The sequence below is a fragment of the Petromyzon marinus genome, chromosome 15 (genome assembly GCF_048934315.1).
Source record: "Petromyzon marinus isolate PM22_M1 ecotype Great Lakes invasive population chromosome 15, UKy_Petmar_22M1.pri1.0, whole genome shotgun sequence".
NCBI lineage: Eukaryota > Metazoa > Chordata > Hyperoartia > Petromyzontiformes > Petromyzontidae > Petromyzon > Petromyzon marinus.
Window position 1 is genome coordinate 6,589,778 of NC_133681.1, and position 70,156 is coordinate 6,659,933.

A 70,156-nucleotide genomic window follows, 5' to 3' on the forward strand; every position below is an offset into this window, starting at 1 on the left:
CTGTGTGTCCCTGTGTGTGTGTGTCTCTCTCTGGTGGGGAGCAATAATGTAGCGGTTAGCGCCCTGCACTATGAACCTGGCGACCTGTGTTCAATTCCCGCTCACGGCCTACACCAGTGACGATTATCTGAACCGGTCCCGGGCCTCCCCTAGGTCGACTCAGCCTCAAATGAGTACCTGGGGCGGTGTGTAAACATTGCCACTTGGGAGACAAAGGCGGTCGAGCGTGGTGCTGGCCACCCACCCCCTCGTGTACCGTTCCAACCTTCAAAGGCGCTTGCTAACAGCACTTGCCCCTACAGTCTGTTAAGGCTATACGGGGGATCTTTGTCTTTGTTTCTCTGTGTGTCTCTCTCTCTGTGTCTCTCTCTGTCTGTGTATGTCTCTCTGTGTGTGTGTCTCTGTCTGTGTATGTCTCTCTGTGTGTGTATCTCTCTCTGTGTCTCTCTCTGTCTGTGTGTTTCTCTCTGTGTGTCTCTCTCCGTCTGTTTGTGTCTCTCTCTGTATGTGTGTGTCTCTCTCTCTGTGTGTCTCTCTCCGTCTGTTTGTGTCTCCTGCTGTGAGCTCTATCCCCCTAGTGGCTGATCTACTGTCAATACACTCGACCCTCGATCTTCTCCGAGCTTTTCCTTCACCCTGTTCATCTCTATCATCCTAGTGGCGGATATACCGTCAACTACACATTGACATGTTAATATCTCACAATACAATGGCCACATCCTCAGCACAAGCTCCAGCCCCCACCCTCTTGCCCTACGTGGCAACCCCCCCTCCCCCCTCTCGGCTCTCTATATAAGGACTTGTTGCAGCAGCCTGTTTCTCACTCACACCTGAAGACGGTTGCTTGTGTGGAAATCGAAACGTCGTGATCTAGTATTATTTGTCTTCTTCTTCTTCTACCTAAGGGACCTTACCGAAAAAACCAAAGAGTATGGATTCCTGCAGTCACGAAGGCTTCAAATCAATATTTATTATTGTGTTTTATATACTTACAAACCTCGCCGCCAGGCGTCAGGAGTCAAAAGGTCACGGGTTCAAATCCAACCACAGTTATAATATATTTTTAAAAAATCACTTCATAAACTATAATTTTCTTTTCTTCATCATTTGTAGCAGTATTTATCGGCACCGTTATGTACAATACAAGAATTCTAGAATTATTTATAGAAGATTTGCTATTGTATTTAAAAAAATGCATTTTAATACTTGAACGGATGTATGATTACTGGGATCAACGTTAGTTTTAGCCTCACTCACGCTGCCGAAACTTTAATATGCAGTAGACACACAAATACGTTACAGTACAGTATCACATGCTATGTCATGTATGTCTCCACATATGAAATATAAGTTTATTAATGTAAAATAAAATATCGCAGTAATCCTGTACCGTGATGAGCCATCAAAGGGCTCGCCATAGGCCCGGAGTGCAATACTCTACCGTAGCCACACGGCGGCGGCGGTCGATAGGTCGCGAGTTCAAATCCAACCCGAGTAATACTTTTTTTTAATGACTTTTAAACAATCATATTTACTTAGTCATTTGTTACGGTGTTTATCGGGAGGATGACATTAAACAAAATATTCTGAAAGTATGTATACCGGATTTGTTATTGTTTAAAAGTGATTAACACATTGAAGATGTACGGCCGGGGAACAGGTAGCAGTTATATGGCCAGGATGTGCCGTTGGTTATCAACTGGCGCAGTGGCGCACTGGGCTAAGCCCCTCGACTTTTTATTAAGGGGGTCTAACGCAGGTTCCGGGAACCACCAAATTCGTAGGAGGGGCTTCCATTCAAAATCAATCCACTAGCATTAGGTGAGAAGGTGTCGCGCCTGCCTGTAGGTTCATTCAGTACCGTGATGCCTTAGGCCCCCTTTTTAATTTAATTATTATTATTGTGTTTTATATACTTACAAACCTCGCCGCCAGGCGCCAGGAGTCAAAAGGTTACGGGTTCAAATCCAACCGGCGTTATAATATATTTTAAAAATTCACTTCGTAAACTATTTTCTTTACTTCATCATTTGTAGCAGTATTTATCGGCATGGTTATGTACAATACAAGAATTCTATAATTATTTATACAAGATGTGTTATTGTATTTTTTAAAAATGCATTTTAATACTGCAACGGATGAATGATTACTGGGATTAACGTTAGTTTTAGTGTCACTCACGCTGCCGATACTTTAATATGCAGTAGACACACAAATACGTTACAGTACAGTATCACATGTTATATCATGCATGTCTCCACAAAGGAAATGTAAGTTCATGAATTTAAAATAAAATATTCCAGTAATCCTGTCCTGAGATAATCCACCAAAGGGCTCTGTGTGTTTCTCTCACCCCCTCGTATGCCGTGCCGGCCTTTATAGGTGCTTGCTCACAGCACTTACCGCTACAGTCTGTTAAGGCTATAGGGGGATCTTTGTACATGTTTCTCTCTCTCTGTGTCTCTGTGTGTGTCTCTCTCTATGTGTCTCTCTCTGTCTGTGTGTGTCTCTCTCTCTCTGTGTCTCTCTCTGTCTGTGTGTGTCTCTCTGTGTCTCTCTCTGTCTGTGTGTCTCTCTGTGTGTGTGTCTCTCTCCGTCTGTGTCTCTCTGTGTGTCTCTCTCTGTCTGTTTGTGCCTCTCTGTCTGTGTGTCTCTCTGTGTCTCTCTCTGTCTGTGTGTCTCTCTCTGTGTGTGTCTCTCTCTCTGTGTCTCTCTCTGTCTGTGTGTCTCTCTCTGTCTGTGTGTGTGTGTCTCTCTCTCTCTGTGTGTCTCTCGCTGTCTGTGTGTCTCTCTCTCTGTGTGTCTCTCTGTCTGTGTGTGTCTCTGTGTGTGTCTCTCTCTATGTGTCTCTCTCTGGCTGTGTGTGTCTCTCTCTCTCTCTGTGTCTCTCTCTCTGTGTCTCTCTCTCTGTGTGTGTCTCTCTGTCTGTGTTTGTGTCTCTGTGTCTATGTGTGTGTCTCTCTCTGTCTGTGTGTGTCTCTCTCTATCTGTGTGTGTCTCTGTGTGTGTGTGTCTCTCTCTGTATGTGTGTCTCTCTCTCTGTGTGTGTGTCTTTCTCTGTCTGTTTGTGTCTCTCTGTGTGTCTCTCTCCGTCTGTTTGTGTCTCTCTCTGTCTGTGTGTGTCGCTTTGTGTCTCTCTCTGTGTGTCTCTCTCTGTCTGTGTGTGTCTCTCTCTGTCTGTGTGTGTCTCTCTCTGTCTGTGTGTGTCTCTATCTGTATGCTTGTGTCTCTCTGTGTGTGTCTCTCTCGGTCTGTGTGTGTCTCTCTCTCTGTGTGTGTCTCTCTCTGTCTGTGTGTGTCTCTATCTGTATGCTTGTGTCTCTATGTCTGTGTGTGTCTCTCTCCGTCTGTGTGTCTCTCTCTCTCTCTGTGTCTCTCTCCGTCTGTTTGTGTCTCCTGTTGTGCGCTATATCCCCCTAGTGGCTGATCTACCGTCATTACACTCGACCCTCGATCATCTCCGCGCTTTTCCTTCACCCTGTTCAGCGCTCTATCCTCCTAGTGGCGGATATACCGTCAATGACACATTGACATGTTAATATCTCACAATACAATGGCCACATCCTCAGCACAAGCTCCAGCCCCCACCCTCTTGCCCGATGTGGCAACCCCCCCTCCCCCTCTCGGCTCTCTATATAAGGACTTGTTGCAGCAGCCTGTTTCTCACTCCCACCTGAAGACGGTTGCTTGTGTGGCAAACGAAACGTCGTGATCTATTATTATTATTTTTCTTCTTCTACCTAAGGGACCTTACGGAAAGAACCAAAGAGTATGGATTCCTGCAGTCTTGAAGGCTTCAAATCAATATTTATTATTATTGTGTTTTACATACTTACAAACCTCGCCGCCAGGCGTCAGGAGTCAAAAGGTCACGGGTTCAAATCCAACCGCAGTTATAATATATTTAAAAAAATCACTTCATAAACTATAATTTTCTTTTCTTCATCATTTGTAGCAGTATTTATCGGCATGGTTATGTACAATACAAGAATTCTAGAATTATTTATACAAGATGTGCTATTGTATTTAAAAAAATGCATTTTAATACTTGAACGGATGTATGATTACTGGGATCAACGTTAGTTTTAGCCTCACTCACGCTGCCGAAACTTTAATATGCAGTAGACACACAAATACGTTACAGTACAGTATCACATGCTATGTCATGTATGTCTCCACATATGAAATATAAGTTTATTAATGTAAAATAAAATATCGCAGTAATCCTGTACCGTGATGAGCCATCAAAGGGCTCGCCATAGGCCCGGAGTGCAATACTCCACCGTAGCCACACGGCGGCGGCAGTCGATAGGTCGCGAGTTCAAATTCAAACTCCGGGCCTCGAGTCTCAGTCACATTCAGTATCGACACACACTCGCCCTCTTGCTTTAACGTTCATTTTATTAGTCATTGCAAAAAAAATTCACATTGTACAAAAAACTCAACACTTCAATACAAGAGAATATATTGGGAGACGTTTCAGGCTTTGAGTTGTTATCGAACATCGCTACACGGTTATAGGATCCAATCACGGCCGTGTGACTAATTAAGTAGCCTTCCGCACGTCCAAGGACGGGTGTGGTTCAGTAAATCTGAAACTTGCAAGCGAAAAGCAGAGCGCGACGTCATATATTCATTGCGTCATTGGTGACTGACTTGTTTCATTTTAGGGTTATGATGCCTCGTTCATCATGACGTCATTTTTACTTCTATGTCTCTACAATAGCGTTACGGAGATCACGTGATGACGTGAGGGTTCTGTCATTGTAGTGAGGGTTGTGAGTTGACGCCGAGGAGGGAGGCGGAGGCGCCACGCCCCCCATGTGGAGTGACGTCACCTGCTCATGATTATTAATGAGGGGGGGGGGTCCATGTGGAGGAGGTCACCCGCTCATGATTATTAATGAGGGGGAGGTGTCCATGTGGAGGACGTCACCTGCTCATGATTATTAATGAGGGAGATGTCCATGTGGAGTGACGTCACCTGCTCATGATTATTAATGCGGGGGCGTGTCCATGTGGAGGACGTCACCTGCTCATGATTATTAATGAGGGGGATGTCCATGTGGAGTGACGTCACCTGCTCATGATTATTAATGAGGGGGTGTCCATGTGGAGGACGTCACCTGCTCATGATTATTAATGAGGGGGATGTCTATGTGGAGTGACGTCACCTGCTCATGATTATTAATGAGGGGGTGTCCATGTGGAGTGACGTCACCTGCTCATGATTATTAATGAGGGGGGTGTCCATGTGGAGGACGTCATCTGCTCATGATTATTAATGAGGGGGATGTCCATGTGAAGTGACGTCACCTGCTCATGATTATTAATGAGGGGGTGTCCATGTGGAGTGACGTCACCTGCTCATGATTATTAATGAGGGGGGGTGTCCATGTGGAGGACGTCACCTGCTCATGATTATTAATGCGGGGGCGTGTCCATGTGGAGGACGTCACCTGCTCATGATTATTAATGAGGGGGATGTCCATGTGGAGTGACGTCACCTGCTCATGATTATTAATAAGGGGGTGTCCATGTGGAGTGACGTCACGTGCTCATGATTATTAATGAGGGAGGTGTCCATGTGGAGGACGTCACCTGCTCATGATTATTAATGAGGGGGGTGTCCATGTTGAGGACGTCACCTGCTCATGATTATTAATGCGGGGGCGTGTCCATGTGGAGTGACGTCACCTGCTCATGATTATTAATGAGGGGGGTGTCCATGTTGAGGACGTCACCTGCTCATGATTATTAATGCGGGGGCGTGTCCATGTGGAGTGACGTCACCTGCTCATGATTATTAATGAGGGGGATGTCCATGTGGAGTGACGTCACCTGCTCATGATTATTAATGAGGGGGTGTCCATGTGGAGTGACGTCACCTGCTCATGATTATTAATGAGGGGGATGTCCATGTGGAGGACGTCACCTGCTCATGATTATTAATGAGGGGGGTGTCCATGTTGAGGACGGCCCCTTAAATATACTTTATATATTTAAGGGGCCGTCCATAAATGACGTCACGCACCTAGAGGGGGGGGGGGTGTCAGACGTTTGTGACGATGTGTGACGAGGAAGGGGGGTGGGGGTTGAGAAATGTGACGTCACATCAAAATGCGCAACTTTAAATAAATATAGACAACACGTTCTCCTTAATAAATATACTTTTTAAAATAAATGTTTTCTCCTACAACATCAGAGTGCAGCTCCGCATTAAATACGCACTACAATGACAATAGTTTAAAGCGATTTGAAGCATGTTTTATAAAAAAAAATTGGGGGGGGGGGCAGAGCTTTGTGACGTCATATTTGAGGGGGGTGTGTCTGACTTTGTGACGTCGTGTGACGAAGAGCGGGGGGAGGAGAGAGGGGGGGAGGTCAAAAAATCGTCCAAAATCGCGTGACGTCATTTATGGACGGCCCCCCTAGGTAGAGTAGTGACGGGCAGAGAGCTGTTTCAGTGGACGGGATGTGTCTGGGTGCGGGGTTGCCACACTTCGGGGCTGGCGACCCGCCACGCCAGTGCCGTCATCGCCCCAAGCGCCTCTCCTCTCACGTTCGGGTGAAGCTTGTGCTGGCAACGCTGCACGCGCCTGATGATTGATAAATCCGTCGCGCACTGCATTTGCCCAACGTAGGAACCCCCATGTTCGATGTCGTAATGCATGGCAGCAAATATATTTAGAGATTTGAAGCTTTCGTGACTACAATGATTCGTAGTCTTTGTTTTCTCTCTTCGGTAAAGTCACGTAGGTAAAAAAAAATACATTAAGTTTTGATTTAAAGCTTTCGTGACTGCAGGGATTCATATTCTTTCGGGATTTTAATATTTTAAAATAATATTTTATTGGTTCCCTTCTATGTGAGTTTATCGAAAGAACCAAGAATATAAATGTAGTTGTTTTTCTTTTTTTTACCTACGTGAGTTTACCGAAAAACCCAAAAGAGTAGCAAATACATTACTTAGTCAGGGCCAGGCATGGTGCTGTTATATTAAACAAGACACGTAATAATAAACACGGAACTACCGTAACAACTGTATACACTCATTAAGTAAACGCGTGTCACCACAGTTAAAATCCAGAACGCCTGCTAGTTGGTTGGAGGGTATTTTTGTGAAAAAAAGGCGGAGAGATTGAAGCATCAGTTCCCAGGAGATCATCCGCCTCCTCTTTCCTCCCATATCTAAAGTACAATTGACACATCCCATCGGCCAACGTGGCCTTCTTGTGTGGGAGTACACAACAATCAGCAGTGTTGCTTCAACACAAGCAAACTCTGGACAGGTTTCGACCATTCAGCGTCTCTCTCTCGTCAGTCGCCAGGCAAGAGTGAACAAAATACTGGCCTCATGTTTTATAGAGGCAAGGAACGCCGCTGCTATTTATATTATTTATTTATGTAATTTATTGTAAAAAAAATTCGGTCACAGTCCCTATGATCACTGTTACGTTGCAATTATGGCTTTAGTTTTTGTTGATTTCGAAAAGTTTTTTGGGTTTGGACATGTTTTTGTTTTGTTGTAGTACGGAGTTAGACTGATGGCCTTAATCTAAGTTTCTTGTGGTTGTTGTTGTTTGACTTGCATCCCACTGGGATTTTTTGCACAGAGCGTTGGTGGTGTACGGTGATTTTTTTCAGGAATATTTTGCTGTTTTTTTCCATGGATTTTCTGTTTTGCCCAGTCACACAAAGTCACTTTAAGATGTTTTTCTTGTTCGTGTTTTTGTTTTTTTTTCGTTTGTTGCGGTTGCACCCGATTCAAGAGCCGAATGGCTCACAGGGCTATGCCAAAATAAATAAACTGAAACTGAATATTTATATAAGATTTGAAACACGGCAAAACGAATTCTTATGCTGTAGCTGATCACTGTTACAACGCTGTGGGTGATCACGATATAATTTTCTCCGATACCAAGGTCCTTTGCAAACCCACGGGTTTTTATCAGAGATTTGTTCACGAGGCAATTCAGATCTACAAACACAGACACAATTTTAACCGAGAAGATGGTTTCAAATTAAGCAACCATTGGAAAGATGTTCTAAATCGAACCAAACATTAAACTAATTTTCAATGGTACAGTATATTTTTCAAGTAGTGGTACCCCAAACTTTCGCAGCTCTTAAAAATTCCCTTTTCACCCCATCAATAGGTAAACTCCCCCTCCCCCCGCGCCAACCGGCACGTGCACCCGCACGTACACCACCTCTATGCTAAGACGGACAAGCAAATGCTAATTTTTATGCTAATTCCTTTGTCAAGGCACCTTGTTTCCTCGCACACAGCTTAAAGGTCGCGGTCTGAGCGTGGCTGTGTTTCACTCCAGCGCTGTCCTCGAGACAGCCTGATCCCTTCACCTGATGAAGGCCGCTTGTGTTGTGGCCGAAACGTCGTGATTTTTGTTGTTTTATTTTTTACCTAAGTGACTTTACCGAATAGAACCAAAGAGTATGGATCTATGATTACTGGGAGCAACGTTAGTTTTAGCGTCACTCACGCTACCAAAACTTTAATATGCAGTAGACACACAAATACGTTACAGTACAGTATCACATGTTATATCATGTATGTCTCCACAAAGGAAATGTAAGTACATGTATTTAAAATAAAATATTCCAGTAATCCTGTCCTGTGATAAGCCACAAAAGGGCTCTGTGTGTTTCTCTCACCCCCTCGTATGACGTGCCGGCCTTTATAGGTGCTTGCTCACAGCACTTGCCCCTACAGTCTGTTAAGGCTATACTGGGGATATTTGTCTTTGTTTCTCTCTGTGTGTGTGTCTCTCTAGGTGTGTCTCTCTCTCTGTCTGTGTGTCTCTTTGTGTCTCTGTGTGTGTGTTTCTCTTTCTCTCTGTGTGTCTCTCTGTGTGTCTCTCTCTGTGTGTGTCTCTCTCTCTCTCTGTCTGTGTGTGTCTCTCTCTGTCTGTGTGTCTCTCTCTGTCTTTGTGTGTCTCTCTCTGTGTGTTTATGTGTGTGTCTCTCTGTCTGTGTGTCGCTCTGTCTGTGTGTGTCTCTCTCTGTCTGTGTGTGTCTCTCCCTGTCTGTGTGTGTCTCTCTAGGTGTGTCTCTCTGTCTGTGTGTCTCTCTCTGTCTCTTTCTGTCTCCTGCTGTGCGCTCTATCCCCCTAGTGGCTGATCTACCGTCATTACACTCGACCCTCGATCATCTCCGCACCTTTCCTTCACCCTGTTCAGCGCTCTATCCTCCTAGTGGTGGATATACCGTCAACTACACATTGACATGTTAATATCTCACAATACAATGGCCACATCCTCGGCACAAGCTCCAGCCCCCACCCTCTTGCCCGATGTGGCAACCCCCCCTCCCCCCTCTCGGCTCTCTATATAAGGACTTGTTGCAGCAGCCTGTTTCTCACTCCCACCTGAAGACGGTTGCTTGTGTGGCAATCGAAACGTCGTGATCTATTATTATTATTTGTCTTCTTCTACCTAAGTGACCTTACCGAAAAAACCAAAGAGTATGGATTCCTGCAGTCACGAAGGCTTCAAATCAATATTTATTATTGTGTTTTATATACTTACAAACCTCGCCGCCAGGCGTCAGGAGTCAAAAGGTCACGGGTTCAAATCCAACCGCAGGTATAATATATTTAAAAAAATCACTTCATAAACTATAATTGTCTTTTCTTCATCATTTGTAGCAGTATTTATCGGCATGGTTATGTACAATACAAGAATTCTAGAATTATTTATACAAGATGTTATTGTATTAAAAAATAAATGCATTTTAAAATACTTTAACGGATCTATAATTACTGGGATCAACGTTAGTTTTAGCCTCACTCACGCTGCGAAAACTTTAAAATGCAGTAGACACACAAATACGTTACAGTACAGTATCACATGTGATGTCATGTATGTCTCCACATATGAAATATAAGTTTATTAATGTAAAATAAAATATCGCAGTAATCCTGTACCGTGATGAGCCATCAAAGGGCTCGCCATAGGCCCGGAGTGCAATACTCCACCGTAGCCACACGGCGGCGGCGGTCGATAGGTCGCGAGTTCAAATCCAACCCGATCAAAACTTTTTTAATGACTTTTAAACAATCATATTTACTTAGTCATTTATTGCGGTGTTTATCGGGAGGATGAAATTAAACAAAATATTCTGAAAGTATGTACACCGGATTTGTCAATGTTTAAAAGTGATTAACACATTGAAGATGTACGGCCGGGAGACAGGTAGCAGTTATATGGCCAGGATGTGCCGTTGGTTATCAACTGGCGCAGTGGCGCACTGGGCTAAGCCCCTCGACTTTTTATTAAGGGGGTCTAACGCAGGTTCCGGGAACCACCAAATTCGTAGGAGGGGCTTCCATTCAAAATCAATCCACTAGCATTAGGTGAGAAGGTGTCGCGCCTGCCTGTAGGTTCATTCAGTACCGTGATGCCTTAGGCCCCCTTTTTAATTTAATTATTATTGTGTTTTATATACTTACAAACCTCGCCGTCAGGCGTCAGGAGTCAAAAGGTCACAGGTTCAAATCCAACCGCCGGTATAATATTTTTAAAACCATTCACTTCATAAACTATAATTTTCTTTATTTCGCCATTTGTAGCAGTATTTATCGGCACGGTAATGTACAATACTAAAATTCCAGAAATATTTATACAATATGTTGTTGTATTTTTAAAAAAGTGCATTTTAATACATCAAAGGATCTATGATTACGGGGAGGAACGTTAGTTTTAGCGTCACTCACTCTGCCAAAACTTTAATATGCAGTAGACACACAAATACGTTACAGTACAGTATCACATGTTATATCATGTATGTCTCCACAAAGGAAATGTAAGTTCATGAATTTAAAATAAAATATTCCAGTAATCCTGTCCTGAGATAAGCCACCAAAGGGCTCTGTGTGTTTCTCTCACCCCCTCGTGTGCCGTGCCGGCCTTTATAGGTGCTTGCTCACAGCACTTGCCCCTACAGTCTGTTAAGGCTATACGGGGGATCTTTGTCTTTGTTTCTCTGTGTGTGTCTCTCTAGGTGTGTCTCTCTGTCTGTGTGTGTCTCTCTGTGTCTCTCTCTGTCTGTGTGTCTCTCTCTCTGTGTCTCTCTCTGTCTCTGTGTGTGTGTCTCTCTCTCTGTCTGTGTGTCTCTCTTTGTGTCTCTCTTTGTCTGTTTGTGTCTCTCTGTCTGTGTGTCTCTCTCCGTGTCTCTCTCTGTCTGTGTGTGTCTTTCTCTCTCTGTCTGTGTGTGTCTCTCTCTGTGTCTCTCTCTGTCTGTGTGTCTCTCTCTGTCTGTGTGTGTGTCTCTCTCTCTGTATGTCTCTCTATCTGTGTGTCTCTGTGTGTGTCTCTCTGCGTATGTGTCTCTCTCTGTCTGTGTGTGTCTCTCTCTGTCTGTGTGTCTCTCTCCGTCTGTTTGTGTCTCCTGCTGTGCGCTCTATCCTCTAGTGGCTGATCTACCGTCATTACACTCGACCCTCGATCATCTCCGCACCTTTCCTTCACCCTGTTCAGCGCTCTATCCTCCTAGTGGCGGATATACCGTCAACTACACATTGACATGTTAATATCTCACAATACAATGGCCACATCGTCAGCACAAGCTCCAGCCCCCACCCTCTTGCCCGATGTGGCAACCCCCCCTCCCCCCTCTCGGCTCTCTATATAAGGACTTGTTGCAGCAGCCTGTTTCTCACTCCCACCTGAAGACGGTTGCTTGTGTGGCAATCGAAACGTCGTGATCTATTATTATTATTTGCCTTCTTCTACCTAAGTGACCTTACCGAAAAAACCAAAGAGTATGGATTCCTGCAGTCACGAAGGCTTCAAATCAATATTTATTATTGTGTTTTATATACTTACAAACCTCGCCGCCAGGCGTCAGGAGTCAAAAGGTCACGGGTTCAAATCCAACCGCAGGTATAATATATTTAAAAAAATCACTTCATAAACTATAATTGTCTTTTCTTCATCATTTGTAGCAGTATTTATCGGCATGGTTATGTACAATACAAGAATTCTAGAATTATTTATACAAGATGTTATTGTATTAAAAAATAAATGCATTTTAAAATACTTTAACGGATCTATAATTACTGGGATCAACGTTAGTTTTAGCCTCACTCACGCTGCGAAAACTTTAAAATGCAGTAGACACACAAATACGTTACAGTACAGTATCACATGTGATGTCATGTATGTCTCCACATATGAAATATAAGTTTATTAATGTAAAATAAAATATCGCAGTAATCCTGTACCGTGATGAGCCATCAAAGGGCTCGCCATAGGCCCGGAGTGCAATACTCCACCGTAGCCACACGGCGGCGGCGGTCGATAGGTCGCGAGTTCAAATCCAACCCGATCAAAACTTTTTTAATGACTTTTAAACAATCATATTTACTTAGTCATTTATTGCGGTGTTTATCGGGAGGATGAAATTAAACAAAATATTCTGAAAGTATGTACACCGGATTTGTCAATGTTTAAAAGTGATTAACACATTGAAGATGTACGGCCGGGAGACAGGTAGCAGTTATATGGCCAGGATGTGCCGTTGGTTATCAACTGGCGCAGTGGCGCACTGGGCTAAGCCCCTCGACTTTTTATTAAGGGGGTCTAACGCAGGTTCCGGGAACCACCAAATTCGTAGGAGGGGCTTCCATTCAAAATCAATCCACTAGCATTAGGTGAGAAGGTGTCGCGCCTGCCTGTAGGTTCATTCAGTACCGTGATGCCTTAGGCCCCCTTTTTAATTTAATTATTATTGTGTTTTATATACTTACAAACCTCGCCGTCAGGCGTCAGGAGTCAAAAGGTCACAGGTTCAAATCCAACCGCCGGTATAATATTTTTAAAACCATTCACTTCATAAACTATAATTTTCTTTATTTCGCCATTTGTAGCAGTATTTATCGGCACGGTAATGTACAATACTAAAATTCCAGAAATATTTATACAATATGTTGTTGTATTTTTAAAAAAGTGCATTTTAATACATCAAAGGATCTATGATTACGGGGAGGAACGTTAGTTTTAGCGTCACTCACTCTGCCAAAACTTTAATATGCAGTAGACACACAAATACGTTACAGTACAGTATCACATGTTATATCATGTATGTCTCCACAAAGGAAATGTAAGTTCATGAATTTAAAATAAAATATTCCAGTAATCCTGTCCTGAGATAAGCCACCAAAGGGCTCTGTGTGTTTCTCTCACCCCCTCGTGTGCCGTGCCGGCCTTTATAGGTGCTTGCTCACAGCACTTGCCCCTACAGTCTGTTAAGGCTATACGGGGGATCTTTGTCTTTGTTTCTCTGTGTGTGTCTCTCTAGGTGTGTCTCTCTGTCTGTGTGTGTCTCTCTGTGTCTCTCTCTGTCTGTGTGTCTCTCTCTCTGTGTCTCTCTCTGTCTCTGTGTGTGTGTCTCTCTCTCTGTCTGTGTGTCTCTCTTTGTGTCTCTCTTTGTCTGTTTGTGTCTCTCTGTCTGTGTGTCTCTCTCCGTGTCTCTCTCTGTCTGTGTGTGTCTTTCTCTCTCTGTCTGTGTGTGTCTCTCTCTGTGTCTCTCTCTGTCTGTGTGTCTCTCTCTGTCTGTGTGTGTGTCTCTCTCTCTGTATGTCTCTCTATCTGTGTGTCTCTGTGTGTGTCTCTCTGCGTATGTGTCTCTCTCTGTCTGTGTGTGTCTCTCTCTGTCTGTGTGTCTCTCTCCGTCTGTTTGTGTCTCCTGCTGTGCGCTCTATCCTCTAGTGGCTGATCTACCGTCATTACACTCGACCCTCGATCATCTCCGCACCTTTCCTTCACCCTGTTCAGCGCTCTATCCTCCTAGTGGCGGATATACCGTCAACTACACATTGACATGTTAATATCTCACAATACAATGGCCACATCGTCAGCACAAGCTCCAGCCCCCACCCTCTTGCCCGATGTGGCAACCCCCCCTCCCCCCTCTCGGCTCTCTATATAAGGACTTGTTGCAGCAGCCTGTTTCTCACTCACACCTGAAGACGGTTGCTTGTGTGGCAATCGAAACGTCGTGATCTATTATTATTTGTCTTCTTCTACCTAAGGGACCTTACCGAAAAAACCAAAGAGTATGGATTCCTGCAGTCACGAAGGCTTTCAATCAAGATTTATTATTATTGTGTTTTATATACTTACAAACCTCGCCGCCAGGCGTCAGGAGTCAAAAGGTCACGGGTTCAAATCCAACCACAGTTATAATATATTTTAAAAAAATCACTTCATAAACTATAATTTTCTTTTCTTCATCATTTGTAGCAGTATTTATCGGCATGGTTATGTACAATACAAGAATTCTATAATTATTTATACAAGATGCTATTGTATTTTTTAAAAAAGTGCATTTTAATCCTTCAACGGATCTATGATTACGGGGAGCAACGTTAGTTTTAGTGTCACTCACGCTGCCGAAACTTTAATACGCAGCAGACACACAAATACGTTACAGTACAGTATCACATGTGATGTCATGTATGTCTCCACGTATGAAATATAAGTTTATTAATGTAAAATAAAATATCGCAGTAATCCTGTACCGTGATGAGCCATCAAAGGGCTCGCCATAGGCCCGGAGTGCAATACTCCACCGTAGCCACACGGCGGCGGCAGTCGATAGGTCGCGAGTTCAAATTCAAACTCCGGGCCTCGAGTCTCAGTCACATTCAGTATCGACACACACTCGCCCTCTTGCTTTAACGTTCATTTTATTAGTCATTGCAAAAAAAATTCACATTGTACAAAAAACTCAACACTTCAATACAAGAGAATATATTGGGAGACGTTTCAGGCTTTGAGTTGTTATCGAACATCGCTACACGGTTATAGGATCCAATCACGGCCGTGTGACTAATTCACTAGCCTTCCGCACGTCCAAGGACGGGTGTGGTTCAGTAAATCTGAAACTTGCAAGCGAAAAGCAGAGCGCGACGTCATATATTCATTGCGTCATTGGTGACTGACTTGTTTCATTTTAGGGTTATGATGCCTCGTTCATCATGACGTCATTTTTACTTCTATGTCTCTACAATAGCGTTACGGAGATCACGTGATGACGTGAGGGTTCTGCCATTGTAGTGAGGGTTGTGAGTTGACGCCGAGGAGGGAGGCGGAGGCGCCACGCCCCCCATGTGGAGTGACGTCACCTGCTCATGATTATTAATGAGGGGGGGGGGTCCATGTGGAGGAGGTCACCCGCTCATGATTATTAATGAGGGGGAGGTGTCCATGTGGAGGACGTCACCTGCTCATGATTATTAATGAGGGAGATGTCCATGTGGAGTGACGTCACCTGCTCATGATTATTAATGCGGGGGCGTGTCCATGTGGAGTGACGTCACCTGCTCATGATTATTAATGAGGGGGTGTCCATGTGGAGGACGTCACCTGCTCATGATTATTAATGCGGGGGCGTGTCCATGTGGAGGACGTCACCTGCTCATGATTATTAATGAGGGGGTGTCCATGTGGAGTGACGTCACCTGCTCATGATTATTAATGAGGGGGGTGTCCATGTGGAGGACGTCATCTACTCATGATTATTAATGAGGGGGATGTCCATGTGAAGTGACGTCACGTGCTCATGATTATTAATGAGGGGTGTCCATGTGGAGTGACGTCACCTGCTCATGATTATTAATGCGGGGGCGTGTCCATGTGGAGGACGTCACCTGCTCATGATTATTAATGAGGGGGATGTCCATGTGGAGTGACGTCACCTGCTCATGATTATTAATAAGGGGGTGTCCATGTGGAGTGACGTCACCTGCTCATGATTATTAATGAGGGAGGTGTCCATGTGGAGGACGTCACCTGCTCATGATTATTAATGAGGGGGGTGTCCATGTTGAGGACGTCACCTGCTCATGATTATTAATGCGGGGGCGTGTCCATGTGGAGTGACGTCACCTGCTCATGATTATTAATGAGGGGGGTGTCCATGTTGAGGACGTCACCTGCTCATGATTATTAATGCGGGGGCGTGTCCATGTGGAGTGACGTCACCTGCTCATGATTATTAATGAGGGGGATGTCCATGTGGAGTGACGTCACCTGCTCATGATTATTAATGAGGGGGTGTCCATGTGGAGTGACGTCACCTGCTCATGATTATTAATGAGGGGGATGTCCATGTGGAGGACGTCACCTGCTCATGATTATTAATGAGGGGGGTGTCCATGTTGAGGACGGCCCCTTAAATATACTTTATATTTAAGGGGCCGTCCATAAATGACGTCACGCACCTAGAGGGGGGGGGGGTGTCAGACGTTTGTGACGATGTGTGACGAGTAAGGGGGGTGGGGTTTGAGAAATGTGACGTCACATCAAAATGCGCAACTTTAAATAAATATAGACAACACGTTCTCCTTAATAAATATACTTTTAAAAATAAATGTTTTCTCCTACAACATCAGAGTGCAGCTCCGCATTAAATACGCACTACAATGACAATAGTTTAAAGCGATTTGAAGCATGTTTTATAAAAAAAAATTGGGGGGGGGGGGCAGAGCTTTGTGACGTCATATTTGAGGGGGGTGTGTCTGACTTTGTGACGCCGTGTGACGGGGGAGGGGGAGGAGAGGGGGGTAAAAAATCGTCCAAAATCGCGTGACGTCATTTATGGACGGCCCCCCTAGGTAGAGTAGTGACGGACAGAGAGCTGTTTCAGGGGACGGGATGTGTCTGGGTGCGGGGTTGCCACACTTCGGGGCTGGCGACCCGCCACGCCAGTGCCGTCATCGCCCCAAGCGCCTCTCCTCTCACGTTCGGGTGAAGCTTGCGCTGGCAACGCTGCACGCGCCTGATGATTGATAAATCCGTCGCGCACTGCATTTGCCCAACGTAGGAACCCCCGTGTTCGATGTCGTAATGCATGGCAGCAAATACATTTATAGATTTGAAGCTTTCGTGACTACAATGATTCGTACTCTTTGTTTTCTCTCTTCGGTAAAGTCAAGTAGGTAAAAAATAAAATACATTTAGTTTTGATTTAAAGCTTTCGTGACTGCAGGGATTCATATTCTTTCGGTATTTTAATATTTTAAAATAATATTTTATTGGTTCCCTTCTATGTGACTTTACCGAAAGAACCAAGAATATAAATGTAGTTGTTTTTCTTTTTTTTACCTACGTGAGTTTACCGAAAAACCCAAAAGAGTAGCAAATACATTACTTAGTCAGGGCCAGGCATGGTGCTGTTATATTAAACAAGACACGTAATAATAAACACGGAACTACCGTAACAACTGTATACACTCATTAAGTAAACGCGTGTCACCAAAGTTAAAATCCAGAACGCCTGCTAGTTGGTTGGAGGGTATTTTTGTGAAAAAAAGGCGGAGAGATTGAAGCATCAGTTCCCAGGAGATCATCCGCCTCCTCTTTCCTCCCATATCTAAAGTACAATTGACACATCCCATCGGCCAACGTGGCCTTCTTGTGTGGGAGTACACAACAATCAGCAGTGTTGCTTCAACACAAGCAAACTCTGGACAGGTTTCGACCATTCAGCGTCTCTCTCTCGTCAGTCGCCAGGCAAGAGTGAACAAAATACTGGCCTCATGTTTTATAGAGGCAAGGAACGCCGCTGCTATTTATATTATTTATTTATGTAATTTATTGTAAAAAAAATTCGGTCACAGTCCCTATGATCACTGTTACGTTGCAATTATGGCTTTAGTTTTTGTTGATTTCGAAAAGTTTTTTGGGTTTGGACATGTTTTTGTTTTGTTGTAGTACGGAGTTAGACTGATGGCCTTAATCTAAGTTTCTTGTGGTTGTTGTTGTTTGACTTGCATCCCACTGGGATTTTTTGCACAGAGCGTTGGTGGTGTACGGTGATTTTTTTCAGGAATATTTTGCTGTTTTTTTCCATGGATTTTCTGTTTTGCCCAGTCACACAAAGTCACTTTAAGATGTTTTTTATTGTTCGTGTTTTTGTTTAGTGAGGTTGCACCCGATTCAAGAGCCGAATGGCTCACAGGGCTATGCCAAAATAAATAAACTGAAACTGAATATTTATATAAGATTTGAAACACGGCAAAACGAATTCTTATGCTGTAGCTGATCACTGTTACAACGCTGTGGGTGATCACGATATAATTTTCTCCGATACCAAGGTCCTTTGCAAACCCACGGGTTTTTATCAGAGATTTGTTCACGAGGCAATTCAGATCTACAAACACAGACACAATTTTAACCGAGAAGATGGTTTCAAATTAAGCAACCATTGGAAAGATGTTCTAAATCGAACCAAACATTAAACTAATTTTCAATGGTACAGTATATTTTTCAAGTAGTGGTACCCCAAACTTTCGCAGCTCTTAAAAATTCCCTTTTCACCCAATCAATAGGTAAACTCCCCCTCCCCCCGCGCCAACCGGCACGTGCACCCGCACGTACACCACCTCTATGCTAAGACGGACAAGCAAATGCTAATTTTTATGCTAATTCCTTTGTCAAGGCACCTTGTTTCCTCGCACACAGCTTAAAGGTCGCGGTCTGAGCGTGGCTGTGTTTCACTCCAGCGCTGTCCTCGAGACAGCCTGATCCCTTCACCTGATGAAGGCCGCTTGTGTTGTGGCCGAAACGTCGTGATTTTTGTTGTTTTATTTTTTACCTAAGTGACTTTACCGAATAGAACCAAAGAGTATGGATCTATGATTACTGGGAGCAACGTTAGTTTTAGCGTCACTCACGCTACCAAAACTTTAATATGCAGTAGACACACAAATACGTTACAGTACAGTATCACATGTTATATCATGTATGTCTCCACAAAGGAAATGTAAGTACATGTATTTAAAATAAAATATTCCAGTAATCCTGTCCTGTGATAAGCCACAAAAGGGCTCTGTGTGTTTCTCTCACCCCCTCGTGTGCCGTGCCGGCCTTTATAGGTGCTTGCTCACAGCACTTGCCCCTACAGTCTGTTAAGGCTATACTGGGGATATTTGTCTTTGTTTCTCTCTGTGTGTGTGTCTCTCTAGGTGTGTCTCTCTCTCTGTCTGTGTGTCTCTTTGTGTCTCTGTGTGTGTGTTTCTCTTTCTCTCTGTGTGTCTCTCTGTGTGTCTCTCTCTGTGTGTGTCTCTCTCTCTCTCTGTCTGTGTGTGTCTCTCTCTGTCTGTGTGTCTCTCTCTGTCTTTGTGTGTCTCTCTCTGTGTGTTTATGTGTGTGTCGCTCTGTCTGTGTGTGTCTCTCTCTGTCTGTGTGTGTCTCTCCCTGTCTGTGTGTGTCTCTCTAGGTGTGTCTCTCTGTCTGTGTGTCTCTCTCTGTCTCTTTCTGTCTCCTGCTGTGCGCTCTATCCCCCTAGTGGCTGATCTACCGTCATTACACTCGACCCTCGATCATCTCCGCACCTTTCCTTCACCCTGTTCAGCGCTCTATCCTCCTAGTGGTGGATATACCGTCAACTACACATTGACATGTTAATATCTCACAATACAATGGCCACATCGTCAGCACAAGCTCCAGCCCCCACCCTCTTGCCCGATGTGGCAACCCCCCCTCCCCCCTCTCGGCTCTCTATATAAGGACTTGTTGCAGCAGCCTGTTTCTCACTCCCACCTGAAGACGGTTGCTTGTGTGGCAATCGAAACGTCGTGATCTATTATTATTATTTGCCTTCTTCTACCTAAGTGACCTTACCGAAAAAACCAAAGAGTATGGATTCCTGCAGTCACGAAGGCTTCAAATCAATATTTATTATTGTGTTTTATATACTTACAAACCTCGCCGCCAGGCGTCAGGAGTCAAAAGGTCACGGGTTCAAATCCAACCGCAGGTATAATATATTTAAAAAAATCACTTCATAAACTATAATTGTCTTTTCTTCATCATTTGTAGCAGTATTTATCGGCATGGTTATGTACAATACAAGAATTCTAGAATTATTTATACAAGATGTTATTGTATTAAAAAATAAATGCATTTTAAAATACTTTAACGGATCTATAATTACTGGGATCAACGTTAGTTTTAGCCTCACTCACGCTGCGAAAACTTTAAAATGCAGTAGACACACAAATACGTTACAGTACAGTATCACATGTGATGTCATGTATGTCTCCACATATGAAATATAAGTTTATTAATGTAAAATAAAATATCGCAGTAATCCTGTACCGTGATGAGCCATCAAAGGGCTCGCCATAGGCCCGGAGTGCAATACTCCACCGTAGCCACACGGCGGCGGCGGTCGATAGGTCGCGAGTTCAAATCCAACCCGATCAAAACTTTTTTAATGACTTTTAAACAATCATATTTACTTAGTCATTTATTGCGGTGTTTATCGGGAGGATGAAATTAAACAAAATATTCTGAAAGTATGTACACCGGATTTGTCAATGTTTAAAAGTGATTAACACATTGAAGATGTACGGCCGGGAGACAGGTAGCAGTTATATGGCCAGGATGTGCCGTTGGTTATCAACTGGCGCAGTGGCGCACTGGGCTAAGCCCCTCGACTTTTTATTAAGGGGGTCTAACGCAGGTTCCGGGAACCACCAAATTCGTAGGAGGGGCTTCGATTCAAAATCAATCCACTAGCATTAGGTGAGAAGGTGTCGCGCCTGCCTGTAGGTTCATTCAGTACCGTGATGCCTTAGGCCCCCTTTTTAATTTAATTATTATTGTGTTTTATATACTTACAAACCTCGCCGTCAGGCGTCAGGAGTCAAAAGGTCACAGGTTCAAATCCAACCGCCGGTATAATATTTTTAAAACCATTCACTTCATAAACTATAATTTTCTTTATTTCGCCATTTGTAGCAGTATTTATCGGCACGGTAATGTACAATACTAAAATTCCAGAAATATTTATACAATATGTTGTTGTATTTTTAAAAAAGTGCATTTTAATACATCAAAGGATCTATGATTACGGGGAGGAACGTTAGTTTTAGCGTCACTCACTCTGCCAAAACTTTAATATGCAGTAGACACACAAATACGTTACAGTACAGTATCACATGTTATATCATGTATGTCTCCACAAAGGAAATGTAAGTTCATGAATTTAAAATAAAATATTCCAGTAATCCTGTCCTGAGATAAGCCACCAAAGGGCTCTGTGTGTTTCTCTCACCCCCTCGTGTGCCGTGCCGGCCTTTATAGGTGCTTGCTCACAGCACTTGCCCCTACAGTCTGTTAAGGCTATACGGGGGATCTTTGTCTTTGTTTCTCTGTGTGTGTGTGTCTCTCTAGGTGTGTCTCTCTGTCTGTGTGTGTCTCTCTGTGTCTCTCTCTGTCTGTGTGTCTCTCTCTCTGTGTCTCTCTCTGTCTCTGTGTGTGTGTCTCTCTCTCTGTCTGTGTGTCTCTCTCTGTGTCTCTCTTTGTCTGTTTGTGTCTCTCTGTCTGTGTGTCTCTCTCCGTGTCTCTCTCTGTCTGTGTGTGTCTTTCTCTCTCTGTCTGTGTGTGTCTCTCTCTCTGTCTCTCTCTGTCTGTGTGTCTCTCTCTGTCTGTGTGTGTGTCTCTCTCTCTGTATGTCTCTCTATCTGTGTGTGTCTCTGTGTGTGTCTCTCTGCGTATGTGTCTCTCTCTGTCTGTGTGTGTCTCTCTCTGTCTGTGTGTCTCTCTCCGTCTGTTTGTGTCTCCTGCTGTGCGCTCTATCCTCTAGTGGCTGATCTACCGTCATTACACTCGACCCTCGATCATCTCCGCACCTTTCCTTCACCCTGTTCAGCGCTCTATCCTCCTAGTGGTGGATATACCGTCAACTACACATTGACATGTTAATATCTCACAATACAATGGCCACATCGTCAGCACAAGCTCCAGCCCCCACCCTCTTGCCCGATGTGGCAAACCCCCCTCCCCCCTCTCGGCTCTCTATATAAGGACTTGTTGCAGCAGCCTGTTTCTCACTCCCACCTGAAGACGGTTGCTTGTGTGGCAATCGAAACGTCGTCATCTATTATTATTTGTCTTCTTCTACCTAAGAGACCTTACCGAAAGAACCAAAGAGTATGGATTCCTGCAGTCACAAATGCTTGAAATCAATATTTATTATTATTGTGTTTTATATACTTACAAACCTCGCCGCCAGGCGTCAGGAGTCAAAAGGTCACGGGTTCAAATCCAACCGCAGTTATAATATACTTTAAAAATTCACTTCATAAACTATTTTCTTTACTTAATCACTTGAAGCAGTATTTATCGGCATGGTTATGTACAATACAAGTTTTCTAGAATTATTTATACAAGATGTTATTGTATTTAAAAAAAATGCATTTTAATACTGCAACGGATCAATGATTACTGGAAGCAACGTTAGTTTTAGCGTCACTCACGCTGCCGAAACTTTAATATGCAGTAGACACACAAATACGTTACAGTACAGTAGCACATGTTATGTCATGTATGTCTCCACATATGAAATGTAAGTTAATTAATGTAAAATAAAATATCGCAGTAATCCTGTACCGTGATGAGCCATCAAAGGGCTCGCCATAGGCCCGGAGTGCAATACTCTACCGTAGCCACACGGCGGCGGCGGTCGAAAGGTCGCGAGTTCAAATCCAACCCGATAAAAACTTTTTTTTAATGACTTTTAAACAATCATATTTACTTATTCATTTATTGCGGTGTTTATCGGGAGGATGAAATTAAACAAAATATTCTGAAAGTATGTACACCGGATTTGTCAATGTTTCAAATGCGATTAATACATCGAAGATGTACGGCCGGGGGACAGGTAGCAGTTATATGGCCAGGATGTGCCGTTGGTTATCAACTGGCGCAGTGGCGCACGGGGCTAAGCCCCTCGACTTTTTATTAAGGGGGTCTAACGCAGGTTCCGGGAACCACCAAATTCGTAGGAGGGGCTTCCATTCAAAATCAATCCACTAGCATTAGGTGAGAAGGTGTCGCGCCTGCCTGTAGGTTCATTCAGTACCGTGATGCCTTAGGCCCCCTTTTTAATTTAATTATTATTATTGTGTTTTATATACTTACAAACCTCGCCGTCAGGAGTGAAAAGGTCACGGGTTCAAATCCAACCGCCGGTATAATAATTTTAAAAACATTCAATTCAAAAACTATCATTTTCTTTACTTCGCCATTTGTAACAGTATTTATCGGCACGGTAATGTATAATACTAAAATTCCAGAACTATTTATACAAGATGTGTTGTTGTATTTAAAAAAAAATGCATTTTAATACTTCAACGGATCTATGATTACTGGGAGCAACGTTCGTTTTAGCGTCACTCACGCTGCCAAAACTTTCATATGCAGTTGACACACAAATACGTTACAGTACAGTATCACATGTTATATCATGTATGTCTCCACAAAGGACATCTAAGTTAATGAATTTAAAATGAAATATTCCAGCAATCCTGTCCTGTTATAAGCCACCAAAGGGCTCTGTGTGTTTCTCTCACCCCGTCGTATGCCGTGCCGGCCTTTATAGTTGCTTGCTCACAGCACTTGTCCCTACAGTCTGTTAAGGCTATACGGGGGATCTTTGTCTTTGTTTCTCTCTCTGTGTGTGTCTCTCTAGGTGTGTGTCTCTCTAGGTGTGTGTCTCTCTCTGTCTGTGTGTATCTCTCTCTGTATGTCTCTGTGTGTGTCTCTCTCTATGTGTCTCTCTCTGTCTGTGTGTCTCTCTCTGTGTGTCCCTGTGTGTGTGTGTCTCTCTCTGGTGGGGAGCAATAGTGTAGCGGTTAGCGCGCTGCACTATGAACCTGGCGACCTGTGTTCGATTCCCGCTCACGGCCTACATCAGTGACGATTATCTGAACCGGTCCCGGGCCTCCCCTAGGTCGAATCAGCCTCAAATGAGTACCTGGTGCGGTGTATAAACATTGCCACTTGGGAGACAAAGGCGGTCGAGCGTGGTGCTGGCCACCCACCCCCTCGTGTACCGTTCCAACCTTCAAAGGCGCTTGCTAACAGCACTTGCCCCTACAGTCTGTTAAGGCTATACGGGGGATCTTTGTCTTTGTTCTCTCTGTCTGTCTGTGTGTGTCTCTGTGTGTGTGTGTCTCTCTGTCTGTTTGTGTCTCTCTGTGTGTCTCTCTCCGTCTGTTTGTGTCTCTCTCTGTCTGTGTGTGTCTCTCTCTCTGTGTGTCTCTCTCTGTCTGTTTGTGTCTCGTCATTACACTCGACCCTCGATCATCTCCGCGCTTTTCCTTCACCCTGTTCAGCGCTCTATCCTCCTAGTGGCGGATATACCGTCAATGACACATTGACATGTTAATATCTCACAATACAATGGCCACATCCTCAGCACAAGCTCCAGCCCCCACCCTCTTGCCCGATGTGGCAACCCCCCCTCCCCCTCTCGGCTCTCTATATAAGGACTTGTTGCAGCAGCCTGTTTCTCACTCCCACCTGAAGACGGTTGCTTGTGTGGCAATCGAAACGTCGTGATCTATCATTATTTGTCCTCTTCTACCTAAGGGACCTTACCGAAAGAACCAAAGAGTATGGATTCCTGCAGTCACGAAGGCTTCAAATCAATATTTATTATTATTGTGTTTTATATACTTACAAACCTCGCCGCCATGCGTCAGGAGTCAAAAGGTCACGGGTTCAAATCCAACCGCAGGTATAATATATTTAAAAAAAAATCACTGCATAAACTATAATTTTATTTTCTTCATCATTTGTAGCAGTATTTATCGGCATGGTTATGTACAATACAAGAATTCTAGAATTATTTATACAAGATGTTATTGTATTTAAAAAAATGCATTTTAATACTGCAACGGATCAATGATTACTGGAAGCAACGTTAGTTTTAACGTCACTCACGCTGCCAAAACTTTAATATGCAGTAGACACACAAATACGTTACAGTACAGTATCACATGTTATGTTATGTATGTCTCCACATATGAAATATAAGTTTATTAATGTAAAATAAAATATCGCAGTAATCCTGTACCGTGATGAGCCATCAAAGGGCTCGCCATAGGCCCGGAGTGCAATACTCCACCGTAGCCACACGGCGGCGGCGGTCGATAGGTCGCGAGTTCAAATTCAAACTCCGGGCCTCGAGTCTTAGTCACATTCAGTATCGACACACACTCGCCCTCTTGCTTTAACGTTTATTTTATTAGTCATTGAAAAAAGAAAAATTCACATTGTACAAAAAACTCAACACTTCAATACAAGAGAATATATTGGGAGACGTTTCAGGCTTTGCCCCTTATTCATAGCAGTTACATTTTTGCGTGGAGTTGTTATAGAACTTCGCTATACGGTTATAGGATCCAATCACGGCCGTGTGACTAATTAAGTAGCCTTCCGCACGTCCAAGGACGGGTGTGGTTCAGTAAATCTGAAACTTGCAAGCGAAAAGCAGAGCGCGACGTCATATATTCATTGCGTCATTGGTGACTGACTTGTTTCATTTTAAGCTTATAATGCCTCGTTCATCATGACGTCATTTTTACTTCTATGTCTCAACAATAGCGTTACGGAGATCACGTGACGTGAGGGTTCTGCCTTTGTAGTGAGGGTTGTGAGTTGACGCCGAGGAGGGGGGCGGAGGCGCCACGCCCCCCCCATGTGGAGTGACGTCACCCGTTAATTATTATGAATGGTGGGGGGGGGGTGTCCATGTGGAGGACAGCACCTGCTCATGATTATTAATGAGGGGGTGTCCATGTGGAGTGACGTCACCTGCTCATGATTATTAATGAGGGGGATGTCCATGTGGAGTGACGTCACCTGCTCATGATTATTAATGAGGGGGGTGTCCATGTGGAGTACGTCACCTGCTCATGGTTATTAATGAGGGGGATGTCCATGTGGAGTGACGTCACCTGCTCATGATTATTAATGAGGGGAGGGGGGTCCATGTGGAGGACGTCACCTGCTCATGATTATTAATGAGGGGGTGTCAATGTGGAGGACGGCCCCTTAAATATACTTTATATATTTAAGGGGCCGTCCATAAATGACGTCACGCACCTAGAGGGGGGGGGGGGTCAGACGTTTGTGACGATGTGTGACGAGGAAAGGGGGGGGGGGGTTGAGAAATATGACGTCACATCAAAATTTACATCTTTAAATAAATATAGACAACACGTTCTACTTTAAAAATATACTTTTTTTAAATAAATGTTTTCTCCTACAACATCAGAGTGCAGCTCCGCATTGAATACGCACTACAATGACAATAGTTTAAAGCGATTTGAAGCTTGTTTTATAAAAAAAAAATTTGGGGGGTGGGGGGCAGACCTTTGTGACGTCATATTTGAGGGGGGGGGTGTCTGACTTTGTGACGCCGTGTGACGGGGGAGGGGGAGGAGAGGGGGGTAAAAAATCGTCCAAAATCGCGTGACGTCATTTATGGACGGCCCCCCTAGGTAGAGTAGTGACGGGCAGAGAGCTGTTTCAGGGGACGGGATGTGTCTGGGTGCGGGGTTGCCACACTTCGGGGCTGGCGACCCGCCACGCCAGTGCCGTCATCGCCCCAAGCGCCTCTCCTCTCACGTTCGGGTGAAGCTTGCGCTGGCAACGCTGCACGCGCCTGATGATTGATAAATCCGTCGCGCACTGCATTTGCCCAACGTAGGAACCCCCGTGTTCGATGTCGTAATGCATGGCAGCAAATATATTTATAGATTTGAAGCTTTCGTGACTACAATGATTCGTACTCTTTGTTTTCTCTCTTCGGTAAAGTCACGTAGGTAAAAAATAAAATACATTTAGTTTTGATTTAAAGCTTTCGTGACTGCAGGGATTCATATTCTTTCGGTATTTTAATATTTTAAAATAATATTTTATTGGTTCCCTTCTACGTGACTTCACCGAAAGAACCAAGAATATAAATGTAGTTGTTTTTCTTTTTTTTAACTACGTGACTTTACCGAAAAACCCAAAAGAGTAGCAAATACATTACTTAGTCAGGGCCAGGCATGGTGCTGTTATATTAAACAAGAGACATAATAATAAACACGGAACTACCGTAATAACTGTATACACTCATTAAGTAAACGCGTGTCACCAAAGTTAAAATCCAGAACGCCTGCTAGTTGGTTGGAGGGTATTTTTGTGAAAAAAGGCGGAGAGATTGAAGCATCAGTTCCCAGGAGATCATCCGCCTCCTCTTTCCTCCCATATCTAAAGTACAATTGATACATCCCATCGGCCAACGCGGCCTTCTTGTGTGGGAGTACACAACAATCAGCAGTGTTGCTTCAACACAAGCAAACTCTGGACAGGTTTCGACATTCAGCGTCTCTCTCGTCAGTCGCCAGGCAAGAGTGAACCAAATACTGGCTTCATGTTTTACAGAGGCAAGGAACGCCACTGCTATTTATATTATTTATTTATGTAATTTATTGTAACAAAAAATTCGGTCACAGTCCCCATGATCACTGTTACGTTGCAATTATGGCTTTAGTTTTTGGTGATTTCGAAAACTTTTTTTGGGTTTGGACATGTTTGTTTTTGTTGTAGTACTGAGTTAGACTGATGGCCTTAATCTAAGTTTTCTTGTGGTTGTTGCTGTTGTTGTTTAACTTGCATCCCACTGGGATTTTTTGCACACAGCGTTGGTGGTGTACGGTGATTTTTTCAGGAATATTTTGCTGTTTTTGTTTCCCCATGGATTTTCTGTTTTGCACAGTCAACACATAGTCACTTGAAGATGTTTTTCTTGTTCGTGTTTTTGTTTTTTAGTTTGTTTGTTGCGGTTGCACCCGATTCAAGAGCCGAATGGCTCACAGGGCTATACCACTATAAATAAAACTGAAAACTGAATATTTATATACTTGTGTGTGCGTGTGTGTGGGCGGTTCTATTGTACATTTTAACGGATCGATATCGATCGCGGACCGCAACCACATTCGACGCGAATCGAGGAAACGCGTCGAGGAATGCGGAAGCTGCTTCGATATCGATTTTGCCGACTTGAATCGACGAATCGATATCGGAGGGTGACGTCACGGCCGTAACGGTCGCGTTTGGCGGTTACCCGCCCGCCCGCCCTTTCGACCACGTGGTGCAGGGGAATTTATAACTTCGCAAGTTAACAAAGTTACCCCTTTGTATCAATTTTTTTTTGGTCCAGATACACGACCGGATATCTGGGTTGGTAGTGCGGAGTGGGGGAGTGGATATCTGAGCCGGTCTCGGCACACGATGGTCCAGGGAGAAACGCCGTGACGAGGCCATCGTCCAGCAGTGGATTGAGCAGGGTCCGTTACTTGCAATTGTTGAATGTCACGTCGGACACATTTTAACATCGTCTCCTCGCGTAATTAATCAACGTTAAATGTACACTACTATGTGTTAATATCGTCATTTAAAAAAAATATATATATACGTGTCTCAACGGTGGCGTGCGCTTAGAGCGTGCGATATTATTGATGTACGTGTTTTTGTATAATTCAAGTACACCTGGCGTTCGGAGAGGGCACTTGTCAACTAACACCTGGTCACACAGTAGCAGTGTGACTGCTGATGAGACCCAGTTGAGAGTTGCCGGCTCGACCTTATTGATTGATTACCTGGTGCAGTTTGTAATTCATCATCACTAGGTAGACAGCTTCACCTGAAGCGACCTGGGCACCTGGCTATCACAAATTAAGTGACTTATGGGTGAAATGTACAGCAACCGAAATAACTCTAAACGCACTTTTCTCAATGTGGAGGGAGAAGCCGGGGGACCCATAGATAAATCCACCCGATCACGGGGAGAGAGACACGCAAACTCCCAATATTTCAGTTTCTTTATTTTGGCACAGCCCTGTGAGCCATTCGGCTCTTGAATCGGGTGCAACCACAACAAACAAAAACACGAACAAGAAAAACATCTTAATATACAGCAGGCCTCAAGGTCCCACGACCTCCTGCACACCAGGCGAGGTAGTTAACATCTCACCACGGGAGATTCACATCCTGCACGGATACTCGTTCTGTGTAAGAGACATAATGTGCTGCATTTTCAAACACTCCCACTGCCAAAAGTCCGTCAAATGTAAATGCATTTTAATAATCAACTTCGGCCATTTGAATGTCAACTAATATTAAAATGGTACATTTTTAGCCGGGTGTATTAGCAGTACAATATGCACCGTCGGCCATACACGGGACGTTAAAGATCCTGTGGCGTCATTCGCAAAAGTTATAATGGCTGTGTTGGGAACATTGACCTGAGTATTGCTGAGACCTGTTCGAATCCTGGTTTTAATCGATCTTGATTTAAAGTGGGTTCTCAAGTGAGTTGGTCTCAGACTGATGACCAATGAGTGCACCATACACTACGTGTAAAATGCTTTTTTTTTCATCACAAACAATTGCCATACATTTTTTTAAATAAAACTGCGAGATTTGAAATCGGACATGGGTTTGATGACATGAAATAAAAATGTCTTTTATCAATTTGAATTCAAGAACCAAATGGATAAATTCACTGCCAAAATAAAAAAAATCAATTCAAAATGCAAGTTTGAGGAGTGGGTAAAATTGCAATTGAATACATGTTTTTTTGTGATTAATAGATAGAGACACCTATACAGGCATACCTCTTATAGGGCTCAGAATGGGTTCCTGGTAAATGGAGCACGATATGAAACAGCGCTATAGGAGATCATTATAACATTGTACCAATGGAGATGCGTTAACAACAGCACCATTTTTTTACCTATGAGCGATATATGAGGGCATCATTGGGGTATCGGTAATAGCCTTAATGATACTGTACACATGATGCATGTTTTAAAGCATTTTATAAATAAAAATGACTTTTAATGACAATGACATACAATTTATATTTAAAGCTTTTGTGACTGCAGGGATTCATATTCTTGGTTCTTTCGGTAAAGTCACTTAGAAGGGAAATAACATAATAAAAATGAAACATAAAATAGAATTCTCACGAAGTTTCGGCCACAACGCAGGCAGCTGTCCTCAGGTGAAGAACAGAACTGTGGGAAAGTTTAGGACGCTGTCTTTCCGACAGCTCTGTTCTTCACCTGAGGACGGCTGCTTGCGTTGTGGCCGAAACGTCGTGAGAATTTTATTTTATGATGTTTTATTTTTATTATTTTATTATTTCCCTTCTACGTGACTTTACCGAAAGAACCAAGAAAATGATAAAAAAAGATATATAAACAAGTTATGTACACACTCGTGTAACTAACCGGACTCTCTCCTGCCTCCACACATCGTATGACCTTATTTTTTTACATCCATACTGATGCCTTTCCTTTGTTTAGCCACATTACCAGAACCATCACTTGCAGGCCTTTTTCCCCAGACATTGTGGGTCAAACATGCAATCAGGATGAAGCAAAAAAAACAGTTACCAAAGGTCAAATAAACACACGATCCACGGGATGCGTTCGAGGCTGGTTGGCTTGGCACCAACTGAGCATGCGCTTCTCTTTCACTGACCGAGCGAGCGGCTCGGGGAAGGCAGGGAGTGTTGCACGCCGCGTGTTCTCGCGCCCAGGAATTTTGAATCGTTCAGGAATTTTCCTCCAGGACAGAGAGCCCCCATAAGGAAATGGTGTTATAAGAGGCAGCCTGTCCATACGATTACATTTTTTTTTCATCATAATGGTACCCTGTAAACGTTTTCATCCTCATCGTGCTGCTGTTGGTATCGTGAAAGATGTGCGTTAATTTCCCTGTCATTCTGCTCCAAACTTGAGATACAAACGATGTGAGCCCCTGTGCACGTGGCCACTTTTCTGCGACCATGCCAGTGAGATGGCCAACTGTTGCCAGCAACGCATTAAACATGAGCAACTATGGTAACTCGATGCAATAGAGTAGAGCAGCAGGGTTCTGTGTAGCCGAGGCAAATGGAGATTGGTAAAAAGGTTTTGACTGACTGGGATTGGTCTAAAGAGTACACAGTGTTGGGTGGTCACATGATCTCTGATTGTAAATTTCTATCCCAGTTGCTCACTAAGGACGAGAAACTATCGGACGTGTCGTTCCTTGTAAAATCGAAAATGGTGCGGCAACAACTTCCATAAAAAAATATCTGCGCATACCACGGTGTGCGGCTACCATTTGAGCCAACTGGAATAAAATAAAGCACTCCAATGACTTAGACCTAACCGCTCTGTGGCTGCTTCTCTCTCTCCAGATGGAAGCGTCCTCACGCTCAAGTTGTAGCCGAGGCAAAGCGACCTCCAGCTACGGCGCCGTCTTTTCCCAGAAGCTGTCGCTGCTGCTGCTGCTGCCACCGCTGCTGCTGCTGCTGAATGTGGCCGTGGCGCAGCGCGAGAGCGCAGGCCGGGTGTCCGTCCTCTCGATGCTGCGGTGCAAGCAGGCGGACGTCGCCAAGAACCTCTCCTCCGGATACGGGTGCTTCTGCCACGCGAGATTCCGTCACGCGGAGCCCCGGGACGAACTGGACTTGTGCTGCATGGTGAGGCTTGGCTGGGGGGAATGAGTAGAGTGAGTGAGTGAGGGAGGCACCGACGCTGCGTTGGGGTGATGGATAAAGGCCTCCCCAAACCGGATTTGCGATTGTGTCTCACAAAAACACTCATGATATAGATTTACGTATTATATGATTTTTCATAGAATTAGGACCCATATCTAAAAAATCCTTACCCGATAAATATCTGGTAGATCACCAGCATTGGTTTAAGCCAGCGTGACTTGTGGTGATACACTGCACGTTGAGACCAGTCCAGAGTTTGCTTGCGCTCAACCAATGCTGGTTAAATTACGCACTCACAGAATGCTGTGTAGATAATGGGACGTGTTGAAACATTTTTATTATGTCAAGGAGGCATACTGTCTTCTTATTTATTTCATCCATAAGTGGATTGACCAAGAGCTGTAAGAAAGAACATGTTTCCTTGTTTAAGTTCATTTAATCGTACCTGGTTCTCACCCGTTTGACACTAAAACATCTGCCTGTCTGCCCACATGTTCCTTGCCCCATTCGTCCATCCCCGTGGCTAAAGATGGCCCACTGCTGTGCTCGCGCCGCAATCCTCGACTACTGCCAGTCGGAGAGCGGCCTGCAAACGCTCGAGGCCAAACTCAAGGAGCGGCCCTCTTGCAAGACGCATGGGCCTGCGGCGTCACGCAAGGCTGATGAGCGTTCGGCGGCCACGGTGACCCAAGATGCCGTGGCAGAGGTGCTGGAGGCCGTGGCAGGGGAGTTGGAAGAGATGGCTGCGAAGGAAAAGCAAAGAGTGGAGCGGGAGGCCAACACGACGTGTGAGCGGGTGCTGTACGAGTGCGAGCGGGCGTTGTACACGTGCGCCAGCGATGCAAAGGTGCGGCCTGATTTGGTCGGGCTCCCCCAGGTGAGTGCAGCTTGCTTCGAGCAACATTGTGGGGTGCCACGGTGGCGAGATATTAACTACCTCGCCTGGGATTCAGGAGGTCGTGGGTTTGATCCCGACCCTGACGCCTGTATATTTGGAGTTTGCATGTTCTCTCCTTGGTTGTGTGCATTTTTCTTCGGGTCCTCCTGTTTTTCCCCCCTGATTTAGATTATTTGGCTGATATTAATTTCCACATGATAAGCCACTTCATTGAGCTGTCATTTGTGGCCAAGTCGCTTGTAAAAAAAGAGCTATATAGCTCAGTGAGCCTTACCTGGGAAAATAAACACATGTTTTGTTTATAGTTTAATAGTATATATTTTTTTATTCACACACTGAGTATGGGTTGCAAATTAAGTGGGGTGTTTGGATTGGCACGTGATCTTGAAAAATTACTTAAAACGAATTCTAGCTCCAAATCGGGTGTTTACGCGAACAAGCACAATTTAATAAAAATATTTTATTGTATATATTCAACACAGGCCTAAAGCCCCATAATGCAAAGCAGCCAGCAACAAAATATGCATGATAAATACAACATCGCATCGCCCCAATGCTCATTCGAGTAAGAAATCACCGACCAACTTTTTTGAATAGAGCAAGTTTATAAGAACTTGGGAAAATAAACAATGGGAGTTCTGAAAATCAGAAACTAAGGGCACAGCAGATAAGATGAGATGTAAAATTTTGTAGAAACTCGGTAAAGGAGATGATAGAAAATAATTCCTCAGTCGAACAGGTGAAAAAAGGATGATGTTAAATCTCCTGCAGTATGGTTGTTGGACACAGTAGGGATACCAGGAAATTGCCATCTTGATGGGAAGGGCATCATTGTGTGAATTTCCTGGCCACAATGACTGGTCGTGCCCATGAAAGAGTGATAAAGAAGTGATTGAACACCAGTAAGACAGCAACTGGAGTGAATCAATGTGTGCAGGAGGACCATTTAACTGAACTGCTCTGTTAAATTGTACAAGCAGAATTTACAGTATTCTGACCAATTCAAAACAGTGCTTATCACGGGAGCTACACATGTCGCATGCACATCACGAGATGTCCTACACAAGTTTGAGGTTCGCTTTGTCATTTATTTTCAAGTTATAGTAAGGGGTGCATCATTGTGGCACTTTAGTGACGTCGCGAGACCTTTTTACAATTCAAGTTGAGGGAGCTGGATTAATTCTGGTATGGTAGGACTATAATAGATGGAGATGACATGGAGAGACCTTCATCCTGCAGTGGCTATACAATGATTGATGATGATTAATCGTATTTTATAGCCCTTAGACACAAATCAATGCATGAAAAATGAGTGTAAGCTTCTGTCTTAATGAATGATAACATACCTAATGTTTGCCAACCCTGACACTCTCCCTTGTCGATATTTCCGCCGGCCTCTAGGATGAGGTCTGCAGGGCCAATATCGACCGGCCAGTGTGCTCGGTGGAGCCAGCACTGACCACCCAATCTACAGCCATACCTACCACCAGACCTGTTACTGGACTCAAAAAAAAAATCCACAGTTCTACAGCCAGACCTACAACCAGATCTATTACTAGACTCACAACAACACCTACCACCAGTACTACAGCCAGACCTACTAGCCGATCTTTTTCCTGGCTTACAACCAGGTATTCGACGAGTTATATAGCCAGATCTTCGAACAGATCTTCTGACAAATCGACAGACAGGTTCACTGAACATTTACTCAATCTGATCACTGGAAGCAAAGAGACCCGCAGAGAAATGGTGACAGGAAATGTACATTCAGCACGAAACTATATTTGGCAACCATCCCATCTCAGAAGCGGTGATGCACACTCACACATACAACACCTGAACCCCATTCTCAGGGTCGGTAGCGATCTTACACCGAGACAATACCTGCAGCACATTCTGAGGGTTGACAAAGTACACCCACTGAGACAGCACCCGTGGCCCAATCTCGCTCTTGGCAGCACACATGCACACCGACAACATAGCCTCACCTGTGACGGAGCGCACCCACAGACACGACAGAGTGACAATACACCCCAAGAGAAACAGCACAGTCTCAGAAACAATGTATTGCACTTTCTGAAGCAGCACCATAGATACGCTGATTCGAACCTATACAAACAACACCGACCCATTCATGGCATTGCACATAAACGCATACAACTCCTTGACAGTACATACCCACACAGACAACACCGTGTCGAGAGTGACTATATAGACCCAGAGAGACAGTACATTCCCACAGGCAACATAATGCGCTTTCTGGGTCAACGTCCTTTTAGAATTGACGATTCACAACCATACGGACGACACCCTCCCAGAGGTGGCACTACACACCCACGTAGACACATCGTTGAGATTGACAGTACACAGCCAGAGAGACAGCACATTCTCAAAGGAAACATAATGCGCTTTCTTGACCGACGCCCTTTTAGAATTGACGATTCAGAGCGATACGGACGACACCCTCCCAGAGGTGAAGCTACAAAACCACGTAGACAATACAGTTTTGTTGATAGCATCATCAATGGACTCACGTTCACTGACGAGGACAACGCGGGAGACATCATTAATGGACCCACTTTCAATGGCGAGTACAATGCAAGAGACACCTTTAATGGACCCACATTCACTGACGAGAACGATGCGGGAGACATCATCAATGGCCCCGACAGTACACACAAACACAGACAACTCCTTGACAGTACATACTTACACAGACAACACCGTGTCAAGAGTGACAATACACACCCAGAGAGACAGCACATTCTCACAGGCAACATAATGCACTTTCTGGGCCGACGCCCTTTTATAATTGACGATTCACAACCATACGGACGACACCCGCCCAGAGGTGAAGCTACACAAGCACGTAGACACAGTGTCGATAGTGACAATGCAGACCCAGAGATACAACACATTCTCACAGGCAAAACAATGCGCTTTCTGAACCAACATCCTTTTAGAATTGACAATTCACAACCATACGGAAGACATCCTCCCAGAGGTCCCAATACACACCCACACGGACATTACAGTTTAGGTGATGGCACCATCGATGGACCCACGTTCGCTGACGGGTACAATGCAAGAGACACCATCAATGGACCCACGTTCACTGACAATAACAATGCAGGAGACACCATCAATGGACCCACGTTCACTGACGGGAATGTTGCTGGGGACACCATAAATGGACCCGACAGTACACGCAAACACAAACAACTCCTTGACAGTACATACTCACACAGACAACACCGTGTCAAGAGTGACAATACACACCCAGAGAGACAGCACATTCTCACAGGCAACATAATGCACGTTCTGGGCCAGCACCCTTTTAGAATTGACGATTCACAACCATACGGACGGCACCCTCCCAGAGGTGAAGCTACAAAACCACGTAGACAATACAGTTTAGGTGATGGCACAATCAATGGACCCACTTTCAATGGCGAGTACAATGCAAGAGACACCTTTAATGGACCCACGTTCACTGACAATAACAATGCAGGAGATACCATCAGTGGACCCACGTTCACTGACGGGTACAATGCAAGAGACACCATCAATGGACCCACGTACACTGACGGGAATGTTGCTGGAGACACCATCAATGGACCCGACAGTACACGCAAACACAAACAACTCCTTGACAGTACATACTCACACAGACAACACCGTGTCAAGAGTGACAATACACACCCAGAGAAACAGCACATTCTCACAGGCAACATAATGCACTTTCTGGGCCGACGCCCTTTTATAATTGACGATTCACAACCATACGGACGACACCCGCCCAGAGGTGAAGCTACACAAGCACGTAGACACAGTGTCGGTAGTGACAATGCAGACCCAGAGATACAACACATTCTCACAGGCAAAACAATGCGCTTTCTGAACCAACATCCTTTTAGAATTGACAATTCACAACCATACGGACGACATCCTCCCAGAGGTCCCAATACACACCCACACGGACATTACAGTTTAGGTGATGGCATCATCAATGGACCCACGTTCGCTGACGGGTACAATGCAAGAGACATCATCAATGGACCCACGTTCACTGACGGGTACAATGCAGGAGACACCATCAATGGACCCATGGTCACTGACGGGTACAATGCAAGAGACACCATCAGTGGACCCACATTCACTGACGGGAATGATGCGGGAGACACCATCAATGGACCCGACAGTGCACGCAAACACAAACAACTCCTTGACAGTACATACTCACACAGACAACACCGTGTCAAGAGTGACAATACACACCCAGAGAGACAGCACATTCTCACAGGCAACATAATGCACTTTCTGGGCCAGCGCCCTTTTATAATTGACGATTCACAATCATACCTGCGACACCCTCCCAGAGGCGAAGCTACACAAGCACGTAGACACAGTGTCGATAGTGACAATGCAGACCCAGAGATACAACACATTCTCACAGGCAAAACAATGCGCTTTCTGGACCAACATCCTTTTAGAATTGACAATTCACAACCATACCGACGACATCCTCCCAGAGGTCCCAGTACACACCCACACGGACATTACAGTTTAGGTGATGGCACCATCAGTGGACCCACGTTCACTGACGGGTACAATGCAAGAGACACCATCAATGGACCCACATTCGCTGACGAGAACAACGCGGAAGACATCATCAATGCACCCACGTTCACTGACGGGTACAATGCAGGAGACACCATCAATGGACCCATGGTCACTGAAGAGTACAATGCAAGAGACACCATCAGTGGACCCACGTTCACTGACGGGAATGTTGCTGGAGACACCATCAGTGGGCCCACATTCACTGACGGGAATGATGCGGGAGACACCATCAATGGACCCGACAGTGCACGCAAACACAAACAACTCCTTGACAGTACATACTCACACAGACAACACCGTGTTAAGAGTGACAATACACACCCAGAGAGACAGCACATTCTCACAGGCAACATAATGCACTTTCTGGGCCAGCGCCCTTTTATAATTGACGATTCACAACCATACGGACGGCACCCTCCCAGAGGCGAAGCTACACAAGCACGTAGACACAGTGTCGGTAGTGACAATGCAGACCCAGAGATACAACACATTCTCACAGGCAAAACAATGCCCTTTCTGGACCAACATCCTTTTATAATTGACAATTCACAACCATACGGAAGACATCCTCCCAGAGGTCCCAGTTCACACCCACACGGACATTATAGTTTAGGTGATGGCACCATCAATGGACCCACGTTCACTGACGGGAATGTTGCTGGAGACACCATCAATGGACCCATGGTCACTGAAGAGTACAATGCAAGAGACACCATCAGTGGACCCACGTTCACTGACGGGAATGTTGCTGGAGACACCATCAATGGACCCACGTTCACTGACGGGAATGATGCGGGAGACACCATCAATAGACCCGACAGTACACGCAAACACAAACAACTCCTTGACAGTACATACTCACACAGACAACACCGTGTCAAGAGTGACAATACACACCCAGAGATACAACACATTCTCACAGGCAAAACAATGCGCTTTCTGGACCAGCGCCCTTTTAGAATTGATTCACAACCATACGGACGACACCCTCCCAGAGGTCCCAATACACACCCACACGGACATTACAGTTTAGGTGATGGCACCATCAATGGACCCACGTTCACTGACAATAACAATGCAGGAGACACCATCAATGGACCCACGTTCACTGACAGGAATGATGCGGGAGACACCATCAATGGACCCACGTTCACTGACGGGTACAATGCAAGAGACACTATCAATGGACCCACGTTCACTGACAATAACAATGCAGGAGACACCATCAATGGACCCACGTTCACTGACGGGAATGTTGCTGGAGACACCATCAATGGACCCGACAGTACACGCAAACACAAACAACTCCTTGACAGTACATACTCACACAGACAACACCGTGTCAAGAGTGACAATACACACCCAGAGAGACAGCACATTCTCACAGGCAACATAATGCACGTTCTGGGCCAGCACCCTTTTAGAATTGACGATTCACAACCATACGGACGACACCCTCCCAGAGGTGAAGCTACAAAACCACGTAGACAATACAGTTTAGGTGATGGCACAATCAATGGACCCACTTTCAATGGCGAGTACAATGCAAGAGACACCTTTAATGCACCCACGTTCACTGACAATAACAATGCAGGAGATACCATCAGTGGACCCACGTTCACTGACGGGTACAATGCAAGAGACACCATCAATGGACCCACGTACACTGACGGGAATGTTGCTGGAGACACCATCAATGGACCCGACAGTACACGCAAACACAAACAACTCCTTGACAGTACATACTCGCACAGACAACACCGTGTCAAGAGTGACAATACACACCCAGAGAAACAGCACATTCTCACAGGCAACATAATGCACTTTCTGGGCCGACGCCCTTTTATAATTGACGATTCACAACCATATGGACGACACCCGCCCAGAGGTGAAGCTACACAAGCACGTAAACACAGTGTCGGTAGTGACAATGCAGACCCAGAGATACAACACATTCCCACAGGCAAAACAATGCGCTTTCTGGACCAACATCCTTTTAGAATTGACAATTCACAACCATACGGAAGACATCCTCCCAGAGGTCCCAATACACACCCACACGGACATTACAGTTTAGGTGATGGCATCATCAATGGACCCACGTTCGCTGACGGGTACAATGCAAGAGACATCATCAATGGGCCCACGTTCACTGACGGGTACAATCCAGGAGACACCATCAATGGACCCATGGTCACTGAAGAGTACAATGCAAGAGACACCATCAGTGGACCCACGTACACTGACGGGAATGTTGCTGGAGACACCATCAATGGACCCGACAGTGCACGCAAACACAAACAACTCCTTGACAGTACATACTCACACAGACAACACCGTGTCAAGAGTGACAATACACACCCAGAGAGACAGCACATTCTCACAGGCAACATAATGCACTTTCTGGGCCAGCGCCCTTTTATAATTGACGATTCACAATCATACCTGCGACACCCTCCCAGAGGCGAAGCTACACAAGCACGTAGACACAGTGTCGATAGTGACAATGCAGACCCAGAGAGACAGCACATTCTCACAGGCAAAACAATGCGCTTTCTGGACCAGCGCCCTTTTAGAATTGATTCACAACCATACGGACGACACCCTCCCAGAGGTCCCAATACACACCCACACGGACATTACAGTTTAGGTGATGGCACCATCAATGGACCCACGTTCACTGACAATAACAATGCAGGAGACACCATCAATGGACCCACGTTCACTGACAGGAATGATGCGGGAGACACCATCAATGGACCCACGTTCACTGACGGGTACAATGCAAGAGACACTATCAATGGACCCACGTTCACTGACAATAACAATGCAGGAGACACCATCAATGGACCCACGTTCACTGACGGGAATGTTGCTGGAGACACCATCAATGGACCCGACAGTACACGCAAACACAAACAACTCCTTGACAGTACATACTCACACAGACAACACCGTGTCAAGAGTGACAATACACACCCAGAGAGACAGCACATTCTCACAGGCAACATAATGCACGTTCTGGGCCAGCACCCTTTTAGAATTGACGATTCACAACCATACGGACGACACCCTCCCAGAGGTGAAGCTACAAAACCACGTAGACAATACAGTTTAGGTGATGGCACAATCAATGGACCCACTTTCAATGGCGAGTACAATGCAAGAGACACCTTTAATGCACCCACGTTCACTGACAATAACAATGCAGGAGATACCATCAGTGGACCCACGTTCACTGACGGGTACAATGCAAGAGACACCATCAATGGACCCACGTACACTGACGGGAATGTTGCTGGAGACACCATCAATGGACCCGACAGTACACGCAAACACAAACAACTCCTTGACAGTACATACTCGCACAGACAACACCGTGTCAAGAGTGACAATACACACCCAGAGAAACAGCACATTCTCACAGGCAACATAATGCACTTTCTGGGCCGACGCCCTTTTATAATTGACGATTCACAACCATATGGACGACACCCGCCCAGAGGTGAAGCTACACAAGCACGTAGACACAGTGTCGGTAGTGACAATGCAGACCCAGAGATACAACACATTCCCACAGGCAAAACAATGCGCTTTCTGGACCAACATCCTTTTAGAATTGACAATTCACAACCATACGGAAGACATCCTCCCAGAGGTCCCAATACACACCCACACGGACATTACAGTTTAGGTGATGGCATCATCAATGGACCCACGTTCGCTGACGGGTACAATGCAAGAGACATCATCAATGGACCCACGTTCACTGACGGGTACAATCCAGGAGACACCATCAATGGACCCATGGTCACTGAAGAGTACAATGCAAGAGACACCATCAGTGGACCCACGTACACTGACGGGAATGTTGCTGGAGACACCATCAATGGACCCGACAGTGCACGCAAACACAAACAACTCCTTGACAGTACATACTCACACAGACAACACCGTGTCAAGAGTGACAATACACACCCAGAGAGACAGCACATTCTCACAGGCAACATAATGCACTTTCTGGGCCAGCGCCCTTTTATAATTGACGATTCACAATCATACCTGCGACACCCTCCCAGAGGCGAAGCTACACAAGCACGTAGACACAGTGTCGATAGTGACAATGCAGACCCAGAGATACAACACATTCTCACAGGCAAAACAATGCGCTTTCTGGACCAACATCCTTTTAGAATTGACAATTCACAACCATACCGACGACATCCTCCCAGAGGTCCCAGTACACACCCACACGGACATTACAGTTTAGGTGATGGCACCATCAGTGGACCCACGTTCACTGACGGGTACAATGCAAGAGACACCATCAATGGACCCACATTCGCTGACGAGAACAACGCGGAAGACATCATCAATGGACCCACGTTCACTGACGGGTACAATGCAGGAGACACCATCAATGGACCCATGGTCACTGAAGAGTACAATGCAAGAGACACCATCAGTGGACCCACGTTCACTGACGGGAATGTTGCTGGAGACACCATCAGTGGACCCACATTCACTGACGGGAATGATGCGGGAGACACCATCAATGGACCCGACAGTGCACGCAAACACAAACAACTCCTTGACAGTACATACTCACACAGACAACACCGTGTCAAGAGTGACAATACACACCCAGAGAGACAGCACATTCTCACAGGCAACACAATGCACTTTCTGGGCCAGCGCCCTTTTATAATTGACGATTCACAACCATACGGACGACACCCTCCCAGAGGCGAAGCTACACAAGCACGTAGACACAGTGTCGGTAGTGACAATGCAGACCCAGAGATACAACACATTCTCACAGGCAAAACAATGCCCTTTCTGGACCAACATCCTTTTAGAATTGACAATTCACAACCATATGGAAGACATCCTCCCAGAGGTCCCAGTTCACACCCACACGGACATTATAGTTTAGGTGATGGCACCATCAATGGACCCACGTTCACTGACGGGTACAATGCAGGAGACACCATCAATGGACCCATGGTCACTGAAGAGTACAATGCAAGAGACACCATCAGTGGACCCACGTTCACTGACGGGAATGTTGCTGGAGACACCATCAATGGACCCACGTTCACTGACGGGAATGATGCGGGAGACACCATCAATAGACCCAACAGTACACGCAAACACAAACAACTCCTTGACAGTACATACTCACACAGACAACACCGTGTCAAGAGTGACAATACACACCCAGAGATACAACACATTCTCACAGGCAAAACAATGCGCTTTCTGGACCAGCGCCCTTTTAGAATTGATTCACAACCATACGGACGACACCCTCCCAGAGGTCCCAATACACACCCACACGGACATTACAGTTTAGGTGATGGCACCATCAATGGACCCACGTTCACTGACAGGAATGATGCGGGAGACACCATCAATGGACCCACGTTCGCTGACGGGTACAATGCAAGAGACACCATCAATGGACCCACGTTCACTGACGGGTACAATGCAGGAGACACCATCAATGGACCCACGTTCACTGACAAGAACAATGCAGGAGACACCATCAATGGACCCACGTTCACTGACGGGAATGATGCGGGAGACACCATCAGTACACGCAAACACAAACAACACCATGTCAAGAGTAACAATACAGAACCAGAGAGACAACACATTCTCACAGGCAACATAATGCACTTTCTGGGCCAGCGCCCTTTTAGAATTGACGATTCACAACTATACGGACGACACCCTCACAGAGGTGACAATACACACCCACTCGGACAATACAGTTTTGGTGATGGCACCATCAATGGACCCACGTTTACTGACGAGAATGCGGGAGATACCATGAATGGACCCACACTCACTGACAATAATACGGGAGACACTGTCAGTGGACCCACATTCACTGACAATAATACGGGAGACACTATGGATGAACCCACATTCACTGATGAGAATCCGGGAGACACTATGGATGAACCCACATTCACTGACAATAATACGGGAGACACTATGGATGATCCCACATTCACTGACAATAATACGGGAGACACTATGGATGAACCCACATTCTCTGATGAGAATCCGGGTGACACTATGGATGAACCCACATTCTCTGATGAGATTCCGGGAGACACTATGGATGAACCCACATTCACTGACAATAATACGGGAGACACTATGGATGAACCCACATTCTCTGATGAGAATCCGGGAGACACCATGGATGAACCAACATTTGCTGATGAAAACAATGCTGAAGACATCATAAATAGATCCACTTCTACTGACACGAAAAATGCGGGAGATACTATGGATGAACCCACATTTGCTGACAAAGACAATGCAGGAGAAACCATAAACAGATCGACGTTTACTGACAAGAACAATACTGGAGATACCGTGCATGAAGCCACATTTGCTGACGAGAACAATGAAGGACACAGGATGGATGGACCCACATTGACTTATGATAACAATGCGGGAGATACCATGAATGGACCCACGTTCACTGACGAGTACAATGCGGGAGACACCATCAATGGATCCACATTAACTACTCAGAACAATGCGGGAGACACCATCAATGAACCCACATTTGCTGACGAGATCAATGCTGCAGACACCATTAAAGGTCCCACGTTCACTCACGAGTACAATGCACGCGACACTATCAATAGACTCACGTTCACTGACAAGAACAATACGGGAGACACTGTCATTGAACCCACATTCACTGACGAAAACAATGCGGCAGACACCATGGATGGATCCACGTTCACTGATGGGAACAATGCAGGAGACACCATCAATGAACCCACATTCACTGACGAAAACAAAGCATGAGACACGACCAAAAGACTCACGTTCACTCACAAGAACAATGCAGGAGGCACCATCAGTGGACCCACGTTCACTAATTAGAACAATGCGGGAGACACCATGAATGGATCCACATTCACTTACGAGGACACTGCGGGAGACACTACGGATGAAGCCACATTCACTGACGAGAATAATGCAGGAGGCACCATCAATGGATCCACATTCGCTGACAAGAACAATGTGGAGTACACCATCAATGGACCCGACGGTGCATGCAAACACAGAAAACTCCTTGACAGTACACACTCACACAGGCAACATCGTGCCAAGAGTGACAATACAGACCCAGAGAGACAGCACATTCTCACAGGCAACACAATGCACTTTCTGGGCCAAAGCCCTTTAGAATTGACGATTCACGGCCATTTGGACGATATCCTCCCAGAGGTAACAATACACACCCACACGGACAATACAGTTTTGGCGATGAGAACAAAGTGGTAGAAACCATCAGTGGACCCACATTCGCTGATGAGACCAATGCGGGAGACACCATCAATGGACCCACATTCACTTACGAGAACACTGCAGGAGACACCATGGACGGACCCACATTTACTGATGAGAACAATGTGGTAGAATCCATCGATGGACCCACGTTCACTGATGAGACCAATTCGAAAGACACCACGGGTCGATCCACATTCGCTGAAGAAAACAACGTGGGAGACAGCATGGATGGACCCACGTTCATTGACGAGAGCAATGCGGGAGACACCTTTAATGGACCCACGTTTATACTGATCAGAACAATGCGAGAGACACCATGAATGGACGCACGTTCGCTGATGAGAACAAAGCAGGAGACACCATCGGTTGACCCACGTGTACTGACCAGAAAATGAGGGAAACACTCTCGACTGACAAGAGCAATGTAAGCTACACTCTGGATGAAGCCAGCCTCGCCCAGGGCCTCATCAAGTGATGATTAAAAGTAATGCATCACTTCCACCGCTGCCACCACCATCACCAAGAGCATCACTGTGTAGGAACTGAGCTTGCAATGCGAGTATATCTCAGCGACAGTCCTCTATGCAGTCATGTAAAAACAAAATGTGAAATAAAATAATTTTAAAAAAATCACGCCTATTTTTATTATATATACTTTACATCCACTGACTTGGTCTCATTCACTTACCATTGTTCACTCAATCCCAGCTAATGCTAGCCTCCCCTTTTTCTCCACTTAAGCTCTACACATATTTTTTTCATTTGTGCTCCCCCTATTTTTCTCCACCTCTTCTTAACCATCATCCAGCCGTCCTCATCTATCTTCAGGCTGCTGTGTCCATAATGGAGGGGGGGCTATGAGATGGGGTTCAAGAGGCACATTGATTTTTAGCAGGCCAAGATTTTGTTGCAGAGCTTCACGGTTCGACTCCAGCGGCTGCCCCGGTTACTACTGAAGCGCCATTCTGTCTTCACAGTGGACGTTAAAGTTCCCGTGACGTCATTTGCAATAGTAGACCATTACGTGTGCCAGCGTCATGGTCCAAATTTTGCCAAGTAAAAAAAAAATACCCACAAATTACTCAATTGGTATTTATCACAACGAACATCGCCCCTGACTGAGAAAGCCTGGCAGGAGCCTCCTGCAAAGAGTTATGAGATGGGGGAGGCTCTCCTGGGCAACCAAGAACACTCATACAGATAAAGAACTTTTGAAACTGCTTTAGAAGAGAAATAATTATTGAGTGTAAAGAAAATGGTATTTTATGCATGAGTGATATCTGTATCAATATGGCAATCAAGGACAACGCTTATTCATTGGCTGTGTCGGGTAGTGGTGTGTTTAACGGCGCACTTATGTTTTTGCAATCTAACCCCAAAAAATACCTTTATTAAGGAGCTAGATGCTAACTTAGCCGCTCCACAGTAAGTTGCTGTTATTTGACTAGAGGTGTTTGAGATATGGCGAGTGATTGCAACATAAAAGGAGGATATTAAAGGAATTATCACCACCACCACCATGAGAATGACTCTGGATGTACGCTCATGTTGAGGCACGTGGTGTGGGCAGAGCGGTGGGCATGAGCTGGCTTCGCATTCTTCAGCAAGTGGCTTCGAGCTCTTAAGTGGGAGGCACCGTAGACATCGCGGTGGTACAAGGACGGCGATGACCTCACGCATCGCGAACGTGGGGGGATCAGTGAGGCTGTCGGTATCTATGGGACCTTAATTTGCCCGTATCAAAACGATGAAAAATAAGAGGAGGTTTTATCTTTCCTGGCAATAAAACAGGAGGTGTTAAGATGTTCAAACACCAAAATAGATACGTTGTGCATACATCAAGTCTGCATTAACCACAGATATTTCTGGCAAAACATGCAAATAAACATGCTCTGATAATAATTGCATTGTCCTTGAAACTAATTGGCCTACACCAGAGACAGCCTTCTTTATGGTTTATGGTCTTGTCTCACCACCAGTGTAAGACCAGAGCACGCCAAAAGGTGAACAGCACAAAGGCAATGGAAGTACCAGAACACTTATAGCTCTTTTCGAGCAGTTATATCTATGGGACCTTTTTTCCAGTGTCAAATATGATGCCGAAGAAGAATAGGTTTTCGGTGTTCACAGCTCAACTAATTTACTATTATGCGCCAGTATCCTATTATTCCTATTTAAACGTTCTTCACGGTTCAGCGCATGCTGTATATCACAGTGAGCTATCTTGAAACTGAAACGTGCATTAACCTTTAATGAGCTTCCACTGAAGCACTGACTGTGACATAACCCAATGCTGCTGTCAATGCATGTGGTAATACAACTAAAAATACGTGCACACAGTTTTAAATACAATTAATGTGCCCAATTCGAAAGACCATATATAGCAGGATGTGATTGCAGAATGTATGACCTGGGTAGATTATTCACACTGTGTATCCTGAATTTTTCTGATGGCATATACGAGTATGACGCATTAAAATGTAATGTGTTGAATACAATATTGTGGAAATTACACAGCCACCAGTGGTACAATCTCGATCCACATGGCCTCCTCCCTTTTGACGAGGACAATCAATTAAACGTTCTCTTTTTTTTATCTGGCACCTTTCGAAATAAAAATCGCTTCGAGGAGCTGCACAGAAGAATAAAATCATGAAATAAGACATCGTTGACACACCTTCGATTAGCACGGTTGGCTACGTACGTTGCGAAAGAAATTCAACATACACACGTACGAGACAACCATGAAACAAATATTGAACGTACATGAAATACTGCTCGTTAGAAATGCGCATGCTATGATTAATAAGTGTACAATCCTATAAATACAACTAAACAAACAGGAATGGCAACATCTGAAAACCACTGTGTAATGAGATGACAAACACATTTGATCAAATATCCGTCGGGTGCAGTAAGAGGCCAATGTGGGGCACAAGGCCTCTTTGTCCTGCTGTTCGCGTGTGGTCCGTCTGTTGAAAAGCACACACGAGCAGCAGCAGCAGCAGCAGCCTCTGCAGAAGGGCGCCAGTCCACACCTCGACCTCATCGTGGCTCGAGACGCCACTTCGGTTCGCACCACGACTAAAAGAGGCCTCTCACACCCACCCCGCCCCCACACACTCTACCCTCAACATTCAGTCATTGATCGTGTGTAAAACCACTTTGAAAAGGAATTGTAGAAGAGAGATGGTAAATCCTAAAGATGCAAAAGCTGTCTACATACATACGCATATACATTTTAAAATATATATTTTAAAAGTAATGTTTTAAAAACTGCAGGAGCCTCGGCGCATTCACAGATCCGAGGCGAATCATTCCCCAGCGTTGGGGGTTGTTGGAATCCTCTGCCACACCACGCATCCTGCCTCTCCGTTCTAGTGGCACACTAGGTAGACCTGCACCCTGTGAGCCCCCCACCCACCCAGCGCCACGTGTAATGCATGAAACAAGGGATTTAGAAAATCAAGAGCATTAATTGCCTCCTTTTGTCAAGCTGGGGTGCAATTCAATAATGAAACAGGCTTGTGATTGTATTTGCAGAAGTCTTCGGCAAATATGTTTAAGAAACGACATACTTCTGACCGAATTCGCGAACACAAATCAGATTTGAAAAATGTCAGAACGAATTCGTCGGCCGTAGCTGATCATTGTATCAACACAGCAGGTTCTCATCAGATTGTTTTCTCCGATACCAAAGTACTCTGCAAACCTCCCGGTTATTACGAAAGATTTGTCCATGAAGCCATCCAGATATACAAACATAGACACAACTTCAACCGAGAGGATGGTTTTAAATTAAGCAACCACTGTAAAGATGTCATAAACCGAGTCAAAACTTTAGCTACCTTATAAGCGCACAGCATATGCTTTTCGAATTTTTCCATTTTTGTTTCCATTTTTCCATTGCCCCCGTGCAGTGACCCACCGCATCCCCCGCACCCTCAACATAACAAAAGACGGATTAACTTAGCCCCGCACCCCATCAATGTCCCCTACTTGGCTCCTCCCCCCCCCCCTTAGCCTGTATATAAGCTCGAGGATCTCAGAGCCCCCCACTTGATGCAGCGATCTTGCTGTGACTGTTCCACCTGAAGACGGAAGCTTGTACTCTTTGGTTCTATTGGGTAAAGTCACGTAGGTGAAAATAAAATAACAAAAAATCACGACGTTTCGGCCACAACACAAGCGGCCTTCATCAGGTGAAGGGACGAGACTGTCTGGAGGACAGCGCTGGAGTGGAAGAAGCCACGCTTAGATCACGACCTTTAAGCTGTGTGAGAAGAAAAAGACCAAGCGCCTTGACAAAGGAATTAGCATATAATTTAGCATTGAAATGGCTCATTGAAATAGCTAAGTTAAACTATACACATCCGCAGAGGTACCCCTTGACAAAGGAATTAGCATCGAATTTAGCATTGAAATAGCTGAGTGATTAGCTTATAACTGGTCACAGAAATAGCTGTGTTAAAGTTAGAGCATATACATTCACCGAGGCACCTAGTACTCATCAAACAGGAGAATTTAGCGAAACACAACCACGCTCAGACATCGGACCTGTGTGCGAGCAAACAAGGTGTTCTGACAAAGAAATTAGCATAAAAATTAGCATTTGATTGGCGGATTTTAGGAAAGAGGTGGTGTACGTGCCGGTGGACTTGCAGTTTGGCGCGGGGGGGGGAAGGGGGGAGGGGGAGTTTACCTATTGATGGGGTGAAAAGGGAATTTATAAGAGCTGCGAAAGTTTGGGGTACCACTACTTGAAAAATATACTGTACCATTGAAAATTAGTTTAATGTTTGGTTCGATTTAGAACATCTTTCCAATGGTTGCTTAATTTGAAACCATCCTCTCGGTTGAAATTGTGTCTGTGTTTGTAGATCTGAATTGCTTCATGAACAAATCTCTGATAAAAGCCCGTGGGTTCTAGAACGGAAGCTTGTGTTGCCTCCGAAACGTCGTGAGTTAATGGTTTTATTTTATTTTACCTACGTGACTTTACCGAATGTGGTTAACATGTTTAGTCATCTCTACCCCTGGGCTTCAATGGCTCGTGTTTAGAAAAGTGGTTGAACGTGGCGTGTTATTCTACTGGGGGTGTTAACCATCGGATCGGATCGTGATTGGAAACCGCATGATCTATTTCATGCGAGTTGCCCGGTTTGGGTTCTGAAGCTGCCAAAGTGGAGACTCTGAGAACCACATATACAGCACTTAAAGGTACACTATGTTATTTGAGCCACACACACCGTACATAATACCCTGAAGGTTAACCACAGATAAAAAATGTATGCAGAGTAATTACATTTCGCATTTTAGTCTTTGTAAACACAATGCTACTTAACATGGTGAACTTAACATTTATACAATTAACTTTCCTATAACATTTTTTTTTTTTTACTAGGTAAGGCCCACTGAGCTACATAGCTCTATTTCAGAAGCGACCTGGTCATAAAATGATAGCCCAACAAAGTGGCTTATCACGTGGACATTTATCGCATCCAAATACTCTAAACGCGCGTTGATAATTATACATGTGGAAGGAAAAACTGGAGGACAAGGAGAAAAATCCACGCGACCACGAGGAGAGAGACGCAAACTCCAAATATACTGCAGGCGTCAGGGTCGGGATTGAACCCACGACCGCCTGCACACCAGGCGAGGTAGTTAACATCTCGCCACCATGGCGAGATGTATAGGAAATATAAAAACAAAACCAATGGATTGTACCCGTGATGTGTGAACACGCGTAGGTATAGTTGCATATCGATGAATGTTGTGAAGACAGTGCCATAGGAGACAGACCACCGAAACTTGGAGTCGAGCCAAACAGTCGGCACGCCAAATCACTGAGGTCTGCCCTCAAGGGCGACGAGTGACTGCCATTTGGGCACAGTAGCCACTTCAACAACAACAACCAGTTCGGATTACACCCCTACCATAAGCCCATGATTTTCACAATTATTCTAGTGGCAACGCACAGCATTCATTTGATGTACCGTGCATGATGCAAATAACCTTTGAAAAGTAGCAAAGCATTGTGTGTGTGTGTGCGATACGGTTCTCACCGAGAACGTGAAACTTCACAAAGTCGTATCACTGAAGCAACCGTGACCACGGCCGTGTGCGTAGGCTCGCTTGTTGTTGTCATTACAGATCTTCGCAGCCGATGTGTGATGCTTTTGGTGGAAAAAGGTGTAAATGGAGGAGGGTGTAAGGATCGCTATAAAAGTAACATCATCCACAGCCCTTGCTGGATACGGTTATTTTTATAGTGATTCTCCGCTGCCCTTGCACTGCGTTTGTACCAACTACAGAGTATGAAGACTGCACTTCGTAGTTTCACGCTGTAGGTTTGTTGCCATGGCTGTACTGCTGAGTAGAAACGAAACTTCACCTCTCTCCCAAGAAAAAAGAATGCCCTCCTTCTAAGCCCAACTGCGACTAGATGATATTGAGGCTTCACGACCATGTATTTATATGTGCCAGGTATACAGCAGTGGCCATGTGGACTGGGTCACCTGAATTAGATTACCAGCACCCACGGCTTACATCAGTGGCGATCCATGTCTGACCCGATCCCTTCATTTCAAGTATCCCACACGGACCACCGTGGTGAAGTATGGTCAAACAGTTCCCCATGACTGATACAGCTGTGGGAGGATCTTGCGAGGGAGCCACACTCTGCTGTACTTTTTCATGCAAAATTAAGCAATACATATTTGTTTCAATAATCTGTCAATCGAACATGAAGAAAATTAACAATCTTTATTTTGACAATACCTTTTAACTCGTCTTGCGCGCTTCCACTACGTGTCTGTTCTGTATTAATGTATGAAGGTTAATGTTATTGTAGAGTGCTTTCAAATGTTGTTGTACCTGTTTTGAAAGTTGTGGTATTCATCGCAAGATGATACCCCGGAAACGTAATATCTGTATTTTTAGCTGCTTAATTACTATCCGATGCTATGTATTTAAAAGTAAACTTTTTACGTACTCTACATTTGTAGTCACAATGGGTATGAGAGCAACAATCTAAGAATCACAATCGCCTCAATACTGCAGGTCATCAAGAGAATTAACAATGATCCCACCGTGTAGCCTGTAACAGACTGCAGGAGCAAGTGCTCTTATCGAGTAGCACCTATCAAGGCCGGCACGGCACACGAAAGGTGTGGGTGGCCAGCCACCACGCCCGGCCACCTTTGTCTCTTCCGAGTGGCGATGTTTACTGCACACCGCACCAGGTTACTCATTTGAGGCTGAGTCGACCTAGGGGATGCCCAGGACCGGCTCAGATAATCGTCACCGTTGCTGGCCGTGAGCGGGAATCGAAGCCAGGTCACCACCGCTCTCCATGAGAGTACAATTCACACACCTTAATGGTAACGCGGCAGTCAGGATATTGACTCTAGCAGGTGCTCATTGGAGTAGTAAGAGTTGTTCTTAGTTTTTTTAATTGGAACCCCAGACGCCAGTGGCTGACGGCAAACGAAACGCTCGCTGCTCCGGTGTCTGCTCTCTCACAACATCCACGTGAGTTTGATGCCTCAGCTTCTATTTATTCCACGTTAAGGAATCACACGCACACACACACAAATATCCGTGTGATTAAACGCGCGTTTGGAGTACGAAATAAAATTGTGATGCTGTCAAGAAATGTACAAAAAAACAGCGTGCTGCTTTAGTCAATGCGCCGCGTTAGGGCATGAAGTCAGCCTCATGTGGCCCGTAAGGGATGTGACCCAAATGGCTGTAAGGATAAACGGGGATAATGGTTATGTGTCCTCATCATTGCGGATTAGGATTAGGCGGGGACTGCAGGAGCAAGCAATAGCAGCGTGAGACATTACGACATCGCTTTGGGATGTGCGCGGTGCCGTAACGCAGCTTCGCATCCTTTTCAAAGTAAAACACCGCACGCGTGATGTTGCAATCGCACTCGGGATTTAAACAACAAGGTATGTTAACTTCCCGTGAGTGCCGATGCAATTGTAATGCGGGACTTGTAGAGAGGTGACTGCACGTGTTGAACCACTGTGCTGTTTGGGGGGGGGGGGGTTTGCCGGTGACAATGCAGGTCGATTGTGTTGCTCCTAAGCGACCAAACATTTCTTCTCCTCTCCAGTTCCAAACGGGCGGCGTGACACTCTCCCACACAGCGACCTTGCCATTGAAGAGGGCATTGTCCTAACGTCACGAGGGGCTGTGTAGCACTCTGGTTGTCCTCAATCACCATGTTGTTTGTAATCCATCTGATCCACTCAGGCCCCTCGTGGCTAAATGAAAGTAATACAAAAAAACCGATAATATATGAGACGATCGTTTTTGGTTAAACGATTGAAAGTACTGCTATTTGAATTTCTGATTTCTTCCTTTCTTATTTCCGATATTAGGAAGCCACTGGAGCTATGCACTTTTTAATTTAGAATAAAAAATAAAATGTTTACAACTGCTTTTTGTGTTAAGTTTGTTGTCCTGTTCCCCCCCCATCTCCGATTAGCACGGTTGGCTAGGTGCGGTGCGAAAGAAGCTCAACATAGGTACATAATAACAACACATGTAAGAAATATTAGCATAAATAAGAACCGTTTAATAATAAAAGCAATGTAATTAACGCAATGGTGTAGCATAATTAAAATTGTATAACTAATGGTGTTAGTGTAACTGACAGCATGTCTGGTGTAAGCGCTACGAATTATGATGCTGATGGAGACTCGTGACGACGCTTAAATTGCCTGAACTGCAGGGAAAATGAACTTTGGAGCGGTATAATCTGTGTTCGCACTGGAAAAGTCCAGCAAACGTGGAAGACAATTCCGAACGCAAGCAAATCTGATATATCACTATAATGTATGTGTATGTATGTGGGGAGCGGTAGTGTACCGGTTACCTCACTGCGCTACGAACCCCGGAGACCCGAGTATGATTCCCTCTCAGGGCCAACACCAGTGACGATTATCTGAACCAGCTCTGAGCCTCCTCTAGGTCGACTCAGCCTCAAATGAGTACCTGGTGCGGTGTGTAAAATTCGCCACTTGTGGGACAAAGGCGGCCGGGCGTGGTGCTGGCCACCCACCCCCTCGTGTGCCGTGCCGGCCTTCATAGGTGCTCGCTAACAGAATCTGCCCCAACAGTCTGTTGAGGCTATACGGTGGATCTTTGTCCTTGCATGTGGAACTTCTTTCGCACCGTACATAGCCAACCACGGCAGGAAGGACAACAAACTAAGCACAAAAAGCAGTTCTAAAGACATGAGTTTTCAATTTAATGATTGTAAAGTGCACCGCTCCAAGGGCCTAATATCGGAAGGAAGATCGTTCCAGACGGCCGCAGAAAAGCGTGCGATGCAGTCACTGTCTTTGTTCACACTGTGTCGAACTGCCACACTGCAGGTCAAAACAACGCACTCACCCACATGCTCACTCACCCACTCATTCCCTCACCGACTCACCCAGTCACTCGACCAGTCACTCGACCAGGTGCGGGAGAAGAACAATCATCGTGATCTCGTGAAAATCTCATCACGTTGTGGAATAACGACTGTAGAGGCTGACAGTCTCGTGGGAGAAGTTTTCAAGAGTGCATCAAAGTGTCTGTTGGTGTGGACCAATCAGTTTCAAGGGCAATGCATATATTATCATAGTATGCATTTTGTTTGTATTTTGACTACAGGTATTGTGTTCTTCTTTGGTTCTTTGGGTAAAGTCACGTATTGTGGTTAATGCAGACATGAATCCTTGTAAAAAGGTTTCAGTTTTGTTGCCAGAAAAAAGGGGAAAACCCTATTATTACAAAGTGTCTGTTGTTGGGGGTTACGGTGACTCTACAGGCACATTAGTGTAGTGACGTAAATGGTGTCACTCGGGTGTTCGTGCCAGCTACTGTTACAGTAGTGTAACTGTGCGTCTGGAGCCTCTCTCCAGCACCAGAGTAAGTGCGGCATGTCAGGCAGCCCTAGGGGGGCATAGTCCTGGTGATGGCCTGAGAGTTTCAGTTTCATTCATTAGGATTTACCCTGAGAGCCATTCGGCTCTTGATTTGGGTGCAACCGCAACAAACAATAAAATTACAAGGTACACCTAAAATTACTTGTACACAAATCTAAACATCACGTACATAAACAATCAAATCCTACAGAAAAGAGAGAGGGAAAGTGAGGGCAAGTGAGGACGTGGTCGCCTGAGCGGGCCACGTGCTGCTCGGTCGAGATCCTTCGGGAAAGGTCTCGAAGGGGGCGTGGCCGAAGGCGGAGCGAGGCCACGCCCAGGAGCATCAAGGGGCAGTCCCGAGAGTGTTCTCGGCTCGTCGGTGGAGTCAAGCCGGGGTCCCGCGTCTCGTCTTCTCCGGGTCTTCGTCTAGGGTTAACTCGCCACATCACCTACTATATAGAAGTGTTACCCGTGCGGGAAGTTGTCAAATAAAAGTGTTGCCTCCTAGTCCAGAGTGTGTGCCTCCGTGTCGAACACTACATAAGTATAAAATAAGATAAGGCACGCTAACATGGAAAACGTAATCCATCTTAGTCGAACAATACATACAAAAAAATAATTGTCACACGGTCATGGGAGGCTGATTGTTCGCCATATCGTAATACAAAACAATGTAAATTAGTTGACCCGCTTAAAGAAATGTTGCTGGAAAAAAATGGTTCAGAAGGCCCATGGGCTGATCACATTCAAATGTATTATTTGGTTGTTAAGCGGAGAGGCAGATTTTTGTCCGTCTTGTAAACAAACTTTCCGGCTTCGCTGCAGCTCGGCCACAGAATAACCCAGCCAACTCTTGAGCACTTCGCCCAGACACGAGGAGAGGAAAGACTTTGCCCTTAGGCGCCCCTTTATCAGGCAATAACATAATTCCCTCACGTCATCACGTGGGTTAAAGGCTACAATACAGAGCAAGACCCACAGGCAAAAACTCATGCAGATCAACCAGCGAACTATGTGCACCATAATTAATTCGCTGGCTAATTTGTCTCGGCGTGCCTGCCCAGGAGTAAGTGACGCGCTCGGCAACATGTACACTTGTTGAACGGATCCTTCCCCCCCCCAGGCCTAGCAGAATGTGTAGGTTGTTTGACCATACTTCACCACGCTTGGCGGGTTGTTTGGTTATATAAATACAAAAATTAATGTGTTTGTTTCAAGCGTCTCCATGCGCAGACCCTGAAAGCCGGGATACGAGTTCCGCATTGATCGTGGATCAACCACGATGCTCTCAACGCCCTTGTTGCTGAAACGAATACTTTCTCCGATCGATATAAGTTACCAAGCGCATCATACATTCGATGATCCGCGTGTCTCGCGTTGTCATGGCAGGATAATTTTCAAGTAAAGCCATAATTACTCCTTTAAAAAAAAAAACTCTTGTTTTCACATTCCTCTGATGTGTCTGGGCGATGGCGATGTAAGGGGACACGGAGCGTCTGTTGCCGAAGCTGTGACTCTGCCGTCAACTCCCGAGCTCGGGTGAAAGCTGTGCTTCATCTGCAGTCGAGACGAGTGGATGAGGTAGCCACTCTGTGACCTACATTTAGCTCTCCTCTGTACGCATCGGGGGCAATGGCATTGGGTGGCCCCGAAGTTAAACAGCTCCATGGCTATTGTGACTTAGATGTTGAGGTGAAGTAGTAAATATGTGAGTAACAACTTTACTTCATAAGTTATATCAGACCAGGCACCTCTGTGCTCCAGGTTTTACGTCAAAACTATAGCCCGTAAACACTTGGCAGTTCACGCAGCACTGGTTCAAACACGTCTCACTTTGCTGATGGGATTCTGAATGTCGAAACTTTCACAGAGTTTGCTTCTTGTTGAACCAATGAATCAGAACCGGCAGTGTGTGTTCCCGGTGAGTAAAGCCCATTGAGCTGAGAATCAAAGGGCGTCTCGGCCGGCAGACAACATGAAAGCATTCCACAATTACAGATTTTTTTAAAAAAAATATATAAAACGTAATAAAAGCAATTATGTTGTGGAGCTGCATTCACACTCAAACTTTTAGCATTTTTTTTGCTAATAGAGGCAGTTTAAGTGAGGGCAGAGATGGCAGGACGGAGATGCCAAGGGATGAAACTCGGTGGTGGTTCCAAAGACTTTGGGGCAGCAAGGACATTGACTGCCCTTGATCCAAGTTGTGTGCGAAATCGGGGCACCCTTAATAGACAACCAGACGCGCGTCGCAGATTAAAAAAAAAATTCCAATGGTAATAACAACAGTTGAGCAGGTGAGGCAAACAAAGAGCAGCTCTACGGACAGTAATAGCCCTGTAATGAGAATAGAAGCTGAAATGATCCACTCCTCAGAAGGCCGTGTGGCTAATGGGATGTTTAAATAGTACATCTCCTTCTCTACGTGGAGGTACTTTATGTGTTGTCTGCTTATTTTTGTTAATTACATGTTCTCACATTTGGCCGTGTTGGACACAGATTAAACGTTTTATTTTTTACCAGGTAAGGCCCACTGAGCTATGTAGCTCTTTTTCAGAAGCGACCTGGCCGCAAATAATTGTTCAACGAAGTGGCTTATCGCGTGGAAATGTATAGCAGACACACTCTAAACGCGTGTTGATTCTAACTGGAGGAAAAACCCGGAGGACCCAGAGAAAAATCCACTCGATCACGAGGAAAGAGACATGCAAACTCCAAATATACAGCAGGCGTCAGGGTCACGATCGAACCCACGACCTCCTGTATACCAGGCGAGGCAGTTAACATTTCGCCACTGTAGCGCCCCAATTAGATCCCTTATACGTGCCAAAGGCCTTGGGTTGGTCGCAAGTGCCTCACAAATGACAAAAACCTGGCGTTTACAAACTGTGACGTTCCAGCATTCCAAGGACAGCTGACCTCAAAAAGATGACAAGCCTGGGAAACCAGGAGAGGTGGCAACCCTGGTGCAAACGTGTCTACCCTGTGTAAATGCATACTTCCGCTCCTCCAAGGAGCACGGTTGGCTACGTACGACGCGAAAGAAGTTTAACATACATATACAGAGGGTTGCTCCATCGCGGCTCTTTTAAATGCGCTTCTGTGGCCGTCTGGAACGCTCTTCCTTCTGATATTAGGAAGCCACTGGAGCTATGCACTTTTAAATCATCTAGATTTACAAACTCATTTTTTTCAGAACTGCTTTATGGGTTTAGTTTGTTGTCCTTCCCCTGCACCTCGGATTAGCACGATTGGCTACGTACGGCGCAAAAGAAGTTTAACATAGAATGACGGCATCGCATCGCGCGCTTTCAGATGCTTTTCTGCGGCCGTCTGGAACGCTCTTCTGATATTAGGAAGCCACTGGAGCTATGCGCTTTTAAATAAACTAGATTGACAAACTCATTTCTGTAGAGCTGCTTTTTTGTGTTTAGTTTGTTGTCCTTCCCCCACACATCCGATTAGCACGGTCGGCTACGTACGGCACGCGAAAGAAGTTCCACATGCGTACGTGTGCGCACGTATACGCAGGGCGGAGTGGCGTTTCTTCCGCAGACGCTGCTGCGTGTGAAAGGAGCGCGTTCCACGGTCCCTCGGTTGTTTGCGAGCTGCCAGCTGTTCCCACTACTCACATCAGCAGTGGCACGCGGCCCCGGCAAAGAGCCGCACTCGACGGCTTGTGCAGAACTCAAGCGCCGTGGCACCACCACCGCCGCCACCACCATCATCTGTGGAGAGGCGTTCCTTTGATTTGATCAAACACGTGTGCAGATATTTACAATGCACGTTGAAACAAAACGAAGGGCTAAATGCTAAAGTTCGTACCCTAATCTCTGTGATTCCCTTAAAAAATATATAGAAGTAAGATGACAATATGCCTCCATTCCATATTGGGTCTCTCCACGTAAAAAAAAAAACTAAAAGTTTGAATGTGTTTCATTATTTTAGATTTTCGGATAAGTTATGGAACAACAAAACTAACAAAAAGTTTCATACTGGATTATATATTTATTCAGCAAGTGTGATGTAGATGTAGGTGCGAAAGAAGTTCAACATAGGTACATACACAGGGCACACTGTCGTAATATGGGCTTGGTTCTCGTATGGTTCTCGTATGGTTAATCAACCAGGTAGAATGTTGACTGTTGTGTTAGCCGACTCTCTGGGTTGTATTGCATCATATGTCTAAGTTTGTTATGTTTGTTTTCTCATTCATTCGTACCTGATGATGGTTGCTTGTGTTGCAATCGAAACGTCGTATTTTATTATTATTTTGTTAATTTCCTTTTTACGTGACTTTACCGAAAGAACCCAAGAGTAATTTCTGCAGCCACAAAAGCTTCGAATATAGTAAGATGGGTACAAACTGAGCAATCATTGGAAGGACGTTACCAACCAGTTTAAGTCATAACTGGCTGTGATGTTCCCGTCCTACCACCTTCCGATGTTGTTATTTTCGGCTCTCTGATTTTACATCAACAGGTTAAACTTCTCACACGAACACAGCCACCTTCGCGCGCCGAACTCCAGGTTGCTGATCTGCGATCTCCATTAACATGCTAATCTCTCCCATTAACATGCTAAGCTTTCACATTAACATGCTAATCTCTCACATTAACATGCTAATCTCTCGCATTAACATGCTAATCTCTCACATTAATATGCTAATCTCTCATATTAACATGCTAATCTCTCGCATTAACATGCTAATCTTTCACATTAACATGCTAATCTCTCACATTAACATAGCCACCTCAGAGCGCTGGCCATGGAGGCCGCTCAACGATTTTACATTGACATGCTAATTTTCACTTGGCAGACCTTTGATTGGTGGAAAACCCACCACCGTCATGGTTACTCCCCACCACTCACACTAACATTGGCTGCTGACATTTGTGCTACGTACATTTCAAACCTTTATAAACAGTTTACCTTTCGAAGCTCTTCCCGATGAAGAACGCTTGTGTTGCGATCGAAACGTCGTAGTTTTTTGTTATTTTCTTTGAACCTGTCTGCGTGACTTTCCCGAAAGACCCAAAGAATATGGATTCCTGCAGTCACGAAAGCTTTAAGTCAAGATCTTCGATTCGGCATCTCCCCAGAGTCAGACATCGTTCGGTTCGCTCGACTTTTGTCCTTACACACACCTTTGCGTGTTTACCTGCAGCCCGTTGTTTAAACACACAACGTGTGAACTGGTTTTTCACTTTTTTGGTGCTGATCAGCAATCACCCGTGCTCATTGAACGCTGCTGGTTGACCGTCCACTCTATCTCCACAAACAAACACAACGCATTCTAATTCTAGGTCCTGTGGGACTTGCTGTATATAAATCGGCAGCATTTGATTAACCACTGGTTTCGACTTTGCGGGGCTCATCAGCAGCCTCAGGCCACGAAGAGTTCATTTATCTGCTGGGTAAATTGCATGTTTAATACGCTTGGGCTTATAGAATATAAGTGTGGTTTGTAGTCCTGGGTGTATCGTAAAGCGAGAACAATTGGCCCTTTGTATTTACAAGAGAGCCATTTTCATTAAAATAAAATTACACTATCACGCTGTCTAATTGCCGGGTTAGCAGACCTTTAGACCACAGTTGTGTCTGCCAGTGAGCGCAAGGTGAGACGCATCTAAATATTCACAAATCGCGAAGGACTGTGATTTGGAATCGCTCATTATCTGCGCAGCCTAGTTTGTTGTCCTTCACCTGCATCACCGGATTGGCACTGTTGGCTACGTACGGTGCGAAAGAAGTTCAACGTACATACACAAAGGACTGGATTAGCCCATGCAGTGCAGACAGAAGTCCGACCTGGCCTTAGTGACTGCCTGGAAATTATAAATGTGCCCACAACTGGCACAGAAACCAAATAAAAGACAGTACCTCACAACTGTGGCTGAGAGTGCCCAATACGTCGCTGCTCAATCTTCATGTACACCGTTCAACATGCCGACGCTGAACTATAGTTATAAATGTATAACGCTGATATATATACATGTATACTTATGCAAATATGAAATAGCACACGCATTGTTACGTTAATTATTTTTAATTTAAGTTGTGCAATCTGCAGCAAATATAATAATAACAAGAGCAACAATCCATAGGTACATTACAATATTATTTTACGCATTTATTGACACAGCTGCGCTCACAACGTGAGTTTATGAACATGCCGTCAGTGGCTCGCGTGTAACAGCCCGGCCCAGCACCGTGTATGGAGACAGAAACCTGCTCGCTAAGCCCTTGTGGTGGCTCGAGATGCCATTATCTCACGTCTCTTAATCCGACAGGCTGCCATGTTTTTGTTAAAGTCTGTGTTTTTTTTTATTTTAAATCGGCGATTATTCCACCACCTACACCGACCATGATGTCATGGAGTAGGACACGGCATCGGGAACGCGATGTTCCCGAACAGGAAGGTTTGCGCCTTTACTCTGTCCTTCGTGCTGCAAACTTATTTTCTGAATAGGGGATCTTTTTCTCTCTCTCTCTCTCTCCGCCTAATGAAGACCGCTTGTGTTGCGATCGAAACGTCGTTATTTTTAATTGTATTATTTTTAATTTCTATCTACGTGACTTTACCGAAAGCACCAGGGATATTAACTCCTGCAGTCACGAAAGTTTTAAGTCAAATTGAACCACATTCATTGGGACAAAACGGGAACTTTCGCGCCGTGCTCGCTAATCAGTGTCCTCTCGATGAGAGTCTCGCGCAAGACAACACAACACTAACACCAACAACACAAACACCAACACCAGCAACAACAACCACCATTCGCCACTGAGTGGCGGTGACGTCACCACGACGCTTGTACCAGGCTATGTGCACGTTGAGGCCAAGTTAAATGTGGAATGCCCGCTTGCAGGAGGTCACGGGGCAGACCCAGGTGACACGGGTCGACTGACTGAGATGACTGGCTGATGCACCACCTGTGCCCCCTACTGTGCCAACTTGCTGTGCTTTAGCCACCCGGCGCTCCACTCATTGTTGTGAGCGTCGCTCCTCCGCCCTCTGTTGTTGTTGGAGGGAGACTGCTTCCATCTGCCCAGGGCGTCCTTCACGAGCCTCCTTCACAGAGGCCGATCTTGACACCGCTGGTACCAGTCATCCGCAAGTCCACTCAGCTCCACATCCTCCTGTGCCACATCACTCCGTCTCTTCTCTAGCCCGTACCGTGCCCGTTTATCCCTCTCGATCCGGCCGAACAAAAGCTGTTTAGGCATGTGGTGGCTAGGCATGTGGGCTACATGACCCAGCCAACGCGGTCTTGCCTGCCGGAGGAGCTCACCGATAGGACTTTGTCTAGATCTTTCAAGGATTTGTGAGCTCATCACACAATCCAGCCTGGTTAAACCCAGGATCGATCGTAGGCAGGCCAGCATACATTTTCTAACCGGCGAAGATGTTCCATTAGGGGGGGTTCACGTTTCGAAAGCATAGAGAATTGAGGGAATGACCATGGCCGAGAATACCTGAAGCTTCGTGCGGAGCGACAGACCAGGTAACTTCCACACAGCATTACGCAACCGATGAAAAGATAATGCCACTTGACTGATTCGGAGTGAGACCTCTGCTGTCAAACCGGAGCCGGTCATGAGCACACTGCCCAGGTATGGGAAACTCTCCACTCTCTCCACAACTGCTCTATCACTAATTAGGAGTTGTGGGGGTGGAGTGTCTGATGGTACAAAATACACAGGCAGGTGCTTAGTTTTGGTGGGGCTCATGGTAAGGCCCCACCTCTTAGTGGCACGCTCCAGGTTCAGCAGCAGTGCCTCCAACTCCTCCTCTGAGTGAGCAGCAATTACCAGATCATCGGCATACATAACGTGGTTGAGAAATAGGGAGCCATCCCTTGACCGCCCTCGAGCATCGATCAGCCTACCATTGTATCTGTACCAGATGCCCCTGAAGTTATTACAGTCAGTGTGGTCCGCCTTCTTAAAGAGGGGGACCACCAGGGCATCCTTCGAATCTTGTGGAACCCGTCCAGTGGTCCAGATTGTTATGATGTCATGTAGGGCAGACTATGCACAAACGCCACCCTCCCTTAGCATTTCGTTTGGGAGATGACCTCTGCCCAGTGCCTTTCCTGGTCTCAGACTCCGGATCGCCTTCAGTACTTCCTCAACAGATGGCACCTCAGCCAGCCACTCACAGGGGGTGACTTCCAATATTTGAGGCACCGCAGCCTAAGCAGGGTCATCCCCACTTTGTCCCATGATGTTTTCCAGGCTGAGGGATTTCCCCTCCCCCCGGATCTCACAGAAATGCTCAGCAAATTTGCAAACCTGTTCCTGGGGGTCGGAGATTGGATCACCGTTTTTTCCCCTAATGATGGTAATAGGTGTGGCGCTGCAGGTTACTTTTTTGATGGAGTTAAAGAGCGATTTGCGATCGCGGGACATTGATGCAGACTCCATCTCAGCAACCCGCGACCACCACCCATCCTTGCAGCGCCTCACGGCTCTCCAAACCACCGAGCGAAGACTGCAGTAAGCCACCTCATTCTCTGTCGTGGGATGCTGTAGACGATGAGAGTGGGCCTGTCGCTTTTTCTCAGCCAGCCCAAAGTAGCCTGGGGCTCACAGCTTCCCACACCTCACCGCCACGCTCCCATACACCCTTCATTCTTTTGTTCAGAAGAGCCACACCCTGTTGTTTGGCAGTCTCCGACCCCGAGTAGAGGACTGTCCACCCCTCATGGTGGCAGGAGCCAGAGCCGGTCCCTCGGACCTCCTGAATGCCACAGAGATCCAGGCAGTACCCTTCCAGCTCCCGACAGAGGAGTGGCAGCCTCTCCTCCGCAGTAAGCGTTCGAACATTCCACGTGACCACCCGTAGTATTTTTTTGTTGTTTCTGGAGGAGCCCCGAGGGTAAGGATCCTGGCTCCGCCAAATGGGGTTTGGCCAGGAGACGTCATAGACGCCTGTCCTCCCGAGGCCTCCGTCACAAGCTTAATTACATTTTTAAATCGTGGTAATTGAAGGTGGAAGGGTCACCAGCCCCTCGCACCCATATAGAGCCCCCCTTTGGCCGCTGTGGTGGTTACAAACGCCATGAGGGGAATGGCCAATCTAAATTGGTCCTCCCCCCACGGCACTGCCCACCACATCATTACCATCCGGCACCAACGAGGAGGTAGGGGTTTTTTTTGCCGGACACCAACAACAACACCAACACCAGCAACAACAACAACAACACAATGAACGTCAACTGGCTGCGCAGAAACAGGTAAGCGGGCTTTCGCTAATACAACTCAACCAAAAGCGTGGCTGACGGTGGCTCGCGAGCCGAGCGTGGCCCGGATGATCTCGTAACGAGTCCCCCCCGGGCGTGTGTTTCACCTAGCCACGCCGGGACTCGACCTGTGGTAAGTAAAGTGGAGACGAAAGCAGATGGAGTGCCGGATTGAGGGACGGGTGAGTGCTCTCACACACAGTGGGGGTGGGAGGGAGGACGTGGGGGGGGGGGGGTGTAGCGGGCAGTGTAGCGGGCGGGAGGAGGGCTGGTGCCGCATTTATCATCGCGACTCTTCTCCGCCAGGTTTCGTATCACCGGCTGAATAATTCATTGGCATTGTTTGTTGACAGTCTGGAATTCTGACGCTTTGTGAACTCGCAGCGCAGGCAAACTATGGCAGCTGTGTGGCAACCGTAGCTTTGCGCTGTGGCCCGTAGGTCCATCAGATCGTCGGTAGAAAAAAAAGAGCTTGATAGCTCATCGAATTCCTCCCTTATGAATGAATATTCTGATGCTGATCATTTATCCGTGTGAAGTGTGTGGCTGAATGGGTTGAATGCGACAACTGTTTTAGCTGTTCCCCTCCGCCGATATCGTCAATCTACTTTGCACATCAGGAGTTTCTTGCAAGACAGACGTGCCCATTGTAAGGCTTTGCGCACGGTCATTGTGCAAATGAAAGGGTCACCAATATTTATCCGATATAGTTAACACTCGGTGGAGTGGTGGCGCAGAGGCTCTGCGCCGCAGTGTGAGTTCGATTGTCGGCCAAGGCTATCATCAGTGGCGAGTGCTACGTGTGAACCGGTCCTGTGCCTTACCCCTTCACCAATCCGTAATGACCCCCGTGGTGAAGTATGGATAAACAACACATGGCGAAGTATGGATAAACAAACCCCCACGACCGACGCGGTGTTGGGTGGAAGGGCATTCGTCCAGCAGTGGATTGACAAAGGGCCGTAATTAATTATTGTTGCAGATAGCTAAGGGTTTCGTGCGCGTGGGAAGCCAGATGGGACTTGAGAAATATGCAACACATTACAACCTTTCATTGAATCGTGGGTAGAACCTGCAGCCTCTGGAAAAATACCGGTCAAATAACTCACTCGCAATCCTAATGACCCTTGTAATTAGTAATTTATAAACCTGGAACTTACATTACAACATCAGAGGCTTTATTATGGGCACACATCTCTCCATGTCTCAATTCTCAATCTGTGATGTTTGTTGTTCGTGACGTTATGCCCCCTGATCCCAGCGCACCCCGCGCGCGTGTGTTGTCTGAGTAAAAACTAAAGGCGCAGCCCTGCAATTTCTTGCACTCACCACTGCTGGCGAACGATCTTTCGGATTGGCACGGTTGGCTATGTACGGTGCGAAAGCGGTTCTAGCAGGGGTTGGCATTTTTTTTGGAATTCGGTAATAAAACTTTTTTAAGAGCCGCAATGCATATGAATACGAGACGGTCCTTAAGAAATAACGTCACAAAGCAGTCTTTAAAGAGCCGCATGCGGCTCTGTAGCCGCAGGTTGCCGACTCCCGTCCCAGAGGGAAATTTAAAGAGCCCCTCTATAGAGAGTACTCGGTGTTCCACACTGGCCAGACGTGATAGACGAGGTGAAAGTAGCGACACGTTACTCCACTGGTACTGGCAATCGAACGTGTGGGGTGTGTAACCCATTTCTCCTGCTGGGTGCACGGAGGCGAAGGCATTGAGTAGACGTATCCAAACGTTTCAATTGCCGTGCCTGGAGATCGACCCGGCGACCATAACAAGAAGCTTATATGCGCGTGTTCTCGCGTGCGAACGGGGGGTAAGTTCTACTGGCCTTCAGTGAAACAGACAGTGCGAGGGGGGGGGGTGCGCGTGTGATGGTTTGCGTGACTCTACACAGATTTAACAACAGCGCTGTGTTGAGCAATTAGAACCAGCGATACGGCTGCCCCGTCCAATTATCGCCGATCCTTCAGCTCGCATCGTTCGCGTGTAGAGCGATGGAGTTTTAATCGATGACGGCGTCCAAGCGTCGTGCGTGCGCGGTGATTATGCGAACATCGCCCATGTATGGACTGCAATGGCGAAATGCGTTCCCGATAATACACTCTACCGTAATATATAATATTATTTACTCTACCGTAGTATATACTATTATATACTCTACCTATCACCATAGCTGGCATAGAAAAGTGACCGGTGACGGACTGGGACTACAATTCGGCCCAGACATATGTAAACACACCAGGCTCAAATTCGGGCCATGTCCAATTACTAATGTATGTTAAATGTGTTGTGCGATGACAAACTGTAGTAGTTCTAGCAGTCAGCTTTGCGATGTCAGGTACAGTATTAGCTTGATTTTTGCTGTGCGATGTCATTTGCCCACTCAATCGCGCGGCGCTTTGAGATGTGCTTCTGCGGCCGTTTGGAACGCTCTTCCTTCCAATGTTAGGAATCTATTGGAGCGATGCGCTTTTAAATCACCTGGATTTCAAACTCATTTCTTTAGAACAGCTTGTTGTCTTTTAGTTTGTCGTCCTTACCCCCGCACCTCCGATTAGCACGGTTGGCTACGTACGGTGCGAACGGAGTTCAATGTGCACACGTGCAGATCAGACGAAAGTCATGCTGGTAGACCGAGTCCTCCAAATCGGTGGAATCACTTCATGGGTGAAGTTCAAGGTCACGGCAACCCTGGTGGAATCCAGATAGGAGTGCTGATGAGATAGCGCGCGCATTCCGGGAGATTTGCTCATTGGCATCACCCGTACACCATCATACGCATCATCATCACCAAACCGCTCGATGACTTCACTCTATTGACGCGCTGCCGACTGACGATCGGAGGGACTAATGACAGTGCAGTTACCTAAGCAAATAGAAAGTGTGACTGGGTGACTGGAAACTTGTGTGTGTGTGTGTGTTTTTTACACGTAGTTACAATTAACAGCTGATGATGACTACACCACTGGGCGTCTAAATTGCTCCACAGCAGCAGCGGCGGCCACTGCAGCTGCGGGGCCGCGTGGGGCGCGGCTCAGGGGAGGAGCCCTCAGCCTCTCCCCCTCGCTATTTAAATGCCCAGCGCTGCGCCTCCGCCCTCACACACCCCGAGCATCGCTCACATCCGCACGCGGCTCTCTGTCTCTGCGCGCGTGTCTCTCTGTCTCTGCGCGCGTGTCTCTCTGTCTCTGCGCGCGTGTCTCTCTGTCTCTGCGCACGTGTCTCTCTGTCTCTGCGCGCGTGTCTCTCTGTCTCTGCGCGCGTGTCTCTCTGTCTCTGCGCGCGTGTCTCTCTGTCTCTGCGCACGTGTCTCTCTGTCTCTGCGCGCGTGTCTCTCTGTCTCTGCGCGCGTGTCTCTCTGTCTCTGCGCACGTGTCTCTCTGTCTCTGCGCGCGTGTCTCTCTGTCTCTGCGCACGCGACTCTCTGTCTCCTCGCGCGGGGCTCTTCCCTTCGTGCTGACGCCGAGTCGCTTCGAGTCATCTCGCCGACTCGCCGAACGCCGCGCGCCGAGATGTTCCTCGCCCCGCCGCGCGCGCTGCCCGCACCCTTCACGGCCCCGGGACTCCTCAAGTCGGCCATGAAGCGCTGCCCCAGCTCGAGCGAGCGCTCTCCCGTGGAGAAGTCCAAGCGCCGCGTGCTCTTCGACCTCCAGCAGACCGAGGTTCGCTACCTGCCCAGCGAGCCGCACGCCGAAGCGGCGCAGGCGGCGGCGGCGGCGGCGGCGGCGCAGGCGCGGCCCGACAAGGCGGAGCTCGCCGCCTTCATCCAGCACCAGTGCGTCGCCCTCATGCACAGCCGCGAGAGGCTGCAGGAGCAGCGGGAGCGGAGACTCGCGCTCAGCCCGAGCCTCGGCGGAGTTGCGCCGAGCGGGAGGGCGCCGGCAGGAGCGGTGGTGCCCGGGGAACACGAGCCCGTCGCGGCGCGCGGAGGAGTCGCCGCTCCGAGTTTCGTCCTCCCCTCCACGCACCTGCTCGTGCTCAAGCAGCAGCAGCAGCAGCTCAACGGGCAGGAGCGCGGCGCCAAGGTCGGCTTCGATAAAGCGGCGGCCACGCACGAAGAGCCGCTGCTGACGGACATCGCCGCGAGACGGGGGGGTGGTGCCAGGGCCGGCGGAATCGCCCCGCACCCCCACTTCTCCAGCTGCTCGCTGCCCGGGCACGGCCACCACCACCACCACCAGCAGCAGCAGCAGCACGCCCAGCGCGGCGCCCTGCCGGAGAGACTCGCGACAGACAGCCTGCTGGTGGACAGGGAGCGCAGGGAGAGGTTCCACAATCTCCGCGCCAAGAGCGGCGGCGGTGGCCGCGTGGCGCCGGCTCTGCAGGACTTGCCCTCCATCCTCAAGACGAACGGACCCCCGCCGGAGCTGAGCGTGCCCAGGCGCGGGCCCGCGAGGGGCCGAGAGAACAAGAGCGAGCCGCCGCGCCCGGTGAGCTGCGGAGGCCTCAGCAACGCCACCCTCCTGTCCGCCCGCGCCAACGCGGCCACCAAGGGAGGCGCGGCCGCCTCGGCCTCCCCGGGCCCCCAGGCTGCGCCACTCAGCGCGGCCTCCGCTCGCACCGCCTTCGCGGGCGCGCACCGAGGCCCCGGCTCGAAGGCCCCGACCGCCGGGCCCGCCACCCCGGCGGGCGCGCAGGGCCGGCGGCATGGTCCGCAGGGCTACCTCACCCTCTCGCGGATGCCCACCAAGGGCCCCGCCGCGACCCGGAACCTCGACGGTCTGGGCGGCCCGCTGGGCCCGCAGGTGAAGAGGGCGGTGTCCCTGACCGGGGAGACGTGGCCGCTGCACGTCTTCAAGCTGCAGCCCATCGCGTGCTGACCTCGAGGGGTCAAGCACGCGAGTTACTCCTGAGACTGTCGGTGCCCTCGAATCAGAGTGCCGCCTGTTCTTAGAGGTGGACAACGCTTGGAACGGCAGCGTGACATCCCACCATTGTTGCTCTTTGAACAACAACAACAACAAAACAATGCTGTTTGCGAGCTTGCATTGAACATTGATGCGATGGGCTCATGGTTTGCATGGAGACGTGTCTATTTTGTAAAGTATTTATAATTGTACAGACTAAGCTTAATGCATATTGCATATATATCACACAGCTTGGTAGCAGCATTGCGTTTGAGTGAATACGCTATAAAGATTAAAACGATCGAATATAGCACAAACAACAACATATTCGTCAATGACACTACAGTACCTTAAAGGGCAATACATAACTCTCAGCAACATGCGGTTTACCCGTATTCTTGTAGAGGGAAATTGAGTTTTCAGGTCCATGCGGCGTACATTCGTTTCAATACGAGCAACATTTTTTTGTCTATTTGTTTGTGTTTCTCCCTTGTGATGGGACTTTGCAGGATGAACGTTGAGATTTCTAAGGGCACGGGGTGACCAATGAGGTCTGAATTGGTCTGTAATAAGCTAGGCACTAATAAGGGGTTGTTGATGGCAGTATGTATAATAATAGGTGAGGCGGTGGGCAATAGCCTGCCGTACCACGCGAGTCTTACACCCACAGTTCCATGCAAGACGCGTTGCGATTCTATGCTATCGTAGTTCTATTGATTTCTGCCTGAGCATCATTAACAACACGAACGTCTGCGCCGACTGAATGTTACGGTGATATAGAACGCGTCTTCGCTGATGCTGTACAATTGGGAGTTGTCCACAGACGTTTACGGCTTGCCTTTGATACCGCTGCAAAGAGATATATAGACCTTTAAATAATGTGTTCCAGAGGTGTTTGTGTGCTTGCCTGTAACATCCAGCGATGCTGCAGCTTGGCAGTTGTAGGTCTACAAACGGCTCGCTGATGAGCTCCAAAACGCTCAAAACCAATACTCACTTTGAATTACTTTGCACAATGAACAACATGTGTGTAAATATGGACCTTACAAGTGTGTAGACTAAGGGTTTTCAGGGTTCCCTGCGTACGTTAATTTTAGGGGATACTGTAGCTTACATTTGTTGCGCCCTGTCTTGGAAAGGTGGAATTTACATTACTGGCAGAGATTGGTGTTTATGAACAGCAAGAAACGTGTGTTTGATATTTGTTTATGTGTAAATGTACAAAGACTTTGTATTTGCATAAAAATAAAAACGTACCCTGAAGGTCAATTTGGTTCATTTCCGTGTCATACAAAAGGCCGTGTGCTTTAAATACAAATCACCTGGAGGGCACGCGCGCACACACACACACACATATCTCACCTTCAAAATACTCATCTAACACGTTACCTTACTTAATGCAGGACAAAAAATAAGATACAAAAAAAGTAATTTTGTAATGTACTAAAAATAATTTACATACTTTCGCCAATCTACTATACAGGAACGATTCTGAAAACTGTGTTGGTCTTCAGGGTGGTTTGACCATACTTCACCACTCTGGTTAGTGCTGGTTGGTGAAGACAATGAGGGAGGGAATCCAGGATCGGTGTATGACTCGCGACTCATGTTAGCCGGAAGTCGAAGTCACAATTCACACACTGCGCTAACCACTGCACCACGACTCTCACTATAGGTAAGCCTAATTCGCACGTGTTATTGATCATTTGGGATTGCGGCTTATTTTGTACAATAATCTGAAACACCCCGCCTGCCACCGGACGTCCGAAACGCACTGAGTGTCTCTCCATTCCGTGGAATGTGCAAGACGCACCTCATCAGACTTGCCTTCCCACTCCATCAAAAATGTAAGAAGGAAAAAAAAGATACATGAATGTTATTGACTGACTTAAAAACAATTACGCTCAGGTCTTGAC

The 70,156-nt window shown here is 46.2% G+C and overlaps 1 protein-coding gene across 2 annotated transcripts; it reads left to right on the top strand.

Annotated features, from left to right (window-relative positions):
* Positions 1–27,942: 27,942 nt before the first annotated feature.
* LOC142924639 (uncharacterized) lies at positions 27,943–52,669 on the top strand. Of its 2 annotated transcripts, XM_076067267.1 has the most exons (4): positions 27,943–28,159; positions 31,063–31,347; positions 31,895–32,242; positions 50,369–52,669. In XM_076067267.1, exons 2-4 carry the CDS (start codon positions 31,063–31,065, stop codon positions 50,387–50,389), a joined length of 654 nt encoding a protein of 217 aa, XP_075923382.1. In that variant the 5' UTR covers positions 27,943–28,159; the 3' UTR covers positions 50,390–52,669. The 2 variants fall into 2 exon arrangements, with proteins under 2 accessions (XP_075923382.1, XP_075923381.1); XM_076067266.1 differs by lacking the exon at positions 50,369–52,669 and having other exon boundaries at positions 31,895–33,658.
* Positions 52,670–70,156: the final 17,487 nt, after the last annotated feature.

Coding starts and splice junctions, on each gene's coding strand:
- LOC142924639 (XM_076067266.1), top strand. CDS start 31,063: ATGGAAGCGTCCTCACGCTCAAGTTGTAGCCGAGGCAAAGCGACCTCC. Junction 31,348..31,894: donor AACTGGACTTGTGCTGCATG/GTGAGGCTTGGC, acceptor CCGTGGCTAAAG/ATGGCCCACTGCTGTGCTCG.